Source organism: Copadichromis virginalis, linkage group LG2 (assembly GCF_057382275.1).
Source record: "Copadichromis virginalis isolate Kocher_CV1m ecotype Utaka linkage group LG2, C_Virginalis_male_GT1.1, whole genome shotgun sequence".
NCBI lineage: Eukaryota > Metazoa > Chordata > Actinopteri > Cichliformes > Cichlidae > Copadichromis > Copadichromis virginalis.
In genome coordinates this window covers 17056544-17128632 of record NC_140619.1, presented here as the reverse complement: position 1 = coordinate 17128632, position 72089 = coordinate 17056544, and the positions used below count along the sequence as shown (strand labels likewise).

Sequence of the window (72089 nt, the reverse complement as noted above, 5' to 3'; positions counted from 1 at the left end):
AGTATGGCTGAAAAGATGTCCACCACCGCACTCATCCAGTCACTAACTGCCCATGCCGACAGTTTGCCTGACAGCTTCGTCAACGACACTCAGTTTGCACCTCCTGTTGTTCCTCAGCTGACGAATGCTGAAATCGCTGAGAGACAGAGGGAAGACCAGACCCTGAGGCATGTCATATTGCTGCTAGAGACTGGGGAAAGCCCACCTCCCGTCTTGCGGGATGAACTCCCAGAACTGCCCCTTCTACTCCGAGACCAACATCGCCTGGAGCTCCAAAACGCCATTCTCGTGAGGAGGAGGCAAGTTGGGGACCAGCTCTATCACCAGTTAGTGTTACCTCAGAAATTTCGGGCTGAAGTACTGTCAGAACTGCATGACCAGATGGGTCATTTGGGCATCGAACGTACTCTTGACCTCGTACGTCGAAGATTCTACTGGCCAAAAATGGCCAATGATGTGTGGAATAAAGTGAAGACATGTGAGAGATGCACCAAACGAAAAGCCTTACCTGAAAGAGCGGCACCCCTGGTGAACATTCGAAGTTATCGACCTCTGGAACTGGTTTGCATGGACTTTTTATCACTGGAACCCGACAGGAGCAGAACCAAAGACATCCTGGTAATAACAGATCACTTTACCAAGTACGCTGTCGCTGTCCCCACTCCAAACCAAAAAGCAAAGACTGTCGCCAAATGTCTCTGGGACAGTTTTCTGGTTCATTATGGTATCCCAGAAAAGCTCCATAGTGATCAAGGACCAGACTTTGAGTCACGCACAATAAAAGAACTCTGCAAAATGGCTGGAATTCACAAAATAAGAACTACACCATACCATCCACGAGGAAATCCAGTCGAGCGCTTTAACAGAACACTCCTGAATATGCTCGGAACACTCACCACAGAAGAGAAAACTCACTGGAAAGATTTTGTTAAGCCCTTGGTCCACGCATACAACTGCACCCGGAGTGATGTTACTGGCTACTCACCCTATGAGCTCATGTTTGGTCGACAACCTCGCCTCCCGATTGACCTGGTCTTTGGACTGCCTGTGGACGGCAATCAACTGACTCATTCGCAATCTGTCCAGAACCTGAAGTCAAATCTAGAAAAGAGCTACAAAATTGCCATTGGCAATGCGGAGAAGCTCATGGAAAGAAACAAGAGCCGTTTCGACCAACATATCACCCCCTCTGAACTGGACGTTGGTGACAGGGTGCTGGTACGTAATGTGAAACTCCGAGGCAAACACAAAATCGCAGACAAATGGGAACCAGACATCTATGTGGTGGTAAAAAGAGCAGAAAATCTTCCAGTGTACACTGTCCGACCGGAGAACAAATCCAAACCGATTCGTACTCTACACAGAGATCTCCTATTACCATGTGGATTTTTGCCGCATTCCACTCGAACCAACCGAACAACTGTAAAACCAACCAGGAAGCAGTCATTCAACCCTTCTGATGAGGACTGTGCACAACCTCAGTCAGACGATGAGGATGAAATGATACCGCATCAATGGTATGATCCTGTATCAGAGCCTCTGCAATTCACCACTGTCCACAATCTGCCAGAACCGTCATCTGCCGTTCCAGCCACTGAACCTTTACCATCTGATACACCAGTCTGTGAACCTGCTACGCTCCCTTTGCCTCCTCTTGAGCCAGCAGAGAGCGAAACCCCTGACTCAAAAACCCCCGTCAAGGAGGAAGCTCCTGATACTGTGGAATCAGAGGACAGTCTGTCCTCTGCTGAACCTACCAATGTTGAATTGCGGACTGAGTCCAGTATGTCCTCTGCTGCTGATCTACCATCTAACTCTGACACCTCCAGCTCTGAACTAGAACCTCTGAGAACATCAACTCGGATCAGGAAACCTCCGGACCGGTTACAATACTCTACGCTTGGTCAGCCCATCTTGAAGAGTATTCAGGCACTAGTCCATGGCTTAACCACTGCCTTTACTCATGCACTGGAGGATGAAGAGGACCATCTGCTTACTGCCACTGAACAACCTGTCATCCGGACCCAACCACCATGTACAGGGACGTACATGAGATTGAGGGGGGAACCTGTAACCCATATCAACTACTCCCTGTCACATGACCCACGTCAGCTGATTTGAGGTCCCTCTTCTGATTGGCTCCTCCCACGTCGCGGCAACTCTGAAAACCGGCTGTGGAGGGATACTTCCGGGTTCGACTCCTGCTGTGGCTGTGAGCTTATGGTATTTAGAACGGTGTTGGAAAACAAAGCGTTTTCTCCCCTCAATTCATCTTTAAACTTTAAACTCAGCGGTAAGTGTCCTTAATATCTTTCAACCTTTGGTTGTCAGTAACCAGCCGATCGTTTTCGCGATTTAAAAAATGACTTTGTGCGGCAGCGCTCCCACCGCAAGCAGAAACTCCGGTTCAAAAACCGCTGTTTTTGAACACTTTTATTTACTTAAGCATGTTAATGGGCTTACTTTGAAACAAAGTGCGATTGAAAGATTATTGTTATGTGTTGCCTTGAATTCGGCTATGCTGTCTGTTAGACAGTTGTTTTTCTTTATTGTTGTTTTTGTATTGTTTGTAGCGAACGCTACTGGAATGTATAGATTAAGCTACGTAGCCAAGATGATTAATGATTTAACTGTTGTACATTGATTGATGATGATTTATGATTTGCATTGTTACCTAGACTTGCAGAAGAATATATTTGTTTACCGGTACACTGAATCGAACTTGATGTGCTAATGGACATTTTTCTGACCTACAGGTCAGGTTTTTTTTCCCCCTTTGAATTGATCTTCTTCATATTGAAGTGGCGAGCCGGTAGGACCATTCTTTGTTTTCCCCCACTTAGCCGTCTTTGGATTACGGACATATTTCCCCCTTGTATGAAGCTGGACCCTAAGGAGGAATACCTTAAAAGTGAACTTTAAAAAGAAAAGGACCAAAAAAAAGGACTCTTAGCAAAAGGACTCTTGCACAGAAAAATCACAGCACTGATTTATTATTTAATTGTGGACATTTACGTTGTGTGTTGTGTTAATTATTTTGTTCCATTTCCCCTTTCCCCTATTTATTCAATATATTTTTGGTACAAGACATTGCAGTTTTTGGTCTCATCATTCACACCATCTGGGCTCCATAAAGAACTATTTCTTCTGCGCGTCAGTCAGTAAATTCATCCATTGACATAAACTAGTCCTTAAATAACTTAGCGTTACACAAGTCATCGTAGTCTAAGGAGCTTGGAAAGAAAAAAAAAAGCATCTGGACTTCTTTGAGTTGCTTGAAGACGTTTCACCTCTCATCCGTGGTGAAACGAGGGCGATCGTGGCTCAAGAGTTGGGAGTTCGCCTTGTAATCGGAAGGTTGCTGGTTCGAGCCCTGGCTTGGACAGTCTCGGTCGTTGTGTCCTTGGGCAAGACACTTCACCCGTTGCCTACTGGTGGTGGTCAGAGGGCCCGGTGGCGCAAGTGTCCGGCAGCCTCGCCTCTGTCAGTGCGCCCCAGGGTGGCTGTGGCTACTATGTAGCTTGCCATCACCAGTGTGTTAATGTGTGCGTGAATGGGTGGATGACTGGATATGTAAAGCGCTTTGGGGTCCTTAGGGACTAGTAAAGCGCTATATAAATACAGGCCATTTACCATTTACCATCCGAGAAGCTTCTTCAGTACTAAGGGTCAAATGGTGAGATCCCTTCCAAGACGCCTTAATGCCCACTCACATCCTGGGCCATCTGACCTCAGGAAATCACATGATAGGGTGGGGCCAGGTTTCACAATGAGCTCACCCGAAACCCTGGCTGATTGTGACCCACACCCGGTTTCACACCTTGGCTCATTTGATTAGGTAGAGGATCATCAGGGGGTCATTTGTCCCTCTTTGGGGGGAAACTCCCACTGGGTTTAAATCTGGGACTCTCCACCATTTGACCCTTAGATCTGAAGAAGCTTCTCGAATGAGAGGTGAAACGTCTTCAAGCAACTCAAAGAAGTCCAGACGCTTTTTCTTTCCAAGCTCCTTAGATTTTTAATGTGCATTTTAACTTCAGCATAATGATGCTGTATAATGCCTAGGTAGTGACTTTTGGTTATACGCTATTTTCCTGAGGCATTGTGGGAAACTGATTGGAACCAATTACCATTATAACTCCTGTTCAGGAGGAATGAACATGCCCTTTATCTGCAGTGCATACAGTTCTCAAAGGGTTACAATAAACCAGTGTGATTTTTTTAATCCGTCCTTGAGGTCTTAAACCAGCCACTTGAGGAAGCAGGAGAGTGTACAGTAGAGTTTTCAGTGATACTCACTGCACATTTGGATAACATTACAAATTGTGCTATAAAGTCTATAGTGAGTAATTTTTAATAAGAGCTCATTACATTCTGCTCCATTGCTGTGACTGCTTTATTTATTCATTTACATTATTTCAAATATACTGTGAAAATTTTGAAAAAGTCCTCATCACATATTACATAACAAACCGAAACGTATGCATGTAAGCCAAATTTCCTATCATGGGAAAAAAAAATTAAAAAAGGGAAAAAAAACAAACAACAACAACAATTTAAAAAAGTATCTCAAAAGTGAAGCGACTGAGAAAAACAGACAGATGGGATGTTGGGGGAAAAGTAGGTAGAAATGGGTAAATGTGAGAAATCACGTCTCTGCTGTTGTTTTTCCTCTTTGGCATTCCTTCCAGGCCCCAACTACATTGCACTGGATTAAGGATGACTCTGGCCTATATTGTCCAAGTGTCACCACATATCACAGGGGTTGATGTAGAAATGCACTTTAAGAAGTGTCACTTTTTTTTCTCCAGCAGCATCTGGCCATTTCTAAATGTCAACATGTTTCTAGAAGTGTACAACTTTACCATCAAACCACAAAGAGCAAACAAAGATGCACTCTTTTCATGCAAAATGAGGAGCTTTTGTAAATCTCTCTCTTAAATATTTAATGGATTCTGTAAAAAAACAAAAAACAAAACTGTTCCTTATCTGACTACCAACACAGATGATGAAGATCATAGCTGTTGAATGATTTATGAAGTTTATATGAGGAAATTTTGTGACATCAGGAGTATTTAAGAATTCTAAACTAATATTGCAATTTTGTGATAGTAATTACAAGCAATATGTAATTTTCTTCTCCAAAGAAAGTGTTGCAGCTAAAGAGCATCTGACAACTGTTTTTTTTTTTCTTTTTGGATGGGGGGGACGGGGGGGTGTTGCTAATCATGTTTTTTTTTAAAAATTGAGATTATAGTAACAGCCTATGCTCCCCCATTCTCCAACTAGCAAGGACAACCCACAGCTGCTGCAAGGGTTCATATGATGTATCTAAATGTACTTAAAAAAAAAAAAATACTAGTCTACTTTTTCACCTTTGGCCTTCTACTATCTACTAGAGATTTCAGCTGTGTTGAGAGTGACTGATGATTGACAACTGCATATAAGGCAGATCAGTAGCAGGGATTTATCAGATTTCATTTATTGAGCTGTATTGTGTATCTGACTTTCTAGCATTTGTTTTACTACATAGTCTGACACAGAACAAATCAGATTTTTAGTTTAGCATTTATCAACATTAAAAGGAAAAAAATACCCCTCAGCCTGTGAATATGTCTTTTTAGTATACTGAGACTTTGTTGGCAAGACTTTATCCATATTATATAGTAGTGGCATGTAGTTTGTTAAAACAACATGCAAACACCAGAAAATGTTTCAAAAGAAAGTCATTTAAGACTTTTGCTGTCGATGGATTCCACTTCATGTAAGGTTGCAGCATAAAGGGAAGCATGAAGTCTGCTGTAGAAGAGCTTGATGAACAAATCAATGATGATAAATCTGCTTGGTTAGATTTAGGAAAACATTAGGGTTCATGTGAGTAAGTGCATGTAAAATCTTTGACCTGTAAGATTTTTGTGTGGTCACCATCTCTTGGGATGGTAATGGTAGATGTAACATCCAAGCCTGAAAACTGAAGCCAGTGTCTCTTAAATCTGCATAATGAGAAAGAAACCCAGATCTTGGCATCTCTGCTCTGTGATCTCTGTAAACATTTTCTGATAACATTATGGGCTCAGTTTCTAGTCACAGTTTATAAGGAATAAAGGACATGCCTAATTTTTGTATACTCTGGTCATTTTAAGACTCTGGAAGGAGGAGGTTATTTTATCAGTTAATAACTTGTCTATCAGCTCAGCTCAGTAAGAACGAACCCTTGGTCAATGCAAAAGATATGAACAAAATTTATAAAATGTAAAATTTATAAAAACACTTGAGAATAATTAAAATAGATGAAATACATGTTCAGAAATAAAACTGTGATCACATTTGTGCATTTGTGTATGTAGAGGCACCGTCTCTGAGTATGTGGAGTCAAGCAATCACCTTGCCAAAAGGCAGGTTAAAGACACCATCTGATTAGATCTGACTAGACTGCTTCACTTACAACACACACACACACACACACACACACACACACACACACACACACAGCAAAAGCCAACTGCATCCATATTACACAGAGCAAGAGGGTGCTTCTGATGTGAATAAAATAAATAATAGAAAAGAACAGAATTTATACTGAAGCTGCTTTATTTATGCGGTTGAAATACACCTTTATTTATTGTAATTTGGTAAGTGAATGAACTTTGACAAATGTTGGCATTTTCAGAGTGTGTGTGTGTGCGTGTGTGTGTGTGTGTGTGTGTGTGTGTGTGTGTGTTTATCTCAAGCAATTTGCAAATTGGTTCCAATCAGGCAAATTGCAGAAGGCAGGTGGTCAGCTGAAGACAATCTGTTAACACAGAAACCACTGCACTGTTACTGCTGGGAGACATTTTGTCCAGAACGTATAACAACACATAAAACGTTATCACCAAGACAACCGTGGTTCTGAAATGTAAATCTGGGAGCTCATTACACAGCAACCTATGTATTAACCTCGCAGCAGTGTGTACATATCTGTGCACAAAATAACAACCTCTATTAAAGACAAAACAGAGCTGACACGGACATCCAATCATACCCATGTTAAAAGGTCCCTGCTGCAGGGATCTGCAGGATGTGTGCATGTTGTGTATGTGTTGATGTGTAGCAGGCTGCTTTTTTTGCTTTTTCAATGCTGTTACTGTAAGTTGGACATTTAAAAACAGGAGGCCTCGAGGATTAAGGGGTGTCCAGAAGTTTTGTTTATGGTCCCTGTATTGCATTTCTGAATATATTGTTTTTGGTAATATATATTCAACATAACACTGATTACATTTTCACCATGCAGAGAGCCAATTTTCTGGCATATCTGTAGATAACACGAGTCAGGAGAGCTATTGGGACATATTTGAATACAACACTTTCAAGGCTAAAAATGACCTGCCTTTTTCAATGTGTAGTCTTTTTTCGATGCACTCTATTCTGGGTGGTAGAGTGGTGCAATGGTTAGCAGTGCTACCCTAGAGCAAGATAATTGTTAATGTGGGTTGTGGTGAACATAAAACACTACATGTATAAAGTCTAATTTACACTATGGAGCCCTGCTCTCAAGAACTAGCATGGATTTAACGCTGTCTGCAAAGCTGGTTTTGAAAAATAAGTGCTTAAAGATTTTAGAACATGTTTAGTGGCATCTTGTGCCAGTACAGAATGTGAGGTCAATAGGTTGGTTGGTTGTGGCCAAAAGACTTACATTAGTTTACATTATTTAAATAGTTACAGAATCGATAACTCTTAGGAAAACAAGGGGACTAAAACTAAAAATCAGTCTAAGGGGAAGTCACTTTGGTACTTCCTCCAGCTGCAACAATGAGTTTTAAGAAATCAAGGATATATTGGCTACTTTCACAATGGCCCTCATTGTTTGGCAAGCTGAAACATAAAAAAACATTAAAAAAAAGCAGCTGGATTAGTTTGTAAGAAGTGATGAAAAGCGAACCCCAAATTTAGGTGAAGAAGACTGTAACATGGAGGGTTTTTTTTTCCTGCATGCATGCTGATAGATATTAGAATTCCTGATTGTGCTTTGGTAAAAAACATAGTTATATTTGTTTTGTGATGTGCATGCAAATCCTTTCATGAGCATGTGAAAACACAGATAATGAGCAGTCTCAAGGTATTCTTGAATTCCCAGAAAAAGTTCCTGAGACTAAAGGTTTCAGTTACTTGAGCTGAAAATACAGTTCTCGTGGTGGTAACAAGCAGCCAAAGACCATACATCTGTAATCTTTACTGCTAAAACCCTGCTGATTAGCAGATGAGAAGGTATGACCCAGAACATCTGCTTGCTCAACACACATTTCTGACATCAGAATTAGGGCAGCTGTCACTTCTGGCACTCATGTCGTACAAACTAGGTGTTTAAGCATAACTTGATTTTTAGCAGCATGGAAAACACAACACAGAAGTCCTGATTTAAACTAAAAACAACCCCAAAACAATAATCATTATATATAGTTATATAATCATAGAAACAATTATTTCAGAATCAGAATCAGAATGGGTTTATTGCCAGATGTTGAGGTTTACAACATTAGGAAATTGCTGCGGTGCTTCAGTGCAAACAATAAGAATTAAAGTGCTATGTAGAAAGAAAGATATGTGCATGAGATATACATGAGATATATACATGAGAATAAGAATTATGAGTGCTACGTAGAAAGATATATACATGAGTGCAGGTGGTGATCAGTGCCAGACATGAAATGATGCAGTGACACAGCGTAGGGTCATGTGTTAGTGGCGGGGACAGTCATGTGGTTATTGTTCATGTGTCCAACAGCAGAGGGGAAGAAACTGTTCTTGTGGCGAGAGGTTCTGGTGCGAATGGACCGGAGCCTCCTGCCTGAGGGGAGCAGGTCAAACAGACTGTGTCCAGGGTGAGAAGGGTCAGCTGAGATCCGGGCTGCACGCCGCAGTGTCCTGGAGGTGTACAGGTCCTGCAGAGATGGGAGTCTGCAGCCAATCACCTTCTCAGCAGAGCGCACAACACGCTGCAGTCTCTGTTTGTCCCTGATAGTGGCTCCAGCGTACCACACGGTGATGGAGGAGGTGAGGATGGACTCGATGATTGCAGTGTAGAATTGCATCATCGTCCGTGTTGGCAGGTTGAATTTCTTCAGCTGCCTCAGGAAGTACATCCTCTGCTGGGCTTTCTTGATGACGGAGGTGATGGTGGGCTCCCACTTCAGGTCCTGGGTGATGGTGGTACCCAGGAAGCGGAATGAGTCCACAGAGGTGATGGGGGTGTCAGTCAGGATGATGGGGGGGGAGTGGGGCTGTGTGCTTCCTGAAGTCCACAATAATCTCCACTGTCTTCTGGGCATTCAGCACCAGGTTGTTGTGGCTGCACCAAGACACCAGACGTTCAACCTCCCTCCTGTAGGCAGACTCATCCCCGTCAGAGATGAGCCCAATGACGGTGGTGTCATCTGCGAACTTGATTAGCTTGACAGACTGGTGGGTGGAGGTGCAGCAGTTGGTGTACAGGGAGAAGAGCAGAGGAGAAAGAACACAGCCCTGAGGGGAGCCGGTGCTGATGGTCCGGGAGTCCGAGACATTCTTTCCCAGCCTCACGTGCTGCTTCCTGTCCGTCAGGAAGTCAGTGATCCACCGGCAGATGGGATCAGGCACATTCATCTGGGAAAGCTTGCCTCGGAGATGGTCTGGAAGGATGGAGTTGAAGGCAGAGCTGAAGTCCACAAACAGGATCCTGGCGTAGGTTCCTGGGGAGTCCAGATGCTGCAGGATGAAGTGTAGGGCCATGTTGATGGCGTCGTCTACAGACCTGTTGGCTCTATATGCAAACTGCAGGGGGTCCAGGAGGGGGGCCGTGAGGGTCTTGAGATGGGAGAGAACTAGGCGCTCAAAAGACTTCATGACCACAGATGTCAGAGCCACGGGTCTGTAGTCATTTAGTCCAGTGATCCTAGGTTTCTTGGGGACAGGGATTATGGTAAAGGACTTGAAGCAGGCAGGCACATGACATGCCTGCAGTGAGGAGTTGAAGATGCCAGAAAACACTGGGGCCAGCTCGTTTGCACAGTGTCTGAGGGTGGCAGGAGACACACCGTCTGGGCCGGGAGCTTTCCGAGCATTCAGACTCCTAAACTGCTTCCTCACATCTGCTTCATGAATATGAAGAGTTGTGGTCGGAGGAGGTGGTGTGAAATCCTCTTTTGTGTGGGGTGAGGGGGCGGGTGTTGCAGGTGAACAGTTTGAAGGTGGTGATGGCTCTATGGAGGGGGGAGAGGTGGGGGAATGAGTGTCCAAAGTGCCTCTATTGTTGGGGTCGTTGGAGGTGTGAAGGCTGCCTGATGGCTCGTCAAAACGACAGTAGAAGTCGTTGAGGGTGTTGGCCAAGAGCAAGTCATCAGTGGAGTGGGGGGTTTTAGGCTTGTAGTTTGTAATATTCCTAAAACCTTTCCACACAGATCTGCTGCTGCATCTTCTCAGAGTGCTGATGTTTGGCAATGTCCACTTCTTTAGTGAACCTGTACTTGGCCTCTCTGTAGCAGTCCCTGTCTCCGCTTCTGAACGCCTTACTCTTTTCCAGCCACAGCTTTTTGAGTTTAGGGGTAAACCAGGGTTTGTCATTGTTATAACTCACCCTGGTGCGTGATGGCACAATGCTGTCCTCACAGAAGTGGATATAGGAGGTGACAGTGTCCGTAAACTCGTCCAAGCTGTTAGAAGCAGCCTTCATTGTGTCCCAGTCTGTGGTCTCCAAACACGTGCGAAGCTCCTCCACAGCCTCGTTGCTCCACAGTTTTTTGGTCCTCACGACAGGTTTGGAGAGCTTCAGCCTCTGTCTGTACGCGGGGATTAGGTGGATCATGACGTGGTCAGAAAGTCCGAGTGAAGCGCGCGGCACCGCGCGATAGGCCCCGCTGATCGTGCTGTAGCAGTGGTCCAATGTCCTCTCCTCTCTGGTCGGGCATTTAATATACTGCTTGTATTTCGGAAGCTCATGGCTCAGATTGGCTTTGTTAAAGTCCCCAAGAGCAATGATGAGAGAGTCCGGGTATGTCCGCTCCGTGTGGAGAATCTGCTCTGCGAGTGCGCACTGAGCTGCTTGCGCATCTGCGTCTGGCGGGATGTAAACAGCGGCCAGGATGAATGAAGCAAACTCCCGCGGAGAATAAAACGGTTTGCAGTGAATAAAAAGATATTCCAGAGAGGGAGAGCAGTGCTGAGCAATCACTGTTACATCTGTGCACCAGCCACTATTGATGTAGAAGCAGACACCTCCACCTTTGGTTTTACCGGAGAGAGCGGCCTGCCGGTCCGCGCGCAGCAGATGAAAGCCCTCCAGCTTGAGCGCGCAGTCCGGGATGTCCTCACTGAGCCACGACTCCGTAAAACATAAGACACAGGAGGAGGCAAAGTCTCTGTTCATGCTTCTCATCAGGGCCAGTTCGTCTATCTTATTCCAGAGTGAGCGTACATTAGAAAGGAAGATCCCAGGAAGGGCCGTTCTCAGTCCGCGTTTCCTCAAACGCACGAGTACGCCGGCTCGCTTACCTCTCTTTCGACGTCTCACTTTCCTGATCAGAGTCAGCAGTAAATCTGCCGCAGATGCGACAAATATTGGAAATAAATCCACAGGCGTTGTAGTCCTGCAGTTAAGGAGCTCTTCTCTGGTGTAAGAATATCCAGAGGAGTGCCCAGACACAGAAGAAATGCACAAAAACAAGACAAAAGTAACGCACTGAAGCACCAGGGCATCCATACGCGGCGCCATCTTGGAGATCAATTTCACCCTCTGTTCTGCAATGATTATGAGGTAAACAGTACAATTATTGCTTCATTAATTTACATTCATTATTTAAACAGTGATGAGAACTCCTGCTGGGCTTTCTAAGATGGAAATGAATTTTAATACCCTGATGCTGTACAGGGAGTGCAGAATTATTAGGCAAATGAGTATTTTGTCCACATCATCCTCTTCATGCATGTTGTCTTACTCCAAGCTGTATAGGCTCGAAAGCCTACTACCAATTAAGCATATTAGGTGATGTGCATCTCTGTAATGAGAAGGGGTGTGGTCTAATGACATCAACACCCTATATCAGGTGTGCATAATTATTAGGCAACGTCCTTTCCTTTGGCAAAATGGGTCAAAAGGAGGACTTGACAGGCTCAGAAAAGTCAAAAATAGTGAGATATCTTGCAGAGGGATGCAGCAGTCTCAAAAATGCAAAGCTTCTGAAGTGTGATCATCGAACAATCAAGCGTTTCATTCAAAATAGTCGACAGGGTCGCAAGAAGCATGTGGAAAAACCAAGGTGCAAAATAACTGCCCATGAATTGAGAAAAGTAAAGCGTGCAGCTGCCAAGATGCCACTTGCCACCAGTTTGGCCATATTTCAGAGCTGCAACATCACTGGATTGCCCAAAAGCACAAGGTGTGCAATACTCAGAGACATGGCCAAGGTAAGAAAGGCTGAAAGACGACCACCACTGAACAAGACGCACAAGCTGAAACGTCAAGACTGGGCCAAGAAATATCTCAAGACTGGTTTTCTAAGGTATTAGTCAAGCTCAACTCCCAGTCCTACTGCCAGTTTCTGGAAGACACCTTCAAGCAATGGTACAGGAAGAAGTCTGCATCCTTCAAGAAAAACATGATTTTCATGCAGGACAATGCTCCATCACACGCGTCCAAGTACTCCACAGCGTGGCTGGCAAGAAAGGGTATAAAAGAAGAAAAACTAATGACATGGCCACCTTGTTCACCTGATCTGAACCCCATTGAGAACCTGTGGTCCATCATCAAATGTGAGATTTACAAGGAGGGAAAACAGTACACCTCTCTGAAGAACAGTGTCTGGGAGGCTGTGGTTGCTGCTGCACCAACACGTTCTCACTCCCAACTCGTCAAACGTGTGACGCATGGTCAGGCTCCCTCTGCTGCACTTATGGACGTGCAGGGTACCCCTCTCGCGTCGGGAATTGACGTGAAGGGTCCTCCGATTGAAGAGATTGCTGCGGAAGTGCCTGTTGTCGGTATATTTAGACATTTTCCAAATCACATTGTAGTGACGTATACAGAACACAATAAATTATATAATGTAAACAACTACCTGAAAAACAGGTAGAACAATACTTTTGTAACGTTTGTTGCATTTACGCAGGGAGTGATGTATGCTGGGTAATGGCACAGCTAGCTACTGGGTGACTTTATTCACCCGCTTCGGCTGTTATCAGTCCATACAATGGGCGTTATTAGCACAAATCAGTCCCATAGATATGGGCCATCTCCTGCTAGATTGTTCAGAAGGTTGTTCTCATCCATCCAGATGGAGGATCACTAACAGGAGCGTGGGAAGACTCCAGAATCCACTCTGGCTGGAATCCGGTGGATATGCAGTGTGTACAGGTAAGACCATTTAAACGGACAGCATTTATAGAATGACTATTAAAAGTCAGCGAGTGTCAGTAATGTTAATGTGGTTATCTTAGTAATACACCGAGTGCTAATATAACAGCTTTAAGATGCATTTGTAGATATTATTACGTGTTTTACCGTCTTTATAGTGCTAGCTTAAAGTTACGGTGTAAACGTTAGCTTATATTGGAGTAAAGCTGTTACTGGTTAAACGATGTTAGCACAGAAATATTAGCTTCTGTCATGACTGATGAAGTTACTAGTTAATAAAGTTTCCAGTAAAGTGTTTAATCGCAGCCACAGATTGACAGCAAATATCTCGATTAGCTTCAGTGCATCTATAATAAATATGTGCAAGTTTCAGTGCTTCGTTTAAACTGTATGATACTTATACTGACCCAGGGTCAGTGTAAAATACAATCCTAGCTGTGTGAACAAAGCCTGGCTCCTTTAATCCTGCATGACAAACCTCAGGATGCAGGTTATTATTACTCTTTCCTGCTGGCACACCTGTCACACCTGAGAGTCAGCTAGAAACTTACAGTGACGTGGACATCATGCAAAGACTGCCAGACTCTGTAATACTGCAAATGATCAGTGACTCAGGTTATCACTAAACTTTAAATAGTACCTCTGTATCTCTGTGTGCTGAACATTTAGGATTGAGTCAGGCTGCATCAGCTGAAGCTGTTACTTGTATATTCAGGTGTGGGGAAAATACGTAAGACTGCAGTGAAGCAATGCACCAGATTAATCCCTGGCCAAAGGTATCATACTTAAATCAGACTACTGATCCAGCCACATCAGCCTTTTGTGAGGTCTGTTTAAAGTTGACTAAAAGTGAACTGCAGGTTCCTGAGAGGTGGACTGTGAGCACAGAAACACATGTTCATACATACAGCTGCAGCAAACTTACATTAATTTTAAATAGATTTGTTACTCTGATGTCTGTCTCTGTGTTAGTCCTCTGACAGACTGGTGACCTGTCCAGGTGTGCTCTACCTATGACTACTGGGACAGGCTCTAGCCTCTGTAATAGAAATTTTCTGTTATTCTCATTTAAAGCATTTAAGTGCTTATGCATATGCTTAGTTGTGACACTGTTATAGACTGTTCAGTGAAAGTTTCTAAAACTAGATGAACTTACTTCAGCGTCAGCAGTTTGAGAAAACAACTCCCTTTACAGGTGCTGATAAGGCCAAGGGCACAAAACAGCATAACCATTGATCCGTTAGGTTTCATAGCGAGACACATGAAGTGTGGTAGGATCAGTTTGTAACTTCCTCCCTCTTCCTTGGAATGCATAAAGGAGTAGGAGCACCACTTCTGTGGCAGCGCTGACATGACTGAACTGTGATGTTTGATGTGTGTTGGCGCAGTAATAAATAGCTTGATCACAGCTCTTTCTGTGTTGCAGACTTTATTTAAAAAATTCCACGACACCCCCCCACCCTCCCACTGTGAACATGAATTGAATATTCAGAAGACATTTGTTTAAATAGTTCTACAAATCTGAGCTTTTGGTGTGTCCTTGGATTGTGTGGTAATAATATTAGAGCTAGCAATCTTTCTTACTGAATCTCTACTATGAGTCATGTTACCTGAGATTAATTCGATGTTTACCTGTCAGCCTGGACGAATGTGCTGTGTGAAGGAAATTAAATTAAATCAGATCTGAACTACGTACATTTAAGGAACCTGTTCATATTTAATTGAAATATGAACCAGTGATTTTTTTGATTGCTGATTCCAAGAGAGTCTTTGTGGAAATCCTGTTTGGCTTTTTGTTATTTTAAATCTCTTTTTTCTGTTTTCCAGAACAGTTCTCCACAGCCACTGTCCACATGGGTCAGTGGGACCAAGAAGCACTCTGTTAATGTGGGACTCTGACCAGCAACATCCAGCAAGACCCAGACAGCGTTTTCTATCTCCCAGCTGCAGTTTTTGTTTGTCTGTGACTGGAGAGTCAGATTTTTGTTGAGCTTCACACTTGCAGAGGTAAGTCAGTTTGCAGAGATTCCTCCCACCCTGGCTTTTATGTGCTAGATTTCTTGTCTGAAACAGTAATATTTCAGTGACTGCTGCTTATACCACAGGTTAATACACTCTACTGATCCCTGATGGGAGAATCATCAATTTTGGCAACAAAGAAGCCTGGTGGATGTTTGTTTACAGTCTGATGATGGGACATCTTGCTCTGCATCTTTAAAGTTTGTCTCTTGATTATTATTCATACCCAGTAATGTCAAGTATGCTCATATCTACTATAACTGAACCAACCTGGTGCTCTTCATTTATGGAGGCTGTTGAGTCTGAATGTTGGATGTTGTGTATCTCGTGTTCTCTGGGCTTTGTTGTCCTCAGTCTTTTTGCAGGATCACAAAACAAAACCAGGAGGCGCGTAAATGTTTCTTCTCCATGATGTTTCTTCAAATGTTTCTTCTGGATGATGATAAGACTGTGACACGGGATGCCACCTTTGGTCTTGTGATGAAGCAAAGCTCAGGAAGAAGTGTGATTAAATGGTACCCACATGTGTGCTGCTGAGAAGGATGTACAAGGGCACCTGCAGCCAAATCCAAGCCTCAGGTTAGTTGTAGTTGCAGAACACTATAGACTGAGACAGCTGAGGCATCAAATGTTTGATCAAACGGATGAAAAAGAGAAGTTTCTTCCCTATAATTATCACTTCTTAAAATCTGTAGCAACTTCAAGTCTGTCAGCGTGCTGAGCATGCTCAGAATGTGACAATATATTTTTGTTCAATATTTAATTTCTTTCAGTTGCAATTGTTAAATGAAAAAAAAATATATTCTTATAATTTAGCAAACTAATTAATCAAAAAAAAATGTACATATATCTGTATTAGTTTTAATAAATTAATTTGACACCTGTATTGAAAATACCATATTGTATTCATACAGAATCAGTTTGGTATCATTGTTTGTCTGCTCACTGATTGTTGAAGCTAAGAGCTGCTTTGATCTGTTTAGATCTAAAGTATCCAAAGTTGAGCTCTAATGTTTCTTCACCCCTGTGTGTGATATGTGATTCCTACATGCTGGCAGAGCAGCGCGGCAGTTTGTGCTCACAGATGGTGACGGTGTGGAGAGACGGTGGTGTTTCCTCAGAAGAACCAGCAGAGTCACTTGCTGACTGATGTTCGTCTGCACTGCACAGAGGAAATCAACTGACCGAGGTTTGTCCAGTGACGTGTTATGAAATGTATATTTGTTTTATGCTTACAGATATGTTTTTCTTGACAGAGGCTCTGCAGAGGTTAGACAAAGCAGAGAAAACATGTGCTTTACATTTTACTGTGATTTATTGAGATATTTGTTGCCTGATGTTCAGCAGGAATGGAGAAATAGAATCAAAGGGAGATATTTCTGATGCTTTTGTAATGATGTAAGTAAATCTTCAATATTATTTATTTGCTTGGTTATATTAGGAGTGTTTCTGAGTGAGGGGGAGAGGAGTCATCATCCAGGTAAAGTGACGTGGATCAGTGGATACACTTGTCTCCCCTTTAAAGGAGACAATCCAAGTCATCCTTTTTTTTTTTCCTTTTTTGGCCTGTCCCGTTTGGCTCTTTTGCCATCAGAATTGTTGTCTAAAGGCAAAGAAAGATGCCCAACGGATTTACTTTACCAAATTGACCATCCCAGCCTTGCCGTAATGGTCCATTTGATTCACCTTTTATTGTTCATTTTATTTTCACTTACTGAATACGTCCCGTAGACTTGACTGGGGGAAAGAAGGGGAGAAAGAAAGAGGGAAAGAGAAACAGCTGAGAAGAGGGACGGGGGAGAAGGGCAAAAGACAAAAACCAACAGAATGAGCAGAAAAAAAAAAGAAGAAAAAAAATGCATATATCAATCACCTGAGTCACCTGCTGAGAAAGAAAAAAGAAAACAAGCAGGAGAGAACAAGAGTAATAGAATAAACAACATCACAATGATATATGGGAATATGACAGTAAATACTAAATATTAAACATTATTGTGCAGCACATAAGATCAACAGAACACAGTGTGCTTTGAGGTAGGAGCCAAAAAGGGTGTAGTTTGTGGGTGTGATCACCCGTGTGTACACCTGTGAGCATGGACGCGCTTGTTTTTTTTTTTTTAAAGGTTCTTTCATGTAATGATCTGCTAGAGGGTGTGGGGGGGGGGGCACAGCCCCGTCCTCCAGGGCATGAAGCAGGTATGGAGGAGATCAAAACTCCAGACATCCAGAGGCCCCCAGAACACAAGAGATCAAGGAAGACCAACAGAGGGGCAGCCGCGCCACTGTCCCAGAAAGAGCTGAGGAGAGTCCCAGATGAGGGCTCACTCATCAGCCGCGGAGCAGAAGCCAGGGGGAGTTGCAGTGACGCGCCCGTGAGCTCCTCCGGCAGCCAGCCGTGCCTGAGTGACCGAGCCCCAGGCCGAGAGGCCGGGGGCACCCCACCTCCGAAGTGGCCCGAGCGAGCCCCAGGCTCCAGGCCCCGATAAGCGGCCGCCAAGGAGTGAGCCGGTGTGTACCTGGACGCCCATCCCCGGACACAAAGAACCACCAACGCACCGATGTCTGAGGGAGTCCGCCACTGGCAGGGAAGTGGTGGTAGGGGGAGATAGGCCTCCAAACCTTGGAGGGCCTAAGATGTCCCCAGAGAGGTGGCGCCTGACACCCAACCTGACATATAGACACAGAAATATAGGCACACACATATACAAACATCCATTCCCACCCTCATGCTCTCATATGCACTTACTCCACACTCAACCAACGTGGAGACAGACATAAAGAGACGCTGTACACACGATCACACTCCCCAAGCGTACTCTACACACCGGGTCTAGGTACCCTTGCCCCTGGAGGGGGAAACTGCACCCAGACCCAGGTGGTGTTACCCTTTTCCCTGCGGTGGGGGGAGGCAGACCGCCCCGACTCCGCAGCAGCAGGAAGGCCCCACACTCCAGACCGCAGCCGGACGGCCAACTCCTCCTCCTAGCCCCCCCGCTCCAGCAGGTCGCAGAGAACAGGGGTGAGAGAAGACTCCAAACCTCCCTCCACCCGCTCATTGTAGTGTTGATGCATGTGTGTTCTAAGGTGCATTTAAAAAAAAAAAAAAAAGGGCTTGGAGCTACCTGCCAGAGAGCAGCAGGTAAGCGCATGGTCCCTCCTGCTAGCCCTCAATGTCTACGTGTATTTAACATTGAGAGGTGGGCAACGACGCCAGGGGTGGGGTGTACACCCTGATGGTACTTTGGATTCCGTGTATCGTGCCCACCCCCAAGATCCTATATGTATGTGTAATGAGAGTGTGAGTAATGTGAATGTCTAAGTTGTGGGATAAAATTGAGGCAGAGGCAGCCAGAAGGGGACGGGGGGGGTGGCCTCCTCTGCACCCTGGTGACATACCCCTACTCCAAGGTCCTGCATGTGTGGGTGGTTGTGGTGGAGCGGGAAGAGGGAGGCAGCTGGAGATGGGGAGGGAAGGAAGGGAGGGGCAAGTGACCCCTCCCTGGGGCCAGCTCCCCCGCTGACCCCAGTAGGCACCCCCATACTCCGCGACCCGCCAGGGAAAGGGGGCCCAGGCCCATCCAGACCGGGGCCCAGCACAGCAGTGCCTCCCGGCCCCACAGAGCCCGGGACAGTCCACCCAACCCCACCACAGAGAAAACTGCACCCACCCCACCATCCACTCTTCTTCCAGACTACATAAGACAATAAACACCCAGGCTGAGATCTTCTTCCACCTCTCCTGTATCTCCCCCTCCTGCAGAGAGAGCCCCTGAGGAGAGGAAAGCTCCTGCAAGATGTGACAATCTTCCCCACCAGTTGAAGAGCCCCCCAGGTGGCTCCATGCACCGGCGGCACCCCGCTCCAGGGCTGGGCCCCCATGCACCCACCCGCCCAAAACCCCGGCAACACACCAACCAGGACCCAAGCCCCCGAGGCCCGGCCCGGGCCCCAGCCCAGAGACGGAGCGCCCCCAGAACCTCACGCCCATCCCGGACCCACCCAGGGGCAGCCAGGCTACCAGGTCAGTAACCCACGTCCATCAGCACAGACCCTCCCCTAGCCCCGCTGCACGCAGCCGCGAGGAAACAGTCACCTGAGAGCCAACAGAGCCCCTAACCGGACATGACCGCTACCCCGGGTTGAGCCCCCCAAGGAAGATGCCTCCGGGGAACCCCCCGACGCCCTAAGCCTGTCCCTACCCGCACACAAATCACAACAGTGAAGGCGGGACCAAACTATGACCCCCCACCCCCACTAGGTGATGGAGCTGATCAAAGGAGCCCAGAGCAATTGATCTGATGTGGTGGCAGAAGCTGTATCAAAACTATCCATCCATCCATCCATTTTCATCCGCTTTGTCCGGAGCCGGGTCGCGGGGGCAGCAGCCTAAGCAAACCCGGCACACAATGCACCCGACCCCTATGGCGCCTCCTGCGGGTGGTGGGCCTGCGGGAGGATGGGCCCATGTCTCCTCTTCGGGCTGTGCCCGGCCGGGCCCCATGGACTAAGGCCCGGCCACCAGACGCTCGCCCTCGGGCACCCTCCCCGGGCCTGGCTCCAGGGCGGGGCCCCGGTAACCCTATCCCGGGCAGGGTAAACTGTTCCCTCGATGTCCTTTTCATAAGGGTCTTCTGTATCAAGACTAATGTAATCTAATAGATAATTTCTATATTGGTTAGAATTAAGATTATTTTTATTTTTCCAGTTCATGAGGACTGTTTTCTTGGCTATGCATAGGGCAGTGAAAACCATATGGGCTATATTCTTTTCTGAAGTGACATTATCTAAGCTGCCCAACAAACACACTAAGGGGGAAGTTGGAATGTTACATTTCAGACACTTCGATAAGTCTTCACATATCTCGCGCCAAAACTTCTGAACTGGTGGACAGAACCAAAGAGCGTGGATATAATTGTCCGGTGAATTGGTTTGGCAGTGTGAGCAGTTGTTGGTAGACGTAAAGCCCATCTTGAACATCCGATGACCTGTATAGTGCACTCTATGTAATATTTTGTATTGAATTAATTGAAGACTGGGATTTCTAATTAGATGAAAGGTTTTTAAGCAAATCTGAGACCAGAAGTTTAGGTCTAAGTTAACTGATAAATCCACTTCCCATTTTGCAATAGGAAGTGATATTGATTCATCTGTTTTAGAAAGCATTCTGTATATTTTGGATAGTAATTTGGGGGTTTTAAGAGTAAGAAATTGAACCACACTTGGTGGTGTTTGTAGTTCAACTTGACCCAGTTTAAATTTCTTTTTTACTATGGATTTAATTTGTTGATATTCTAAAAATCTTTTCTTGTTGATCCCATATTGTGTAACTAGTCCGTCAAATGAAATAAATTCTGTTCCTTCTAGTATATGTTCTAAATATTTGATTCCTTTACCACTCCAATCTGAAAAGTTTATCATATTATTGTTTTGTAATATGTCAGGGTTGTTCCAGATAGGTGTACGTTTGCATGGGATTAATGAAGACGCCGTCAATTTTAGAAACTCCACCATGCTGTCAGAGAAGAGCTGATGTTGATGCTTTTAAAGCATTCATGTCGTTGGATGTTTGAGCTGATAAATGGTAGATCTGAGATCTCTAGATTATTGCAAAGTGCTTGTTCTACATCTAGCCAAGGTTCATCTAAGAGGGTATGTTTTAGCCATCCTGAGATAAACTGAAGCCTGTTGGCTAAGAAGTAGTGCTGAAAGTTAGGCAGTTCTAGTCCTCCTTTATCCTTGGTCTTTTGTAGTGTTTTTAAGCTTATACGTGGGGGTTTATTTTTCCAAAGGAATTTGGACATACATGAATCTAGAGATCTGAACCAATCTTGTGGCGGTTTAGTTGGGATCATTGAGAATAAATAATTTATTTTTGGTAAGACCATCATTTTTATAGCGGCAACCCTTCCCATGAGTGATATGGGTAGACATTTCCATCTAGCCAGATCATCTTCTACCTTCTTTAAAAGTGGGATATGGTTTAATTTAGTTAGATCTGCAAGCTTGGGAGAAACATTAATACCTAAATATTTTATATTTCCCGATTGCAGTGGTGTAGAAGAGGAATTATGGAGGGAGCAATTAATCGGTAGAACTGTAGATTTTGACCAGTTAATTGAGTAATCTGATATTCTTGCAAAAGAGTTTATCAATTCAATCACCCCAGAGATATTGGTTTGTGAATTTTGGAGAAAGAGTAACACATCATCCGCATAAAGGCTGATTTTATGTTCCACGTTCTTGCATTCTATGCCCTTAATTACTGAATTCTGTCTAATTGCTGCTGCTAGTGGTTCAATAAAAATTGAAAACAGTGAAGGGGAGAGTGGGCATCCCTGCCTGGTGCCCCTCAAGAGACAGAAGCTGGAGGATGTCTGGTCATTTGTTCTAACACAAGCTGTTGGGGAATTATATAATATTTTTAACCAGTTTATGAACGAGGATCCAAAACCAAATTTGTGTAAAGTTGCAAATAGAAATTTCCAGTTAACTCTGTCAAATGCTTTTTCTGCGTCTAAAGAGAATATTGTAGTTTCTAGGTTTTTACTGTATGAGTAGTCTATCAAATTAAGTAATCTACGTGTATTTGTTGATGAGTGCCTACCTTTTATGAAACCAGTTTGGTCAGGATGAATTAAGAGGGGGGTTATTTTCTCCAGTCTCTTTGAGAGAGCTTTGCAGATTATTTTAAGGTCTACGTTTATAAGGGATATTGGACGATAGCTTGAGGGATATACAGGGTCTTTGCCTGGTTTTAGCAGGAGATTAATGTTTGCAGAATTCATATTTGATGGAAGTCTGCCCTTTTCTTTAATTTCCAACAACGTTCTGTAGAAAACTGGTGCTAGAATCGACCAGAATTCTTTGTAGAATTCTGCAGGAACCTGGACCTGGAGCCTTATTATTGGGCATACTTATCAGGGCTTCCTGGAGTTCACCTGGTGTCAGTGGTGAATCCAGTGCCATTGCTTGAGTGTCCAATAATTTTGGAAGAGTTATGTTGTCCAAAAACTGATCAATTTCTTTTTTAGATGGGTTTATTTGTGGTGAATACAACGTTTTATAGAAATCCCTGAAAATGTTGTTTATTTGTATCGGATCATATATTGTGTTCCCAGATGAATCTTGAACAGCACATATAGTTGTTTTTTCTTTATTTATTTTTAGCTGGTTTGCTAGAAATTGACCGGATTTATTACCATGTTCATAATTTTGTAGGCGTAGTCTTTGTACTAAGAATTTTGTTTTTTTATCAATTATCTCATTTAATTCTAGTTTTGTTTTGCGTATTTTGTTCAATGTTTCCTGATCTTGGTGGGACGCGTAGGCTTCTTCTAGTGATTTGATGTTTTTTTCTAATTCCTGAATATTTTTGTTTTCTTTTTTCTTTTTATGTGATGAGAAAGAAATTATTTTACCTCTCATCACAGCTTTCCCTGCTTCCCATAGAACAGAAGCTGATGTTTCGGGAGTGTCATTATAGTCCAAATATGAAGTCCACTCTTTTTTAAAATATTTAATAAAGTCTTCATCTTTAAGTAGTGATATATTAAATCTCCAGTTTTTTCTTGGCGTAGTATTATTCTTGTGCATTAGTGTTAAAGATACAGGACCATGATCGCTGACAGCTATAGGATCAATCTCAGTGTCTGAAATGTCACCCAGTAGTGAGCTGCTGACCAAAAAATAATCCAGACGAGAGTAGGAGTGATGGACATGTGAGAAAAAAGTATATTCCTTACTGGTGGGGTGAAGGGAGCGCCATGCATCGCAAAGACCAAAGTCGCTCATATACTGTTTGATTATATTTATGGACTGCCAATTACGCTGAGTTCCCGCTGTATTGAGCCTATCCATGTCTTCATTTAGTCCAAGGTTGAGGTCGCCTCCAAGAACAAGTGTGCCATCTAAGTGTTCAGAGAGTGCACTGAAAAAACCGTGAAAGAATGAGGGATCATCAACATTTGGACCATATACACTTGCAATACATAGCTTTTTATCAAGTATAGATATTTTAATGATTAAGAATCTGCCCTCTGGATCTATAACTGTATCGAGTACTGTGAAATTAATATTTTTATGTATTAAAATTGCTACTCCCCTTTGTCTAGAATTATAACAAGCTGAGAACACATTAGGAAACTCAGGTGTTTTAAGTTCATTCGAACCTCTAAGAGGTCTGTGGGTCTCTTGTAAAAGGAAAAACATCTGCCTGTAGTTTTTTGAGTTGGTTAAATATTTTTAACCTCTTTACTCTGGAGCCAGCTCCATTTATATTCCATGTAATGAACCTCAGTGTACCCATAGATGTTTGTGTATAACTAGGGATGTATGCTGTGTGCGTCGCTTAGACAGGTGGAGAGAATACGTCACTTGTTCATAAATAAAGAGAAGGAGAGAGAGAGAAAAAATGTGTGGCGAGATGCTCCCTGAGTCTGACTTTGTGTATGCATAGTTACTAATACGAGTAGGCTTGGCTTAAGTGTGTGTATCCTAAACGACTGTGTGCGCTGTCTGACTGAAGTAAAATGTGCTGCCGTTGAGCGCATGGTTCGTATGTGTCGAAATAAAGGATGTTTGCGGATGAGTGTCGAAGCAGGTGATCGAGGCAGTGAAAGGAATAAAGAAAGAAACCAAGGACAGGGGTGAGCAGCATAAAACCAAGAGGGGGAAAAGAGAGGGGAAAAAAAAAAACGAGAAGAAAAAAAACAGAACAAAACGTAAACATTCCAATTAAATCACTGACGGAGAGTGACGGTGTTAATTCTGCTATGAAATCACACTTTAAGATGTGATTTGATACTGGTAAGTTAAACAGATGTTAATGCAAGTTAGTGTGAGTGGATAAGGAAAGGGTGCAGCTGATTCCTATCTGGTGTGAGGTTAATACAGCCACAGAGTGATGTTGGGGTTGCGGTGGAGCTGTCCGTCCATGTACAGCCGGTCCACAGCGATGACAGCGCGGGAGCCCTTCTGGATGAAGCCGCGTCGGATTGGGAAGAGGACCCTGCGTCGTTCCAAGATCTCTTTGGGGAACTGGTCGTTCACGCTGAAGTCCGTTCCTTTTAATTCCCTGCCGCGGCTTTTCACATGTTGCTTTTGTTTGAAGTGGCCGAATTTGGCCACGATAGGACGTGGTCTCCCGGCCGTAGCCCGAATGGGGCCGAGGCGATGTACCCGATCGAAGACGATGTTCTTCACAGTGTCCTCCGGCAGCTTCAGGTGGGTTTTGATGAAGCTTTTTACCGTGGTCTCCGCGTCCTCTCCAGCGGCTTCTGGAATACCAGAAAATACCAGATTATCACGCATGCTACGAGCTTGTAGATTGATAACTGTTTCTTTTATTTTTTTATTTTCTCTATTGAGCTGGGTAACATTATCTGTGAGACATTTCACCGACTCCCTTAGCGTGGCATTTTCAGCAGCAAGCGTTTCCACCTGCTGCTGGCTGTACTCCAGGGATTCTTGCAAGCATTTAAATTCTCGGTGAAGAATCTCCACCAAGGACAGCCTTGCGTCGAAACTGGACAATCGCTTGTCGATTGACTCCAGTATGTCGGCAATATCTTTGCCGGCTGGCGATGTTGAGCCGGGGGAATCTGCCAGGCGTTGTCTTTTCGACGACGGCGTCTCAGGTTTGGCCGGGGGAGCTGCACACTGGGTCTTCTTCATCACGAGATCCTGAAAGCACTGATCAATATAATCTTGGAGAGTCTCTAAACTCTCCTCGTTGTTCTCCAGGGTGTTGGAGATTATTTAGACAAATAGTGTTAGTTATAAGACAATTGATAAGTGTATTTGGTAATACTGAAGCTTAAATGAATTTGTTCAGATCTAAACTACCATTTGCTTTAATTTTCCGCCAAAATCTCCGGCGTCAGACGTCAGTTACAACATGAGTCGCTTACCTTGTCCGTCACTTCCGTCACTTACCTCCTCACTTCCCCTCCGCCTCCAGGAGGCGCGTAAATGTTTCTTCTCCATGATGTTTCTTCAAATGTTTCTTCTGGATGATGATAAGACTGTGACACGGGATGCCACCTTTGGTCTTGTGATGAAGCAAAGCTCAGGAAGAAGTGTGATTAAATGGTACCCACATGTGTGCTGCTGAGAAGGATGTACAAGGGCACCTGCAGCCAAATCCAAGCCTCAGGTTAGTTGTAGTTGCAGAACGCTATAGACTGAGACAGCTGAGGCATCAAATGTTTAATTAAACAGATGAAAAAGAGAAGTTTCTTCCCTATAATTATCACTTCTTAAAATCTGTAGCAACTTCAAGTCTGTCAGCGTGCTGAGCATGCTCAGAATGTGACAATATATTTTTGTTCAATATTTAATTTCTTTCAGTTGCAATTGTTAAATGAAAAAATATATATATATATTCTTATAATTTAGCAAACTAATTTATCAAAAAAAATGTACATATATCTGTATTAGTTTTAATAAATTAATTTGACACCTGTATTGAAAATACCATATTGTATTCATACAGAATCAGTTTGGTATCATTGTTTGTCTGCTCACTGATTGTTGGAGCTAAGAGCTGCTTTGATCTGTTTAGATCTAAAGTATCCAAAGTTGAGCTCTAATGTTTCTTCACCCCTGTGTGTGATATGTGATTCCTACATGCTGGCAGAGCAGCGCGGCAGTTTGTGCTCACAGATGGTGACGGTGTGGAGAGACGGTGGTGTTTCCTCAGAAGAACCAGCAGAGTCACTTGCTGACTGATGTTCGTCTGCACTGCACAGAGGAAATCAACTGACCGAGGTTTGTCCAGTGACGTGTTATGAAATGTATATTTGTTTTATGCTTACAGATATGTTTTTCTTGACAGAGGCTCTGCAGAGGTTAGACAAAGCAGAGAAAACATGTGCTTTACATTTTACTGTGATTTATTGAGATATTTGTTGCCTGATGTTCAGCAGGAATGGAGAAATAGAATCAAAGGGAGATATTTTTGATGCTTTTGTAATGATGTAAGTAAATCTTCAATATTATTTATTTGCTTGGTTATATTAGGAGTGTTTCTGAGTGAGGGGGAGAGGAGTCATCATCCAGGTAAAGTGACGTGGATCAGTGGATACACTTGTCTCCCCTTTAAAGGAGACAATCCAAGTCATCCTTAAATGTTAGTGCTTTCAAATACACAAACATTTTTAAAGGACAAAAATGAACATCCAACTTTGACTGTAATACAAAATAAATCTTTTCATGTATGTTTTCAAACTCTCAGATGGGCAGCATATCAGTCTTGGACTGTCTAACCTGCCGGAGCAGCACTGAATGACCACCACACATGAGCATGTTCCTGCAACATTCAGCATCTGATCCTTCATCTGTGTGCTTCTGCTTTTGGTAAGTAGAGTTACCCAACTCCAGTAACTCTAAACACATGCCATCCATTTCTAACGGCCTGGTTACTTCCTGTCAATTACTTTAGAAACCATGTGGTCACCTGACCTAACACTGTTTCTTCTTCTTCCCCTTAATGTTCAAGTGTCACATGTCAAACAGCTGGAGAGGAAACTACACCAGTGTACTGAGATGTTTCACCAACACGTGCCAGATGCTGTTCCTTCATGGTGACATCACCAGAGACAGCCCCACCCACCTCAGGACCTCGCCATTGATCATGATGATTATAATGATGACAGCGAGCGGAACTAAGACTGTAAAAATCCACGACCAGAATGTTTCTTTCTAATTATTAATGAATACTGAGAGCCTCGTTCTGTGTTTTGTCTGTTTTGGTTGTGTTTGTTTTACCTCATTTGTTACTAACAAAGTTCACAAACTCACACAGTTTACATTCTGTATGTTTCCATCTTTACCAGCCACACTCTAACTGCATTTAAGAAAATAATCCTTAGAAATCGTCGTTTTTCTCTTTTGTAATTGATGATAATTCAGTGAATATACTGTGCTGCTTCCTTTTATTGCGTCACACATTGCTTTATGTTTTTCAGTGTCCAGTTATTTTTTACTGCTGTTTGAATTCTCTGTATGTTTGACCCTGTAGACTGTTTGATGGACTGCTTGTCTTCCTGTTTGTAACTGCCGCCTGTTTTTTAATAAAGATTTGGATTTCTGACTTCAACACAGCCTCTGCGTGTCCTCCCTTTGTGTCCTCTTCCTCTGTGAATGTGTTGCATGTGTCACAGATTCATTTTATTAACAGCTTTCCCACAGTGAGTTGCATCAGCATTCATTCACAGCACATTTCAGAAGGATTCAGATTAATACAGTGATCTTACAGTCAGAATGATCCTGACAGAGTGCCACTGTAAATGATCTTTCATCAGGTCAATTTTAAAGTTCAGTATTTCAAAGCAGGAGTTATGAATAATCATACTGGCATTAGGACTAATAATATGTACTTACAAAGTCAAAGTTTTTTAATTATGCTAGAATATTGGAAGACAATCAACTTTTAGTGTTTTCCGCATATTAATTATTCTGAAATAGAGACGGTGACCCTAACTGTACAGAAGCACTAAACAACTGACAATCTAACAAACATCATTGGCCTGAGCCGTCATGCACAGTGAGTCTGATCCTTTGCTGTGAGAGTCTGACAAGCATGTTTCTGGTCAGTTTGGAAGAAATAATATCACAATGTTGATCTTTTTTTCAATATTCCTTCTCTTTTACAACATAAACTGTGATCAAAGCTACTTATGTTCACAGCATGTAATAATACTGACAGTCCAGGGCATTGTGGTCTGTTGAGCTAGGGTTAGGGTTAGCAATTCAGAAATATGTAATCAATATTAAACGTCTCTGACGTGGGCCACTCTCCGCAGTGTTGGGAAATCCATACCAGGCTGGAACGAGTCAAGGTAGGTGAGCATCCACGAGAAGACACAGCAGATGCATCCTACTAATACTGACAGGACCAGGAGACTCCAGAAACCGAGCATCTTCTCTTCAGTGCCATCCTCTCCTGTCACCCTCTCTACCCGCAGCTCTTTGAGTATGGGGTAGATAAGGGCGCAGAGAAACCCTTATTACTAATTTGTATTATAATTCAATTTTCATGAAATATTCATATTCAGTATTGGTCATTTTATATTAATAACCACGTATCCACCCAGGCTCATGGTGGGGCAGGGCTCTGTCCTGGGATGCTTGAGTACAAGGTAATGTACACCCTGACTAGGTATCCAGTCTGTCAGAATTGTTTTCAATATTTGGTTCAAAAACATGAGTGACAACAAAAATCCAACTAGGATTCTTGCATATGATGAATGAAGTCTGACTTTGACTGTATTGTCCAGCTGATCCATCAAACCCCCAGCAGGTGAACCTTATTCATGACATAACACGGCAACAATGTAAAAAATTAAACAGCAACAGTCTAAATGTAAAGTGCATTCTAAACCCCTCTTCAATAAATCATATGCAAAGAGTCATTAAGGACTGTAAAACGTGAACTACAGAACCCAGAGTCTTCATCATTAAATCTCTGGTTGCTTCATTTTTCTATCCTATATCAGATACTTTAAGGTTAGGTTAGGTAAACTTGCATTCTCATGGTGAGGCAAAGTGCTTTATGTGTGTGTGTGCGTGTCATGAACGGCTATAAAAGGCCTATAATTAAAGAACAAAGCAGGGTTTGAGTTCGAGTTGCGGCAGACGGTCACTACTTGTAAATGGAACGCAGCCTCCCTACGGCGGACAGCTAATAACAGGAATCGGACGCGGTCCACCCAAGTCCACACCAACCACCATAGCAACCGCCTAGCATGACCTTAGAAACATATTCTGTCTTCATAACTATCAAAAACATGGAATGATTTGCAAAGTGTGAAAGTGTTACAGCTGCAGAGAGCTATGGCGGCATCTTTGGAATACGATAACAGACTTACATCATTAAAACATAAAGGACAGGAGATATTTAGATATTTTTATATTTATATTACATTTTATAGCTGACGGATATTACTAAATAGATAGAATTTACTAAATAGCTGGATGAACATGAAAAATATGTCTATAATAACAAATGACCATGAGAGCCAGTAGAATTAATTCAACTGGACACTCAAAAGACGTCCTTAAATGCTCTTTAAGTGGCAGAACAGATGAACAAACAGTTAATTGCTTACGTGAGATGAAATCTGCTCAGCTACTTTGAAAACAGCTTCTAACTGGTTCCTCCTTTAACAGGATGACTGCTCAGGGGTAAGGCCATCATGCAGTCCAGCAACCTTTATGGTTCTGCTTTGATTCACCAGGAACTATTAGGGAAACCTTCCAGCGCCTCCTGTGAAAGACACAGGCATAAACACACAAACATTTATTAACATGTTACACAGTCTTCCAGTTTGATTTTCTCATCCTGTGGACAACAACGTACATGGATGCAGGTTTATTGTTAACTTTTGTAAGGTTTATTTACTGAACATATCCAGCTGCAGCTCCACTGTGATCCTGAACTGGATAAGCACTTAAGAAAATGTGTCAATAAATGGACGTACATCAACTTACTATATTTATCCAAACAGACGGGACCAATAATGCTTCGCTGAGTTAGAGACTTTAACAGACTCTTCTATGTAAGAATGTCTCGTGCTGATATACCTGCAAACTTGACAACAAAGGTTTTTCAGACTACATGTAGCTGTCCTCTATGTCAGCTAACACATTTACATTCATGTCACACTTATTTCTGCTTTCCCATTTTATAATTATTACTTACATTTTGATTAGATACCTTGAGTTTGTAAATGATCAGATTACATAATTGGAGTACAATGTATCCAATTCAGGGTTGCGGGAGGATGAAGCCTATCCCAGCTGATACAGGACAAAGACAGGCTGCCAGTTTATCGCAGGGCTAACACTTAAATGTTTGATATTTCTTATAATAATCATAATTATGGCTATTATTTAAAGGTTTCTTTATAAATACATTTTGATTTTTTATAACCTCTAAAATATAAACCTGAGCTGTTTCAGATTCTGACCTCTGACCTCACTGCAGCTCCCTCTTGGAAGTACGTCTGCTTCTTGTCTTCCCCCAGTGTTGACCGCCTGCCCTTGATATCACGTACTGTACCTGAGGAACAAAAAAGGACAAACACTTGCCTTCATTTAAAAGTACATTCATACAGAGGAAATCTATGGAAACACACTAGTTCACCCTTTGGGAGAAATCAGTTCCTGTGAAACATTTCTGTATATGAACATCATGTGGAGAATGAATGAAATGAGTTCTTCAGGTGACTCAGCAGTCCCACACTGACAAATGAAATCTAGTTAAACTATTAAGCATATTTGCTCTTCTGAAATCTGTGTTAAACAACAACAAACATAAATTAGTAACAAAAATACAGCTGAGTAGAGGCTTTACAAACCACCAGCAGCCATAATGCTAAATTTGAATCTTCAAATGTTTCTGAGCCGTCTTCAACCTGCTTTTAACACATTAAAGTCCCACAGTCAATGCAGCCTGACTCAATCCTAAATGTTCAGCACACAGAGACACAGAGGTACTATTTAAAGTTTAGTGATAACCTGAGTCACTGATCATTTGCAGTATTACAGAGTCTGGCAGTCTTTGCATGATGTCCACGTCACTGTAAGTTTCTAGCTGACTCTCAGGTGTGACAGGTGTGCCAGCAGGAAAGAGTAATAATAACCTGCATCCTGAGGTTTGTCATGCAGGATTAAAGGAGCCAGGCTTTGTTCACACAGCTAGGATTGTATTTTACACTGACCCTGGGTCAGTATAAGTATCATACAGTTTAAACGAAGCACTGAAACTTGCACATATTTATTATAGATGCACTGAAGCTAATCGAGATATTTGCTGTCAATCTGTGGCTGCGATTAAACACTTTACTGGAAACTTTATTAACTAGTAACTTCATCAGTCATGACAGAAGCTAATATTTCTGTGCTAACATCGTTTAACCAGTAACAGCTTTACTCCAATATAAGCTAACGTTTACACCGTAACTTTAAGCTAGCACCATAAAGACGGTAAAACACGTAATAATATCTACAAATGCATCTTAAAGCTGTTATATTAGCACTCTGTGTATTACTAAGATAACCACATTAACATTACTGACACTCGCTGACTTTTAATAGTCATTCTATAAATGCTGTCCGTTTAAATGGTCTTACCTGTACACACTGCATATCCACCGGATTCCAGCCAGAGTGGATTCTGGAGTCTTCCCACGCTCCTGTTAGTGATCCTCCATCTGGATGGATGAGAACAACCTTCTGAACAATCTAGCAGGAGATGGCCCATATCTATGGGACTGATTTGTGCTAATAACGCCCATTGTATGGACTGATAACAGCCGAAGCAGGTGAATAAAGTCACCCAGTAGCTAGCTGTGCCATTACCCAGCATACATCACTCCCTCCGTAAATGCAATAAACGATACAAAAGTATTGTTCTACCTGTTTTTCAGGTAGTTGTTTACATTATATAATTTATTGTGTTCTGTATACGTCACTACAATGTGATTTGGAAAATGTCTAAATATACCGACAACAGGCACTTCCGCAGCAATCTCTTCAATCGGAGGACCCTTCACGTCAATTCCCGACGCGAGAGGGGTACCCTGCGCGTCCATAAGTGCAGCAGAGGGAGCCTGACCATGCGTCACACGTTTGACGAGTTGGGAGTGAGAACGTATTGGCTGCACGCAATGTTGATGGTGAACAGATCAAAACACTGACAGAATCCATGGATGACAGGCTTTTGAGTGTCCTTGCAAAGAAAGCTGGCTATATTGGTCGCTGATTTGTTTTTGTTTTGTTTTTGAATGTCAGAAATGTATATTTGTGAATGTGGAGATGTTATATTGGTTTCACTGGTAAAAAATAAATAATTGAAATGGGTATATATTTGTTTTTTGTTAAGTTGCCTAATAATTATGCACAGTAACAGTCACTTGCACACACAGATATCCCCCTAAATTAGCTAAAACTAAAAACAAACTAAAAACTACTTCCAAAAGCATTCAGCTTTGATATTAATGAGTATTTTGGGTTCATTGAGAACATGGTTGTTGTTGTTCAGTAATAAAATTATTCCTCAAAAATACAACTTGCCTAATAATTCTGCACTCCCTGTATAAATAGTGATTTTAAAGTATTGTGAAGGTCAAGAGCCCTGAACTAGAAAGAAGAAATCATGGAGATGATCAGATTGATGCCAGCATGGAAGTGTGTGTGTGTGTGTGTGTGTGTGTGTGTGCGTGTGTGTGCGCACCCAGTGTCCATCTGGACCATATGTGTTGTGAGCCCCTGCAGTTCACAGAGCACACCTTCAGCAGCTTCAGCAGTGCATGTCTTGAATAGATTATAGCACAGTGCAGTCATGTGGAATACTTCACCCCAGAATTCAGCTATGTCTTCATTTGATGCCTTTCACTCTTTCTCCATCACACAGACACACTAAAAGAGAGTATGACAAAATCCTAGTAAGGAAGGAGGATGGAAGCAGTGTTTTACCATCCATATAATACTGAATCCCACACAGTACAGTACCTGTTACAGTTTTAATATGCAGCAATATATTTTATACTGAAATGGTATGACAACAGTTTGAATCCAGCAGACAGAGATGATTACCAGACTTTGCACGTCCACTGAAGAAAAAGGGCTTGGAGAAAATCAACAGATTTGAATGAAGTTTTTTAAAATTTGGATTCATGATTCCAAGACGATGAGCTAGGAAATTGGTTTGAATGACCTCATAAACTTTTTGGTGAGAATGTTTTTCAGTAATTTCACATGTAAATATAAAAATCTGAGATGCAGATTGGCATGTATGACTGCATGTACCCTGTGGCGCCACCCTCAGGTCAAACACAGGAGCATATTTGTTTGATTCAAGATCTTTTGATTTCTCTCTCTGTGTCCTCATGCTGTGTTGACAGCTGTGCTTGTCTGTTCATGCAGCCTGAGCACTGGCTGAATGAGGAATCATCTGCCAGTCCTCTGTGAGGAATACAAAATGAGTTGTGTGTGTGTGTGTTGTACTAGGGGATACAAGGAGTGCTTCACACAAACATTGTGGAATAAGACATTATATAAAGTCTGACTGTGTCTGTGAGAGGCACTATGTGTGTGTGTTGTTTTGGGGGACACGAGTGCTTCACACAAACACAGTGACATTGTATACATGTTATAAAATAATAATTGCCATTAGGTGCTTTAAAACTAAAATGATCTGACACTTAAACCATCTGATATACACAGCAAGAGAGGTACTGTCGATCGACTGTCAGCTGCTTTCTTTGTGGGCCACCACAGTGGAGCGATGTGTTGTTCACAAACGAGTCGGTTCGAAGAGCAGATTCTTTGTAGAGAACGAGAAGAGTGATTTCCGTTGGGAGAGCAGAATCTTCAGCTGCTGCTGTTCATGCAGGCAGGGACGATGAGCACGCTATATATACTCCAAAGACAGCAAGCGTAGTTGTACAGTCCAGCACAAAGCGACAGAGAGAAAAGGAGGCAAATTTGGCTGGATTTCAGTGATATTGGAGGCAATGAAAATATCCATTAGAGCAAGGTCAACAAAAAACCTGCACAGACACGGAGGACAGCTTACCCTCTCCCTTACACCCACTGATGCTGGAGAAGTGTCCTGTTTTGATCCAAGTATGTCAGCATCCACTGACTTAAAGGAAACTGCAGGTATACCAAAACAAGAACATTTCTTCCAAAACAAATGACCCCAGCCAAACAGCTGAGTCCTGATCAGGCGATAGCTAAGATGATAGCGAATGATTTTTAAGCCATAGTAGTAGTAAATGTATAAAGCTTTTATTTTTTAAGGCTTTTTTAAAGGCTTTTATGAAAACACTAAATAAAAAGTGTGCTTAACAACACAAAAACATTCACATTTGCTAAATTAGGCTAAAATAGAAGGTCTCTTCATCATCTTCATAGCTTCCATCATGTCCTTCTTACCCCTCCTCCACACCTCTCTCTCTCTCTCTCTCTCTCTCTCTTCATTTATACGTTTCTCAAAGTACTTTTTCCAAGAGAGGAATTGTGTATATAAAATATTTTAACAAAAAACTAATTAAAATATCTATCAGCATATTGATATTAAAAGTCAAAACTATAATTGGCAGCATGGCTCTCTTCTGGGAGCTTCCAGCCCTTTCATGTGCATGCATGGAAAGCTGGAGGTGGGAGGAGCAGCGGCAAGATCCCACAGAACAGAGCAAATGACAGTGATATGATTAAATAAGAAACAACATGAAAAGGAAGACATGGCGATATGCAGCTCCACTAAGGCAGCAAGTTTTTTACAGTGGGGCAAAAAAGTATTTAGTCAGCCACCGATTGTGCAAGTTCCCCCACTTAAAATGATGGCAGAGGTCAGTAATTTGCACCAGAGGTACACTTCAACTGTGAGAGACAGAATGTGAAAAAAAAATCCATGAATCCACATGGTAGGATTTGTAAAGAATTTATTCGTAAATCAGGGTGGAAAATAAGTATTTGGTCACCTCAAACAAGGAAAATCTCTGGCTCTCACAGACCTGTAACGTCTTCTGTAAGAAGCTTTTCTGTCCCCCACTCGTTACCTGTATGAATGGCACCTGTTTGAACTCATCATCTGTATAAAAGACACCTGTCCACAGCCTCAAACAGTCAGACTCCAAACTCCGTCATGGCCAAGACCAAAGAGCTTTCGAAGGACACCAGGAAAAGTATTGTAGACCTGCACCAGACTGGGAAGAGTGAATCTACAATAGGCAAGCAGCTTGGTGTGAAAAAATCAACTGTGGGAGCAATCATCAGAAAATGGAAGACATACAAGACCACTGATAATCTCCCTCGATCTGGGGCTCCACGGAAGATCTCATCCTGTGGGGTCAAAATGATCATGAGAACGGTGAACAAAGTTCCCAGAACCACACGGGGGGACCTGGTGAATGACCTGCAGAGAGCTGGGACCAAAGTAACAAAGGTCACCATCAGTAACACACTACAACGGCAGGGAATCAAATCCCGCAGTGCCAGACGTGTTCCGCTGCTGAAGCCAGTGCATGTCCCGGGCCGTCTGAAGTTTGCCAGAGAGCACATGGATGATACAGCAGAGGATTGGGAAAATGTCATGTGGTCAGATGAAACCAAAGTATAACTTTTTGGTATAAACTCAACTCGTCGTGTTTGGAGGAAGAAGAATACTGAGTTGCATCCCAAGAACACCATACCTACTGTGAAGCATGGGGGTGGAAACATCATGCTATGGGGCTGTTTTTCTGCCAAGGGGACAGGACAACTGATCAGTGTTAAGGACAGAATGAATGGGGCCATGTATCGTGAGATTTTGAGCCAAAACCTCCTTCCATCAGCGAGAACTTTGAAGATGAAACGAGGCTGGGTCTTCCAACATGACAATGATCCAAAACACACCGCCCGGGCAACAAAGGAGTGGCTCCGTAAGAAGCATTTGAAAGTCCTGGAGTGGCCTAGCCAGTCTCCAGACCTCAACCCCATAGAAAATCTGTGGCGGGAGTTGAAAGTCCGTGTTGCTCGGCGACAGCCCCAAAACATCACTGCTCTCGAGAAGATCTACATGGAGGAATGGGCCAAAATACCAGCTACTGTGTGTGCAAACCTGGTAAAGACCTATAGTAAACGTTTGACCTCTGTTATTGCCAACAAAGGTTATGTTACAAAGTATTGAGTTGTATTTTTGTTATTGACCAAATACTTATTTTCCACATGTATATGTGTGTGTGTATATATATATATATATATATATATATATATATATATATATAAATTATGCACAAATGGAAGTTTTTTCAGGAATGTCAGAATTTGCAAACTTAAGAGGTAGTAGTGCAATGAGTCCTTTCACCCCCTCACAACACAATGAGTTCCATTGATATTGAGCTGTTTATTGTATAGTAGTATTACTGAATGGTTAGGAAATACATCTATTTTACTAAGTTTAGGCAATGAAATTACTTGTGAAATCTTGTGATGGAAAAATTTGCAACATTTTATTACGGTTCCATCCTCCTGTACCATGATTCCAGTGTAGAGCGAACAATGGCAGGTTAAAGCATGCTAGCTTGGTGAAAATTGGAAACTTTAAAGGTTGATTAATTAACTAGATATACATTAGAACAACAGAGTTTGTTTTCTGTCATATATGTGGTAAAATCATTTTTGTGTACAGTGAGTTCAACTCTCATCACATATATGTTTTTATAAAATGTATGTTCTTATTGGCTATCAGCAGTCACTGAGTACATTTCATAATCTATATTAATAAGCAAAATGTAGTCATCTGTCACTTGTCAGGGGAGTCTATAGATATTATCTATTATGCAATTAACATGGACTTTGTTAATTTGGTTTTTGCATGGCACTTTGTCATTATTGGGGGGTTTTTTTGGGTTTTTTTTTAATAATGCTGATGATGGCCTATTATTGAAGTGCCTATTAACAAACAACAAGAAGTATACTCACTACTCAAAAAAAATTATTTTCACATTTTTATTATTCATTCACGGCACAAACAAAAAACTTACAACATTTACCAAATCCTGACAGAGGATGATTATAATGATACAAGGATAGTAGAAGTGTTTACTCTTCACATCTCTTGCAGCTACACCATATGGTTGTTCTTCACATGGCACACTTGACATGAAATTTTGACACTGCTTGTCACTCGCTGCATATGCTTCCTCCCACCTTCTCCACATTGTCTAGTTATTTCACTGGTGAAAGTATTTCAGGTAACAGTTCAGCTCCTAAAGTCAAATTTATGAACTTTCACTTCCTTATCCTATATCCTTCCTGGGATAGGCTTTGTTGCCAAATTGGATAAGTGGAAGAAAACAGAGGCATGGATAGATAGATGGTTTACTTTTGAACTGAACACCGATAACAAGTCAGAAGGTCTTCCTTTTCAGTTCATACGCAGTGTTTTATAATTATAGCAATTGCTTTGCATGCTTTCTCAGTCAATTTTAAATGAACTTATGCCCAAGTACGTATATCTAGAACATACTGTGTATGATGAGATATTCAAAGTCTTCACAGTGTTATGTTGAAGGACATAATCTTTAGATTTTGTTTTACAATTTGTAAACAGTTTTTTGCTGATTGATAAACCTTTTCCCCTTTCTACTTCTGAGAACCTAAACCCTTTTAAGAAGCTGTTTTTATACCCTGTCCTGACCTGTTGCCAGTGTGTTGATGCCAACAAATTCAAAATGACCTAATTTTCAAAAAATGAAATAGTAAAATGTCTTATTTTAAACATTTCATGTGTTTTCAATGTTCTGTTGTGAATAAAATATGGGTCACTAGTTGTAACCCTGAAGGCATAATGACAAAGAGCATCTGAGCGCTTAAGAGTTGAGTCATAGTCATCTGGATAAATTATTACAGACCAGGACAGACAAGTTGGAGGAAAGTTGTTTTCTTATAACAGTTAACATATGAAATACACAAGCATAATTCGAGAGCGGTGGATAATATAAAATGGAGGTTTATATTTCAGTTATTCTATATATATTTTCATTATGGCAAGTTCACAGAATTGATGTGGATGTTTATTTCACATTTATGATTTTTCTTTCTTTAAAAAAACTAAATAAAAAAAAACTAAATAAAGCATGGTGGCACGGTGGTTAGCACTGTTGCCGCACAGCAAGAAGGTCCTGAGTTCAATTCCACCATCAGGCCGGGGTCTTTCTGTGTGGAGTTTGCATGTTCTCCCCGTGGTTGCGTGGGTTCTCTCTGGGTACTCTGGCTTCCTCCCACTGTCCAAAGACATGCAGCTTGTGGGGATAGGTTAATTGGATAATTCAAATTGCCACTAGGTGTGAATGTGCGAGTGAATGTGAGTGTGAATGGTTGTCTGTCCTTATGTGTTAGCCCTGCGACAGACTGGCGACCTGTCCAGGTTGTACCCCGCCTTTCGCCCTATGACAGCTGGGATAGGCTCCAGCGCCCCCCGCGACCCTGAAAAGGATAAGCGGAAGCAAATGGATGGATAAACTAAATAAAAAATAAATAAATAAAAAAATAAAATTTTTTTATATTATATATATATATATGTATATATGTGTGTGTGTGTGTGTATATATATATGTGTGTATGTGTATGTGTGTGTGTGTGTGTGTGTGTGTGTGTGTGTGGATCGACTCGGATGTCGCCTGGATTAACAAGGTCCATGACAGGTGTTGAGAGGCCAGCACACACTGATGAGAAGTGGCCTACAGGAGCAAGAAGGCATGAGTGGAAAATGGCAAGTGATAAAAATAGGGCGCTGTTAGAATGCTACATGAATAGGATGAGGGACCTATGGAATCTTCCACACCCAGCATCTAGATTGATGGCGAAACAACTAGTAGCTCAGTCTTCTGACATTCAGAAGAAGGAACTGCTCTCACAGGTAGAGATTGACAATGTACAACATAAATGCTACGGGATGGGCTCCCAGGTTATCATCAACCCCACCCGAAATTTGCTGGCTCCAGGTGTAATGGAAGAAGGATCGTTGAATGGGAGAAGAATGGTGCTGAAAGATAGTATCCTGGTGAAGCTTGAAACCTCCTAGCCGGTTACCAAGACTAAGTAAAGTACCCTCTGGGGGATCTATTAGATGATGTGAATGCAGCACTGTGGACAATACCTACTGCGACCATTACTAGCTGATCTACACCACAGCAGCAGTGATCAATGAGATGCTAGACTACAAGTTGAACAGCCACAAAGAGCAGTACCCTCTATGGAGAAGGAAACTAGACACCAAGATCAAGGTAGCAACTATTGGAGCTGCAGAAAGGTGCAATGAAGAAAGTGCCTAGAAGTACAGCAAGCTGTCCACATCTGAGGCCTTGGAAACTGCCAAGCAAAGACTCACAGCCTTGGCCAGTTGCTTGATAGAAATAGAACGCAGGAGAAGCTGTTCTCCACACAACAATCCAAGGTGTACTCTCAGTGGCAGCAGAACAATATGAGAACAGCATCACGAAGGCTGAGCATTGACGTTATGTGTTGCGTCCTTCTCCCATATCATCTTCCAGTATTGCTCAGTGGCTAGTAGATCTAAGAGTAGACCACAGCAACCTCCCAGAGCAGGGTCCACCACGTATGGAGGGTTTCACCCCAAATCCATCACCCTTAGACTGTACACTAAGCTGAAGGAAGGAGGTTGAGGACTGGTGAGGGTTAGTACCACAGTCCAGGATGAGACAACGAACAACCACGTGTACATCAGAAAGATGGCCACCACCGACCGCGTGCTCAGACAGCAGAAACCCAAGAAAGAGGAGCAAGAAGAGGAACCATCATGGAACGACATGCCCCAGCATGGCATGTACCACTACCAAATAGAGGAAGTGACTGACATCCAGAAATCCTACCAGTGGCTGGACGAAGCTGGACTCAAAGACAGCACAGAAGCACTAATCATGGCAGCACAGGAACAAGCTCTAAGCATAATATCCATAGAGGCTGGGGTCTGTCACACCAGGTGTAGGCTGTGTAAAGATGCCCCTGAGACAATCCAGCACATAACAGTGGGATGCAAGATGCTAGCAGGCACGGCATACATAGAATGCCATAACCAAGTATAGTATACAGAAACATCTGTGCTGAGTACGGTCTATGAAGTACCAAGGTCAAAATGGGAGACGCCCCCTAGAGTAGGGGAGAATGACCAAGCTAAGATTCTGTGAGACTTCCAGATACAGACGGACAAAATGATGGTAGCTAACCAACCGGACATAGTAATGGTTGACAAGCAGAGGAAGAGTGATAGATGTAGCGATATTGAATTACAGCAACATCAGGAAGAAGGAACACGAGAAACTAGAGAAGTACCAAGGGCTCAGAGGAGAGCTCCAGAAGATGTGGAGGGTGAAGTGGACCCAGTGGTTATTGGATGCAGTGACCCCCAAGCTAGGCGATTGGCTCCAGGAGATCCCAGGAACAAAATCCAAGATCTCTGTCTAAAAGAGCACAGTCCAAATTATATACAGTGGGGAAAATAAGTATTTGACACATCAGCATTTTTATCAGTAAGGGGATTTCCAAGTGGACTATTGACACAACATTTCCACCAGATGTTGCCATCAAGCCAAATATTGAAGTCATACAATCAAATCAGAACATATAAGTATACAAGTTAAACCATAATAAATAAAGTGAAATGACACAGGGAATAAGTATTGAACACACTTTATTCAATACTTTGTAGAAAAGCCTTTGTTGGTGATTACAGCCTCTAGACGCCTCTTGTATGGATAGACCAGTCGTCTGCATTGCTCAGGAGTGATTCTGGCCCATTCTTCCACACAAACGGTCTTTAAATCTTGAAGGTTCCTTGGGCCTCTTTTATGAACTTTAATCTTCAGTTCTCTCCATAGATTTTCTATGGGATTTAGGTCAGGTGATTGACTGGGCCATTCAAGCAACTTGATTTTCTTTCTTTGAAACCACTTCATTGTTTCCTTGGGCTTGTGTTTGGGATCATTGTCTTGCTGAAATGTCCACCCTCTTTTCATTTTTAGCTTCCTGGTAGATGGCAGCAGATTTTTATCCAGAATGTCCCGGTACATCTCTCCATTCATCCTGCCTTCAATAATATGAAGTCTGCCAGTACCCCTTGCTGAAAAGCAGCCCCAAACCATGATGCTTCCACCCCCAAACTTGACTGTTGGTATGGTGTTCTTGGGGTGGTGAGCAGTGCCATTTCTTCTCCAAACATGGTGTGTAGAATGACTGCCAAAAAGTTCAATTTTGCTTCCATCTGACCATACTATAGTCGTCCAATAATCCACAGGCTTCTCCAAATGCTGTTGCGCAAATTTTAACCGAGCCTTGACATGCTTTTTGTTCAGCAATGGAGTCTTGCGTGGTGAGCGTGCATGGATGCCATGGCGGTTCAGTGCATTGCTTATAGTTTTCTTTGAAACAACAGTACCTGCTGATGCAAGGTCTTCCTGAAGTTCTGTCCGAGTGGTTCTTGGCTCTTGGAGAACCCTCCTGATTATTCTTTGGACTCCTCGGACAGGGATCTTGCGTGGAGCACCTGATCGTGGCAGGTTTATGGTGAACTGATGCACTTTCCATTTCCGGATAATGGCCCCCACAGTGCTCACAGGAACATTCAGCATTCTGGAAATGCACCTATAACCATTCCCATCAAAATGCTTTTCAACGATAAGATTACGAAGATCTTGAGAGAGTTCTTTGCTTTTACCCATCATGAAGTCTTTCCTGTGTGCCTTCTGGGTAATGAGGAGCCTTTATAGGCCATCAATTAGGACTAAAGCAGCTGATATCAATTTGTACTGATAGGGGACAGGATTTCTCTATCAATACTGACAGATTTCAGGTGATCTCCTGGCTTTCTATGTCATTTTGCCCCTTGTTATCTCCATGTATTCAATACTTATTCCCTGTGTCATTTCACTTTATTTATTGTGGTTTAACTTGTATACTTATATGTTCTGATTTGTTTGTATGACGTCAATATTTGGCTTGATGGCAACATCTGGTGGAAATGTTGTGTCAATGGTCCACTTGGAAATCCCCTTACTGATAAAAATGCTGATGTGTCAAATACTTATTTTCCCCGCTGTAGATGTTTGGAGTAATGTTGTAAATGCATGGTGTCTAAGACCTTTTTGGATAATGGAAACTACTCACTATTGGCTCAACTACAAAGAAGTTAGCATCTAACATTTAGGCCTAGAAGGTCACCGGAACCATTTATGGTTGGAGTCAGGGCTGGGTTGTACACTGTATTTCACCAATATGCTAAACAAATACACTTTTTGAACCTAAAATATGTTACCTTTTAAATCAAGTGTTCATTTGGGTATGCCAAAATGTTGAAAATGCTATATAAATTGTGATGTAAATGTAACCCTAACTGGTCATTGCTGAACTGGTGGATGTCAAGAGCTTAATCAAGAGCTTAATCAAGTGTATCCACTTGTTATTATATCACACACATGTATAAGCTGATTCAATGGTCAGTATGGTATTTATACTGACGCTGTGAAATCAGAATCAGAATCAGAATCAGAAAGGGTTTTATTGCCAAATGTTGAGCAGGTTTACAACATTAGGAAATTGCAGCGGTGCTTCAGTGCAAACATACTGTCATAAATTGCGCTTAAATAGACATGAAAAAATAAAAGTAAGAATAACAATTAAAAGTGCTACGTGGAAAGATATATACATGAGTGCAGGTGGTGATCAGTGCCAAAACATGGAATGATGCAGTGAACACAGCATAGGGTCATGTGTTAGTGGTGGGAACAGTCATACGGTTATTGTTCATGTGTCCAACAGCAGAGGGGAAGAAACTGTTCTTATGGCGAGAGGTTCTGGTGCGAATGGACCGGAGCCTCCTGCCTGAGGGGAGCAGGTCAAACAGACTGTATCCAGGGTGAGAAGGGTCAGCTGAGATCCGAGCTGCACGCCGCAGTGTCCTGGAGGTGTACAGGTCCTGCAGAGATGGGAGTCTACAGCCAATCACCTTCTCAGCAGAGCGCACAACACGCTGCAGTCTCTGTTTGTCCCTGATAGTGGCTCCAGCGTACCACACGGTGATGGAGGAGGTGAGGATGGACTCGATGATTGTGGTGTAGAATTGCATCATCGTCCGTGTTGGCAGGTTGAATTTCTTCAGCTGCCTCAGGAAGTACATCCTCTGCTGGGCTTTCTTGATGACGGAGGTGATGGTGGGCTCCCACTTCAGGTCCTGGGTGATGGTGGTACCCAGGAAGCGAAATGAGTCCACAGAGATGATGGGGGGGAGTGGGGCTGTGTGCTTCCTGAAGTCCACAATAATCTCCAAGTCAAGTCAAGTCAAGTCAAGTCAACTTTATTTTGTCAATTCTGCCACATGTACAGGACATACACAGAATAGAAATTGCGTTACTCTCAAACCCTAGTGATTAGAAAAATGCAAATAAAATAATTAAAAAGTAAAAATTTAAATAAATTTAAATAAATACAATACAATTTTACGTATAACAAAAAAAAGCTATGCAATATACAATATACAATATACAATATTCAAGTAAGGCAAATAGTGCAAATGGGGATTTAGTAGTGTACGGTAAGAGATAGTGTAACAACAAAGGCTTATGAGGTCCAATGCTTAAGCAGTCCAATGCTCCACAAAGTGACTGGAGCAGGCCAGTGAGTGCGTCAGAGAGTGAGTGTGTGTGTGTGTGTGACAGAGTTCAGTGAGACCGTGGTGGAGAAGAGGGGAGAGGGGGGCAGAATCGGGAGGGAGTTTAGCTTCCTGACAGCCTGATGGATGAAGCTGTCCTTCAGCCTGCTGGTCCTGGCCTGGAGACTCCGCAGTCTCCTCCCTGACGGCAGCAGCTTGAAGAAGCTTTGCATTGGGTGCGTGGGATCAGCCGCTATGCAAAGGGCTTTTTTAGTGAGACGGGTGCTGTAAATGTCCTGGAGGGAGGGGAGAGAGACACCAATGATCCTCTCTGCAGCTCTCACTATGCGTTGGAGGGTTCTATGGCAGGACGCATTGCAGGCTCCAAACCACACAGTGATGCAGCTCGACAGGATGCTCTCGATGGTGCCTCTGTAGAAAGTGTGCATGATGGGGGCTGGAGCTCCTGCTCTTCTTAGTTTGCGGAGAAAGAAGAGACGCTGCTGTGATTTCTTGGCCAGTGCTGTGGTGTTGTACGTCCAGGAGAGATCCTCTGTGATGTGCACACCCAAGAACTTGGTGCTGCTCACTCTCTCCACAGACGCTCCGTCAATGGTCAGAGGAGCATGTTGGGTGTGCATTCTCCTGAAGTCCACAACAATCTCCTTCGTCTTCTCCACATTCAGAGAGAGATTGTTGTCAGCACACCACGTGGCCAGGCGTCTCACCTCACTTCTGTAGTCGGTCTCATCCCTGTTGCTAATGAGACCCACCACCGTTGTGTCGTCCGCAAACTTGATGAAGAGGTTGGAGCTGTGTGATGGAGTGCAGTCATGGGTCAGCAGAGTGAAGAGGAGGGGGCTCAGCACACATCCCTGCGGGGCCCCCGTGTTTAAAATGATGGTGCTGGATGTGTTACTGCCGACCCGTACTGCTTGAGGTCTTCCGGTGAGGAAATCCAACAGCCAGTTGCACAGTGAGGTGTTGAGCCCCAGCTGGACCAGTTTTTGAGTGAGCTGTTGGGGGATTATAGTGTTGAATGCTGAACTGAAGTCTATGAACAGCATTCGAACATATGAATCTTTTTTGTCCAGGTGTGTGAGTGCTGAGTGGAGTGCAGTGGAGATGGCATCATCGGTTGAGCGATTGGGCCGATACGCAAACTGGAAGGGGTCCAGGGAGGGGGGTAGGACAGTCTTGATGTGCTGCATGACTAGTCGTTCGAAGCACTTCATCAGGATGGGAGTAAGTGCAACAGGACGGTAGTCATTAAAGCAGGAGGGAGATGACTTTTTTGGAACCGGAATGATTGTGGTGGCTTTAAAACATGTGGGGACGACAGCCTGGATGAGTGATATGTTGAAGATGTCAGTGAAGACATCAGTGAGTTCCACTGCACAGTCTCTCAGTGCACGACCAGGAATGTTGTCAGGACCCGGAGCTTTACGTGCATTGATCCTGCTGAGGGATCTCCTCACGCTGTCCGGGGACAGAGTCATCACCTGGTCACCAGGAGGGGGTGGGGTCTTCTGTGCAGTGGTGCTGTTTCGGACTTCAAAGCGAGCAAAGAAAGTGTTCAGCTCGTTCAGCAGGGGGATAGTACTGTCACAAGTCTGTGGTGGGGGCTTGTAATCTGTGATGGTCTGAATGCCTCGCCACAGGCTCCGTGAGTCTCTGCTGTCTTTGAAGTGATGGGATATTTTCTTGGAGTACTGTCTCTTAGCCTCTCTGATGCCACGGGAAAGGTTGGCCCTAGCTGTCCTCAGGCTTGCCTCGTCTCCATCTCTGAAGGCAACATTCCGAGCTTTCAGCAGCCTGTAGACCTCTCCTGTCATCCATGGTTTTTGATTGGCCCGGACAGTTATGGTTTTCGTGACTGTTACATCCTCAATGCACTTGTTGATGTAGGCTGTAACAGTCTCTGCGTACTCCTGGAGGTCAGTGGTGTTGTTGTAGGTGGCAGCCTGCTTAAACATGTTCCAGTCTGTGGTGTTAAAGCAGTCCTGTAAAGCCTCTGAAGACCCTTCTGGCCACACTTGTATCTGCTTACGAACCGGTTTGGTGGCTTTAACGAGCGGTCTGTAAGCAGGCATTAGCATGACAGTGATGTGGTCTGAGGCGCCGAGGTGGGGGAGGGGAAAAGCTTTGTAAGCTCCTCTCTGGGTGGTGTAAACAAAGTCCAGTGTGTTATTTCCCCTTGTTGGAAAGTCTATGTGTTGTTGTATTTTTGGAAAAACGCACTTTAAGTCTGCATGATTGAAATCCCCAGCCAGGATGAGAAAAGCATCAGGATGGGCTGTCTGCTGCTCACTGATGTGCTGGTACAGTTCATTCAGTGCCTCGCTCCTGTTGTTGACATTGGAGGAGGGAGGGATGTACACAGCGCACAGGAGTATGGCTGTATATTCCCTCGGTAGATAGAATGGCCGGCACTTAATAACCATAAACTCCAGCACTGGTGAGCAGTGTTTGCAGACCGCAACAGCATCGCGACACCAGGCGTCATTGATGTAAACACAAAGTCCTCCCCCGCGGGTCTTACCTCCCGCGACGATGACTCTGTCAGCACGGTAGCATGTTAGCTGGTCGAGCTGAATGGCGCGGTCCGGGACACTGTCGCTAAGCCATGTTTCCGTGAACACAAAAGCACAGCAGTCCTTTACATTCCTTTGAGATGAACGTAGCAGTCGGATGTCGTCCAGTTTATTTTCTAGCGAGCGTACGTTGGCCAGAACGATAGAGGGGATGGCGGGTTTGTGTGGGCTAGCCGCTAGCCTAGCTCGGATGCCACCGCGCTTACCCCTCTTCTGCTTCCTCTCACACCGCTTGAGGCGCATCCATTGTGGGCGAAGTGCAGGAGTGGGGGTCGGTGATTGAGTAGGCCTTCGGAGCAAACCCAGATCTTTCAGCTTCTCGATGTCCACAGAGTTTAACTTAAAGAGTTTGTTTCTGCCGATGTCGAGAAGAAGTGTTCGGGCATATCCTCGCTTGCACACAGATAGACGCGACAAAGACTTACAAAAACACTGCAACTTACAGGACGAAAAACACGAAAAAGTAGTTTGTTCGGGAGAGAGAGAAGCCGCTGCGTGTGCACGCGCCGCCATGAATGTCCACTGTCTCCACTGAAATCTTCCTATATATAACAGCAAATTTCTGTGGTTGCTTTTATATGGATAGTCTTGTATACTACATCAACATTTTAAACTTTTTTGTATGTGTGGGTGTGTGCTCTCTTTAGTGTGTGTGCTGCTTCTCTTTAGTGTGCAGCTTGTATTGACCTGTTGACAGATCGTTTGCAACACAGCATTTGGCCGAATACTTGAATACAATTGTTACACCCCGGCCTAGGCAACCGGCGTGCAACACAGGAAAAATAGAAATAAGGGAAATATGCCCCCACACTCACCGCTCTTGAGGAGGGCGAGCCAACAAAAAAGACTAACACGGGTCTCCAAAAAAATCCCAAAAAAAACGAAAGTATTGACACAGACTTTCATCAAAGCAAAATAGGCCATCTAATTACATCCAACACCAAACAAATACAACCGGGGGGAAGATCGACATGACAAACGGAAACACAGGGCTTAAATACCTAGAGGGAGCAATCAGGGAAATGGACAACAGGAGGAAAACACAGTTGGGGCAACTCAGAACTGACGAGACAGGGAAACGTAAACAGAACACACTGATATAAAACAGACTTTCAAAATAATGCAGGGAAACACATCACAGTCACGCCTAAAACAGTACACTGCCAACCCCGAATCGTAACACAATACTCGTGTGTTCTGAAGTGGGTTTAAAGGATTAAACAGAAACAAACAATCTGACTTCAGCAGTTTACATCAGTGGTGTACTGTGGAAAACAAATCTCTTCAATCTCTCGTGATCTTTTTCTAGCACTCCACTCCTTACACGATCATTTCATGGTCAGAGAGATATCGAAAACACTCTTTTTTGTAATGTTGCCATTCTCAGAATTTTGGATGGTTTATCTGCTGTAGGACCCACTATATGTAGTTTAGCATATGAGCCCACACACAAACATTAAGCAAAAAAGAAAGCTTTGACCTGATTTAAAGAAAACAAACATGAGATTCTGGAGCAGTGCACTTTAACTGCTGTTGCCTTTTGCTGATGTTATGTCCTCTCAGTGGTGGAGTGGCAGCGATGCTGCAGGTCTGAAGGGTTGCAAAGTGTAGAGAAATGTCAGAGTTGCTTTTTAAAATTTTTTTTCCTGTGTTCTGCTCTCTAGAAACCCTTCTCACGTTTTGAGCTACTGTGAATTTCAATGTTAGATAAACCACCTGAAAACCACACAGAAGTCTGGCATACATGTTCATTAACTTATTTTCAGTGGAGAAGTGGGAGAAAGCCTATGTGTACTCTCAAAAGAAGCCATTTTGTAGCCCTGTGTATGTGTGTGTGTCTGTTTTACGGACTCTTTATAAAAGATTGAAATAGCTTCCAGGTGTGAAGAGGCAAGTCGGTTTGGAAGTTCCTTAGAGCTGCATTCTTTCTTATGGTTAGCAGAGGGTGACTGGTTGCAAAAAGATGCTAGGTTGCGTGGAAGTTTATGGAAAAAATAACCCTCTACTCCCTTGATTTACAGTTCAGCATTTTCCCCATGAGTTTACGATCAAAGTTTTAGGTCTTTTTCAAAGCTGATGTAGCATGCACGATCCCCAAAAGTTGATTCTGTTCATCTGGAAGTAGTGTTTTCAGTGGGAGAAACGTTTCATCACTCATCCAAGTGACTTCTTCAGTCTCAGCTGACTGCAGGTTTCCCCAAGGAGACAAGGAGGTCATTTACGCGAAAAGGGAAAGGCCATCTCTGAATCGAGGATGGGGCCTAAGGGTATATCTGTCACCATCTTACAATGCTGTGATTGCAGCAATTCCCCAACTCTCTGTGAATGGTACTCATGGCCATTGATCAGTGGTCTTTGATCAGTGGTCTTTGATCAGTGGTTGTTGATCAATGGTCATGGGAATTTGCATAATTATGATGAAGAAACTGACCTCCCAGCCCATTGTTCCTTCAGTGGTGCTAGTTTCAGTCATTATGCAAATGTACTGTTTATAAGATTTGGAAAACCTGCAGTCAGCTCCCACTGAAAACGCTACATCCAGATGAACAGAATCAACTTTGGGGGATTTACTTACCTGGATGATTGAGCATTCATCAAGAAGATAGCATGCCCAATGTTTATCTTGTAAATTACAGCCCCAAAAGAATAAAAAAGGATGGTAACGCAATGTATAGGTTTGGTGGGCCTACCTCAAGAGTAACACACTAGCTCGGTTTGTCAGTCAGAATCCTTGCTTTGGTCATCATATCCAGTCACTCAGATCAAGGACAATCTCACTAATTGATGGGTGATGCCACAGTGGCTATATTATGCTTATGATGAGTCCAAGTATACATCCAGAATTACAAGACTGGGTTTGTGCTTCTGAGTATGTGTTGGTAAGCTGCAGGAAGGTTGGTGAGTTCTGTAGTATGGACCTGTAGAGTCCCACCTAAGTTAAGCAGAGCTAAACAGGATTATTGGTGTGTCTCTGTTTGCTCCCATGTTTGTGTGATAAATGGAATCAAAGTGCCATAAACATGGTTGTATAACTGTAAAATCTATTACAAATGCCTTCCACATAATTATTTTTATTGTAATGAAACTGATACTTATTGTCTTGGTGTTGATGGGAGGGGTCTTAGCCAGAATGAAAGTCAAAGCAGGAGGAAGAACATTAAACCCTCCACTCCATTTGCCATCATGGGGAATGTGACGTCTCTGGTTAATATGATTGATGAGCTGTGGAACCAAAGGTTCACATTGCCAGAGCTGTGGCTTAAGGGAGACCAACATAATTATTATACATCCATCCATCCATCTTCATCCGCTTATCCGAGGTCGGGTCGCGGGGGTAGCAGCCTAAGCAAAGAGGTCCAAACCTCCCTCTCCCCAGCCACCTCCTCCAGCTTGTCCGGGGGAATACCAAGGCGTTCCCAGGCCAGCCGAGAGATATAATCTCTCCAGCGTGTCCTGGGTCTGCCCCGGGGCCTCCTCCCGGTGGGACATGCCTGGAACACCTCGCCCAGGAGGCGCCCAGGGGGCATCCTTGCCAGATGCCCGAACCACCTCAGCTGGCTCCTTTCGATGTGGAGCAGCAGCTGCTCTACTCTAAGCCCCTCCCGGATGGCCGAACTTCTCACCCTATCTCTAAGGGAGAGGCCAGCCACCCTTCGGAGGAAGCTCATTTCCGCCGCTTGTATCCGCGATCTCGTTCTTTCGGTCACTACCCACAGCTCGTGGCCATAGGTGAGGGTAGGGACGTAGATCGACCGGTAAATTGAGAGCTTCGCTTTTACACTCAGCTCCCTCTTCACCACGACTGACCGGTGCAGCGTCCGCATTACTGCAGCCGCAGCCCCAATCCGTCTGTCGATCTCCAGCTCCCTTCTCCCATCACTCGCGAACAAGACCCCGAGATACTTGAACTCCTCCACTTGGGGCAGGAACTCATCCCCGACCCGGAGTGGGCACTCCACCCTTTTCCGGCTGAGAACCATGGCCTCAGATTTGGAGGTGCTGATCCTCATTCCCGCTGCGTTACACTCGGCTGCGAACCGCTCCAGTGCGAGCTGGAGGCCCTCACCCGATGAAGCCAACAGAACCACATCATCCGCAAAAATCAGAGATGAGATTCTGAGGCCACCAAAGCGAAAGCCCTCCGCCACTTGGCTGCGCCTAGAAATCCTGTCCATAAAAATTATGAACAGAACCGGAGACAAAGGGCAGCCCTGGCGGAGCCCATCACCCACCGGGAACGAGTCCGACTTATTGCCGGCAATGCGAACCAAGCTCTTGCAACGGTTGTATAGGGATTGAATGGCCCGTAGCAATGGGCCAGACACCCCATACTCGCGCAACACCTCCCACAGGACGCCCCGAGGGACACGGTCGAATGCCTTCTCCAGGTCCACAAAACACATGTAGACTGGTTGGGCAAACTCCCATGCACCCTCAAGTATCCTCGAGAGGACAAAGAGCTGGTCCAGTGTTCCGCGACCAGGACGAAAACCGCATTGTTCCTCCTGTATCCGAGGTTCGACTAGCGGACGAACCCTCCTCTCCAGCACCCTGGCATAGACTTTCCCGGGGAGGCTGAGGAGTGTGATCCCCCTGTAGTTGGAACACACCCTCCGGTCCCCCTTCTTGAAGATGGGGACCACCACCCCGGTCTGCCAGTCCACAGGTACTGCCCCTGATCTCCACGCAACATTGCAGAGACGTGTCAACCAAGACAGCCCTACAACGTCCAGAGCCTTCAGGAACTCGGGGCGGACCTCATCGACACCAGGGGCTCTGCCACCAAGGAGTTGTTTAACTGCCTCAGTGACCTCGCCCCCGGAAATCGGTGGGTCACACCCCTCATCCCCAGACTCTGCTTCCTCCCCGGAAGACGTGTCAGTGGGATTAAGGAGGTCCTCGAAGTATTCCTTCCACCGCCCGACAATTTTCTCAGTCGACGTCAACAGCGCTCCGCCAGCACTATACACAGTGCAGGTAGAGCACCGCTTTCCCCTCCTGAGACGCCTGACGGTTTGCCAGAATCTCTTCGAGGCAGTCCGAAAGTCTTTTTCCATGGCCTCTCCGAACTCCTCCCACACCCGAGTTTTTGCTTCAGCCACTGCCCGAGCCGCATTCCGCTTGGCCTGTCGATACCTGTCGGCTGCCTCCGGAGTCCCACAGGCTAACCAAGCCCGATAGGCCTCCTTCTTCAGCCTGGTGGCTCCCTTCACCTCTGGTGTCCACCATTTGGTTCGGGGATTACCACCACGGCAGGCACCAACCACCTTGCGGCCACAGCTCAATGCAGCAGCTTCGGCAATGGAGACGCTGAACATGGTCCATTCGGACTCAATGTCCCCAGCCTCCCATCTGTATAATTATTATACAGATGGTTTTAATGTTTTGGCTGATCAAACCTACTTTTGCTTTCCCTTTGCTGTGCAACAGTGTAGGATCTGTTCCCAAATATTTTGCATATCTAGTGCCACCTGCCAGCAACTTGTCTGGTCAAAGGTAAGTAGAGGAACTATGGACTGACTTCCTGATCAGATTTTTCAGATTGAGATTTAGAAAGTTACCCTTAGCATTTAATAAAGAATGAGACCAGCTCGTACAGCCTTGCCTTTGAATCTTGGTTGTAAGTGTCATTGCATTGTGAGCATTAATGTGCTCATTACATTGTGAATCCCTTTTCACATATCAGGCACACACAACACCTCCCATCCGGGCTGGGTTACTCCCAGTATGTTCAGCGTACTTCACTGTATATTCTCCCTTTTGGCTATCAGACACTCTCCCTTCAAGTTGAGTCTTCTGTGCTAGAGCCAACATGTAAGGCATACAACATCTAAGGTTTCCCCAAGGTCACATAGTGTTCAACTCTTAAGGTACAGGGGTTATACAGAGTTCGTTCACTATGGCATATAACAACTGTGGTTTTTCTAACCAAGAATTGCTCTCAGGACTGATTGAACTGATTTCAAATTCATAAAGATGACCTTCTTGGTGATAAAACTGTAAGCAGATGGACCTTGTAATTCCTCAGATAAAAAGTCGCCTGAGATGCAGATTTTGGGGACAGCATAATGTGGCAGCACAATAAGTGTAAAAAGTGATCTGTAATTTGGATTCAAAGGTGTCTACCAAGGGTGCAATGCCAAATGGCATGCAGACAAGTGCCAGGGTGCTCTGAGAGCAGTATGTACATTTATTTAATTTACTTAATTACAATTGATGCAGTTTGTCACCTAGGGTAGTGTGTTGTGTGTGTGTCCATTTTTAAAGAGAGAGAGAAAAAAAGGTTTCTGTAATTTTGATATGATTTTACTTGGTATTGTAAGTTTCAGAATATTCACAACTGTAGCTGAAATATTAAATTTAACAGGAGTTTAGACAATGACTTGATAGTTTTTTATTGCTGATTTTTATTTGCAAATATTCCAGAAATTAAGGATTTCCAGTGCCAATTTTGCATTAAATGTTCAGAATTAATGAAAGCATCATCCTTAAATGAATGCAGAAGAAGAGTGATACCTCTGTCTTTTCATTTTGTGAAACTGAATGCACTTTTGTTGATTATAGTGTTTTTGTTGTTCCAGATTGCTGACTGCAGTGTGATGTAACTGCTGAGTTGGTGATTTGAACTGCTTTTCTCCAAGGTGTCAGAGTTTATATGAACTGGGAACACTGATGTTTTTTGATTGACTAATACAAGACAGATCTGTTAACTGTATATCCTTTGAAAGAGCTGGTTCTGCAATTAACCAGGAGGTGACGGATTGAGAATGATTGAGCCATTTAGTTATGTATTTTGCAATATTTCAAGTTTAAAATTTTGAGGTATGTTTTTGACAGGGCAGAATTAAGGGATTTATACGAGGTCGTATTTGGAAAACTTGCCTCGGTGAAAAATAATTGATTTAGGGTAAGACAGATGATCTGATTACTGCAATTCGTTTGTAAATTGATACAGGGAAGTTCAACCAAGTAATTAACTCATCTTGTACTGCTTTTAATATTGGAGTGAAATTTAGGCAAAATAACTATGACAGCTTGGATATTAATATTATTCCTGAGATATTTAATATTGTCTGTGTAATGGGGATAGTGTGATATCAGGTTGCATTAATAAGGAATTGAGAAACATTCTAAAAAGGACAGCTCTTGAAGTAAAAAAACATCATCTGCATAAAGGATGTTTTTGTGTTCTATTGTGTTTCTTTGAATACCTTTAATATTTTAATTATGAGGTCTTAAGATATTACATTTAAAATCATGGCACTTACACAAGGTTTGGCCTTTCACTTAATCGTTAATATTTCAAGATGCCAGTTAATAGAAGCATCGTGCTGTAGCTAGTTTTATTGTTCTCTTACTGTGTTGGTTTAATTATTTTTTGGATTAGATCTATTAACATTGTTTGCATTGTATTCAGTTATTGCATTTCAAGTTTGGAAATAATCTACCCAGGGGCCCTTTAGTGGTGGCTGTAATGCTGGGATTGTTCCTGCTGTTAAGTTGCCAGTGGTGGCTCTGCCTGCACAGAAGATAACATATGCCTGGTTAAAAAGAGGTCAAATAAATGAAATGAGGACAATGTTTTAAATTAAGCTTTGGATAGGTCTTTAAACTGAAGTGTATTGCTCAGGCACATAATATCACACTGCACCCAGCCTTTAATTTTCTATGACAGCGAAGGGACAAGAGCCCAGCAGTCAGTGTTTACAGCAGCAGTGCCAAATGCACCAGCTGAGCCAGGCATGTCCACATGGCCCATCAGCTTGACAAGCAATCCCTTGAGCAGGCCAGCAGAGATAAACAGGGCAGCAGATGCAGACAGACAGCAGCTAGCCCACACATGGCGGCAGCCGTGACTGCACGACAGGCAACACAGAGATAATGGCCCTTTCAGAGCTACTCTCTTTTTTCTGAAGGAACACTTTCCAGGGGCGATGAAGATGAGGACTCATCACTTAATGTAAACTCACGGGTCTGTGCTTCAAAAGTGGAAGATGACGGGATTAAGAAAGAGAAGGGAAAGAGTTGCTTCTAGCATGCATTGTTAAATGACAGAGCACTTTCATACTCACAAGAGACAGGCCAGGGTTGGTTTGTGTACAACAAAGGGCTGTGGTTTTTCTGCTTACCTTGCTGACAACACTCCAGCAAGATAATAGACAGAATTCTGTGAAACACAGACTGCACTCATTTGTCTTTTTATTCTACAGACACGTAAACAGACTGGAACATATATAGCACCTTTTATAGTTAATTCGACTTCTACTACAAGTCTCATTCACCTAAATTCATAAATTTGGCACATCAGGGTTCAGTATCTTGCATAGGCATAGTTTGAGGCATGTACTATGGGAGCTGGGGTTTGAGCCACAAACCTTACAATTTGTATACTGTCTTGTGATTTTGAACTGGAGAAAGATTCCCTCTTTGAGGAGATGGATCTACAACTTTCAAGCAATTATTATTCAGGAGGTGCAAAATGACACTGTTTCATCAAAGCCTGTATCAGTAACACACATGGTTTTAGTGGCAGTTAGAGTTAACAATAATTTCCTGGCTGATAAACCTGGAACTTGTGCCAATGTCTGCCCTCAAACAACAATTATGCAGACTTGGTTAGTGGCCTTGACACACCAGCTGTGGGTAAAAACCTGCAAACACCAGCTTGTCTGTAATTGTGAGACAGAGGTGGCAAGTTCTGATAAGACAACATTATAAGATGCCTGTGCATAAGAACATCTCAAAACTGTACAGCACAAGTACAATACTAAAAACAAAGGCCCTTATTTTGGGTCTGTGACTGCCAGATCCAAAAGCACCACAATTTTGCCAAAAGAGAACTATCAGAAAATGAGCAATTGAGCCTATCAGATGATATCACTAAACAACTTACTCTGTGGGTAATTTTCCTGATCCATTAATAAACAGGTCAACCATGAAAACCTTTCTCACTCACTATGTATTAATAGACCTCTCTGCATTGAATTATACGTGTTATTAATCTCTGGCCCTCTTCCACAGCATGTCTTTTGTCCTGTCTTCCTTCTCTCTCCCCATCTGGTCACGGCAGATGACCCCGCCCCTTCCTGAGCCTGGTTCTGCTGGAGGTTTCGTCCTGTCAAAAGGGAGTTTTTCCTTCCCACTGTCGCCAAAGTGCTTGCTTATAGGGGGTCATATGATTGTTGTGTTTTTCTCTGTATATATTATTGTCAGTGTTGGGGAGTAGTGGAATACATGTACCGGTGTTACGCATTTAAAATACAAAATACGAGTAACTTTATTTCATTACAGTTACTGTTTAAAAAGGTTGTATCCAGAATACAGTTAATTTGTTGAAATAAAGGGATTACACGGCAGTCTTTTCCTGTCTCATATGTTAGGCTATGCCCTCTCTTTTTTTGATAATTCCACGCCGGTGTAAACCCAAACAAAACACGCATTAAAAGGCTCTAATGTCTGTGTCTCAATCTCTTTTTAAAAATTATTGTTCAAAAAATTATTTAATATGAAGGTAATAGACAAAGTGTTACAGGCGTAGCCCTAAAGAATGTAGCCTCATGGGCAGTGTAGCTAAGTAAGTAAGCTATTAAGACTCGACTGTACACTGTGTTCGTGTTTTTCTCCAAAACTAGAGCAGCTTTTCAACGCTTCTTTCTGTCTCTCGCTAGCAAAGTTGACCCAGACAACAAAGTAAAGCTAGTTTTCGGCTACGAGCCCGACACAGAACCCAATGTATTAGCCAGAGGTCACTACGGTTGTCACGGCTGCTGAGGCGGGCTGTGTGGAGTTGGAAGAAGGACCCAAGATGCAGACAGTGGATGAGATGCTGGTGAGGTTTATTTACAGAGGTGTAGTGGCAAACAAGCAGTGAGGCATAACAAATAATGGAAGACACCTAAACTGGGAGAACTAAAAAATAACAGACCTGGGAGCATACGACAATGGGATGAGAAGCAGAGAGACGCAGACGAGGAGCAGGACACCGTGGAACACAGGGTAACACAGACTGACACGGAGTAATACAGACGAACCGGCAACAGGCAGGAAAACACACAGGGCTTAAATACACACACCAGTAATCAGGGGATGAGAGACAAGAGGGCAACACAGCTTGGAGAAATCAGAGCTGACGGGACAAGGGAAATGTAAACTGAACACACATCAGACAGAGACCTTCACAATAAAACAGGAAACTCAGACACAGGGAACCAAACAAGACAGATCTAAACAGACAGCTTCACAAACAGATGGGGTGACACCATAGACAGACAGAGACACAGACTCAAAGGCAGACCGAATATAACACATAGAACTCAAACAATAATAATCATCATCATAATAAACTAGAAAATGATAATAAACTAAAAGCGCTGGGTCACCGACCCAGGACCATGACAGTACCCCCCCCTCAAGGGCTGGCACCAGACAGCCCAGCAGAAACACAAAAACCGACCAAAACAAAACAGAAAACGACCCGACCAGGGCGGGCGGAGGGGGCCCAGGACGGAGGGACAGAGTCCAAAAAGGCCCAGATGGTCAAGTTCAGGGGGCCGACCCGGAGGCCGACAGCGCAGGAGGCCAAAACAGTTCAGTTTCGGAGGCCGACCATGCGAATGGCAGCGGCAGCGGGGCAGGTCCGGGGGCCGGCCACGCAGAAGGCAGTGGTGCAGAAACAGTTCTGGGAGCCGACCGTGTGGACGGCAATGGCGGCAGCAATTCAAGTCCGGAGGCCGGCCACGCGGAAGGCAGTGGCGGCGTTCAGGAGGGCGTCCACTGTGGCGAAGATGCCCAACAAGCGGCCTCCCAGATGACCGACGATGTGGAGGTGGTAGTAGGGGACCTGAAGGCTGCGTGGCCCCTGCAGCACCAGGCGAAGCGAAGGTTGGACCAGACGAGGCAGAGGCTGAAGCCGAAGCTGGGCCAGGCGACGCTGAAGCGAATGCGGAGGCTGAATCAGGCGAGGCTGAAGCTGGACCAGGCGAAGACGAAGCTGATGCAGAGGCTGGGCCAAACGAAGCTGGTGAAGCTGAAGAGGAGGCCACTGCAGGCGACGCTGTAGGTGATGCGGGAGCTGGACCAGACGAGGATGAAGACGCAGGAGCTGGACCAGACGAGGATGAAGCGGAGGCTGGACCAGACGAGAGTGAAGCAGTGGCTGGACCAGGCGAGGCTGAAGCGGATGCGGAGGCAGGACCAGGCGAGGCTGAAGCGGATGCGGAAGGCAGGACCAGGCGAAGCGGATGAAGCTGAAGCAGAGGCTGGACCAGGCGAAGCTGAAGCTGAGGCAGAGGCTGGACCAGGCGAAGCTGAAGCTGAGGCAGAGGCTGGACCAGGCGAAGCTGAGGCAGAGGCTGGACCAGGCGACGTTGATGATGCTGATGAAGAGACTGCTGCAGGCGACGCTGATGATGCTGAATCTGGACCAGGCGACGCTGAGGATGCTGAATCTGGACCAGGCGACGGCGTGGGTGATGCTGAAGCTGGACCAGGCGAGGATGAAGCCGGAGCCGGACCAGGCGTGGGTGATGCTGAGGCTGGACCAGGCAACGGCGTGTAGGATGCAGCAGAGGCCGGGCCAGGCGACGAGGATGCAGCTGACGAGGATGAAGACACGGAGGCTGCAGCTGGCGGCGGCATGGAAGCTGGAGACGGTGGCACTGCAGCAGGCGGCGGCATGGATGAAACTGCTGCTGCAAGCGTGAATGAGGCTGCTGGTGGAGCAGCTGGTGGCTGGACGGGCTCCTCGGGCCCCCCAGCTGATGAGGCAGGAGGCTGGACGAGCTCCTCAGGCCCCCCAGCTGACGAGGAAGGAGGCTGGACGGGCTCCTCGGGCCCTCCAGCTGACGATGCAAAAGGCTAGACGGGCTCCTCGGGCCCTCCAGCGAGAACAGTCTCAGGACCAGTGGGCACAGGGGCCCCTGGAACACACAGGACAAAACCAGCAGGTGCGGGGACCTCTGGCAGGAACAGATCAGAACCAGCAGGCACACGGGCCTCTGGCAGGGACAGATCAGAACCAGCAGGCACGGTGGCCTCTGGCAGGAACAGATCAGAACCAGCAGGCATGGTGGCTTCTGGCAAACACATAGCAGGCTGCAGCTGCACAGAGCATCGACTCTGCTCAGGCAGCGACAGCCGGGTGCGGTCCTCAGCTGGCTTCTTAACCTCCAGGGGTCCAGAGTCTGCTGGGGGCTGAAACCCAGCCGCTGGGGGGGCCCTGGAGTGCATCACAGTCTCAGAACTGGTCAGCTGTTGAGGGATGATTACATTATTATTAGATTTGTCTCTCCGCTTGGAATGGATGGGCGAGGAACAGTGTCTTTCGGGTTGAATTGACTTGTATTGTTTTACAGGTGGAGCAACTGACACAGGATGCAGGGCTAGTGGCTGCTGAACAGGAGGCTGAACTGAGGGTGACTGACATAATCGTTGTGATGACAACGGTGGTGGAGTGGGAGACTGACCGGATGATAAGGCTGATGATTCTTCTGCCAACTGGGCTATTGACTGGGCTATGGATTGCAACATAGTCTGCAGTAAGTCTGGCTGTGACTGTAACTGAGCTTCTGGCCGGGCGGCTAACTGAGCTTCCAGTAGATAGTGTTCCTTATTTTCAACTTTCAGATTAAAAGCCCTGGTTAGCATAACACAGGACTTGGAAGAGGCAGAATGAAAGCAGTCCTTTAAATCCTCAGAGCAGGTGTTAACGGACCTTGGAGTATCTGACAAAGAATTAACTGTTTCTGAATTACTCTTTTCACATTTGAATAACCCTGAGTTAACTGGCATTGAATTACTAGACTCAGGAATAACTGACAGTGTTCATGAATGCAGGCTCAGATGGAGCAGAAAAAACACTGCGTTCCTGACTCACAGAATCTGCCGGTAACTGACGGCCGCGTGGACGTTGCTTCCGCCTGGGAGAAGGGGCGAGAGCGGCAGGGGAAGCGGGCGGTGATATGAGGCAGCTCTGAAGTGGCTGCTCCTGCTGTGGGGTGGATGGGCTGGGTGGAATGAGGATGATTCCCAGTGCTTTGTAAAAAGCCTGGGCTGGTGTGAGCTGGCCACTGGGGGGCTGCATGTACATGAAACAGTCACTCTCACTGACCCCGAGAGCTTGCTTGGCGAGCGAAGGATGGTTAGGGGTTTAGCCCGGAAGGAGGGAGAAGCCAACTGATCGGGCAGCATTTTGTCCGACTGAGAGTCCTCTGGTGGACTGGGGAGAGAATCTTCCGGTAAGCCAGACAGGTCAGCTGTCCCAGTTGGGGGGTTAAGGTGAAGCGTGTTGAGGATGAAGTCCTGTAGGAGTGGGTGAAGTGAATCCAGCAGCCAATTTTTTTTTTATATTTTATTCCTCCGTAGTTAAATTTACCCTTTTTAATTTTTCATATTTATTTCCAATCTTATTCATAGCCTTTTCCTTTTTTTTTCTTTAGGTCACGATCAGTTGTCTAAGCATATCACTGCATATCGTACTGTGTATGACTGTGTACGTGACAAATAAATTTGAATTTGAAGCTTGATAATATATTAAGTTGGTCAGAAGGTTCCTTTGTAAGTGCGCATGCGCCATTAGCGTGCTGCCTGCTGTAACCCTAATTTCCTTTGGGATTAATAAAGTATTCTGATTCTGTTTCTGAAGTAATCCAAAGTATTCAGAATAGTTTACTCTTATTGAGTAACTTAACGGAATACGTCACAAAATACATTTTGGGGCATGTATTCTGTAATCTGTAGTGGAATACATTTTAAAAGTAACCTTCCCAACACTGATTATGTAGGGTCTACCTTACAATATAACGCACCTTAAGGTGACTGTTGTTGTGATTTGGTGCTGTATAAATAAAGTTGAACTGAATTGAATTGAAAAGACAGCAATAATGCCTCTGGTTGGTACCCACTTTTCTGGAAGTTTCAAGTGGTGCTACTGAGAGGGTGTGTTGCCCTAAAGCAAAAGTTGAAACCCAAAAGCAGGGGTGTCGAATTCCAGGCCTCGAGGGCCAGTGTCCTGCAGGTTTTAGATGACACCCTGGGTCAACACACCTGAATCAAATAATTAGTATATTACCAGGCCTCTGGAGAACTTCAAGACATGTTGAGGATGTCATTTAGCCATTTAAATCAGCTGTGTTGGATCAAGGACACATTTAAAACCAGCAGAACAGTGGCCCTCGAGGCCTGTACACTGTGTTCGTGTTTTTCTCCAAAACTAGAGCAGCTTTTCAACGCTTCTTTCTGTCTCTCGCTAGCAAAGTTGACCCAGACAACAAAGTAAAGCTAGTTTTCGGCTACGAGCCCGACACAGAACCCAATGTATTAGCCAGAGGTCACTACGGTTGTCACGGCTGCTGAGGCGGGCTGTGTGGAGTTGGAAGAAGGACCCAAGATGCAGACAGTGGATGAGATGCTGGTGAGGTTTATTTACAGAGGTGTAGTGGCAAACAAGCAGTGAGGCATAACAAATAATGGAAGACACCTAAACTGGGAGAACTAAAAAATAACAGACCTGGGAGCATACGACAATGGGATGAGAAGCAGAGAGACGCAGACGAGGAGCAGGACACCGTGGAACACAGGGTAACACAGACTGACACGGAGTAATACAGACGAACCGGCAACAGGCAGGAAAACACACAGGGCTTAAATACACACACCAGTAATCAGGGGATGAGAGACAAGAGGGCAACACAGCTTGGAGAAATCAGAGCTGACGGGACAAGGGAAATGTAAACTGAACACACATCAGACAGAGACCTTCACAATAAAACAGGAAACTCAGACACGGGGAACCAAACAAGACAGATCTAAACAGACAGCTTCACAAACAGATGGGGTGACACCATAGACAGACAGAGACACAGACTCAAAGGCAGACCGAATATAACACATAGAACTCAAACAATAATAATCATCATCATAATAAACTAGAAAATGATAATAAACTAAAAGCGCTGGGTCACCGACCCAGGACCATGACAGTACCCCCCCCTCAAGGGCTGGCACCAGACAGCCCAGCAGAAACACAAAAACCGACCAAAACAAAACAGAAAACGACCCGACCAGGGCGGGCGGAGGGGGCCCAGGACGGAGGGACAGAGTCCAAAAAGGCCCAGATGGTCAAGTTCAGGGGGCCGACCCGGAGGCCGACAGCGCAGGAGGCCAAAACAGTTCAGTTTCGGAGGCCGACCATGCGAATGGCAGCGGCAGCGGGGCAGGTCCGGGGGCCGGCCACGCAGAAGGCAGTGGTGCAGAAACAGTTCTGGGAGCCGACCGTGTGGACGGCAATGGCGGCAGCAATTCAAGTCCGGAGGCCGGCCACGCGGAAGGCAGTGGCGGCGTTCAGGAGGGCGTCCACTGTGGCGAAGATGCCCAACAAGCGGCCTCCCAGATGACCGACGATGTGGAGGTGGTAGTAGGGGACCTGAAGGCTGCGTGGCCCCTGCAGCACCAGGCGAAGCGAAGGTTGGACCAGACGAGGCAGAGGCTGAAGCCGAAGCTGGGCCAGGCGACGCTGAAGCGAATGCGGAGGCTGAATCAGGCGAGGCTGAAGCTGGACCAGGCGAAGACGAAGCTGATGCAGAGGCTGGGCCAAACGAAGCTGGTGAAGCTGAAGAGGAGGCCACTGCAGGCGACGCTGTAGGTGATGCGGGAGCTGGACCAGACGAGGATGAAGACGCAGGAGCTGGACCAGACGAGGATGAAGCGGAGGCTGGACCAGACGAGAGTGAAGCAGTGGCTGGACCAGGCGAGGCTGAAGCGGATGCGGAGGCAGGACCAGGCGAGGCTGAAGCGGATGCGGAGGCAGGACCAGGCGAAGCGGATGAAGCTGAAGCAGAGGCTGGACCAGGCGAAGCTGAAGCTGAGGCAGAGGCTGGACCAGGCGAAGCTGAAGCTGAGGCAGAGGCTGGACCAGGCGAAGCTGAGGCAGAGGCTGGACCAGGCGACGTTGATGATGCTGATGAAGAGACTGCTGCAGGCGACGCTGATGATGCTGAATCTGGACCAGGCGACGCTGAGGATGCTGAATCTGGACCAGGCGACGGCGTGGGTGATGCTGAAGCTGGACCAGGCGAGGATGAAGCCGGAGCCGGACCAGGCGTGGGTGATGCTGAGGCTGGACCAGGCAACGGCGTGTAGGATGCAGCAGAGGCCGGGCCAGGCGACGAGGATGCAGCTGACGAGGATGAAGACACGGAGGCTGCAGCTGGCGGCGGCATGGAAGCTGGAGACGGTGGCACTGCAGCAGGCGGCGGCATGGATGAAACTGCTGCTGCAAGCGTGAATGAGGCTGCTGGTGGAGCAGCTGGTGGCTGGACGGGCTCCTCGGGCCCCCCAGCTGATGAGGCAGGAGGCTGGACGAGCTCCTCAGGCCCCCCAGCTGACGAGGAAGGAGGCTGGACGGGCTCCTCGGGCCCTCCAGCTGACGATGCAAAAGGCTAGACGGGCTCCTCGGGCCCTCCAGCGAGAACAGTCTCAGGACCAGTGGGCACAGGGGCCCCTGGAACACACAGGACAAAACCAGCAGGTGCGGGGACCTCTGGCAGGAACAGATCAGAACCAGCAGGCACACGGGCCTCTGGCAGGGACAGATCAGAACCAGCAGGCACGGTGGCCTCTGGCAGGAACAGATCAGAACCAGCAGGCATGGTGGCTTCTGGCAAACACATAGCAGGCTGCAGCTGCACAGAGCATCGACTCTGCTCAGGCAGCGACAGCCGGGTGCGGTCCTCAGCTGGCTTCTTAACCTCCAGGGGTCCAGAGTCTGCTGGGGGCTGAAACCCAGCCGCTGGGGGGGCCCTGGAGTGCATCACAGTCTCAGAACTGGTCAGCTGTTGAGGGATGATTACATTATTATTAGATTTGTCTCTCCGCTTGGAATGGATGGGCGAGGAACAGTGTCTTTCGGGTTGAATTGACTTGTATTGTTTTACAGGTGGAGCAACTGACACAGGATGCAGGGCTAGTGGCTGCTGAACAGGAGGCTGAACTGAGGGTGACTGACATAATCGTTGTGATGACAACGGTGGTGGAGTGGGAGACTGACCGGATGATAAGGCTGATGATTCTTCTGCCAACTGGGCTATTGACTGGGCTATGGATTGCAACATAGTCTGCAGTAAGTCTGGCTGTGACTGTAACTGAGCTTCTGGCCGGGCGGCTAACTGAGCTTCCAGTAGATAGTGTTCCTTATTTTCAACTTTCAGATTAAAAGCCCTGGTTAGCATAACACAGGACTTGGAAGAGGCAGAATGAAAGCAGTCCTTTAAATCCTCAGAGCAGGTGTTAACGGACCTTGGAGTATCTGACAAAGAATTAACTGTTTCTGAATTACTCTTTTCACATTTGAATAACCCTGAGTTAACTGGCATTGAATTACTAGACTCAGGAATAACTGACAGTGTTCATGAATGCAGGCTCAGATGGAGCAGAAAAAACACTGCGTTCCTGACTCACAGAATCTGCCGGTAACTGACGGCCGCGTGGACGTTGCTTCCGCCTGGGAGAAGGGGCGAGAGCGGCAGGGGAAGCGGGCGGTGATATGAGGCAGCTCTGAAGTGGCTGCTCCTGCTGTGGGGTGGATGGGCTGGGTGGAATGAGGATGATTCCCAGTGCTTTGTAAAAAGCCTGGGCTGGTGTGAGCTGGCCACTGGGGGGCTGCATGTACATGAAACAGTCACTCTCACTGACCCCGAGAGCTTGCTTGGCGAGCGAAGGATGGTTAGGGGTTTAGCCCGGAAGGAGGGAGAAGCCAACTGATCGGGCAGCATTTTGTCCGACTGAGAGTCCTCTGGTGGACTGGGGAGAGAATCTTCCGGTAAGCCAGACAGGTCAGCTGTCCCAGTTGGGGGGTTAAGGTGAAGCGTGTTGAGGATGAAGTCCTGTAGGAGTGGGTGAAGTGAATCCAGCAGCCAATTTTTTTTTTATATTTTATTCCTCCGTAGTTAAATTTACCCTTTTTAATTTTTCATATTTATTTCCAATCTTATTCATAGCCTTTTCCTTTTTTTTTCTTTAGGTCACGATCAGTTGTCTAAGCATATCACTGCATATCGTACTGTGTATGACTGTGTACGTGACAAATAAATTTGAATTTGAAGCTTGATAATATATTAAGTTGGTCAGAAGGTTCCTTTGTAAGTGCGCATGCGCCATTAGCGTGCTGCCTGCTGTAACCCTAATTTCCTTTGGGATTAATAAAGTATTCTGATTCTGTTTCTGAAGTAATCCAAAGTATTCAGAATAGTTTACTCTTATTGAGTAACTTAACGGAATACGTCACAAAATACATTTTGGGGCATGTATTCTGTAATCTGTAGTGGAATACATTTTAAAAGTAACCTTCCCAACACTGATTATGTAGGGTCTACCTTACAATATAACGCACCTTAAGGTGACTGTTGTTGTGATTTGGTGCTGTATAAATAAAGTTGAACTGAATTGAATTGAAAAGACAGCAATAATGCCTCTGGTTGGTACCCACTTTTCTGGAAGTTTCAAGTGGTGCTACTGAGAGGGTGTGTTGCCCTAAAGCAAAAGTTGAAACCCAAAAGCAGGGGTGTCGAATTCCAGGCCTCGAGGGCCAGTGTCCTGCAGGTTTTAGATGACACCCTGGGTCAACACACCTGAATCAAATAATTAGTATATTACCAGGCCTCTGGAGAACTTCAAGACATGTTGAGGATGTCATTTAGCCATTTAAATCAGCTGTGTTGGATCAAGGACACATTTAAAACCAGCAGAACAGTGGCCCTCGAGGCCTGTAGTTCGACACCTGTGCCCTAAAGCAACATATGACCAGTGTTGGTCAAGTTACTTGAAAAAAGTAATCAGTAACTAATTACTGATTACTTCCCCCCAAAAGTAATCCAGTTACTTTACTGATTACTTATTTTCAAAAGTAATTAATTACTTAGTTACTTAGTTACTTTTGAAAAACACGATTTACAACCTGAATAGGTGATAAAGCGATAGATCTTTCAGCCCAGTTCAATTCCACCATCAGGCCGGGGTCTTTCTGTGTGGAGTTTGCATGTTCTCCCCGTGTTTGCGTGGGTTCTCTCCGGGTACTCCGGCTTCCTCCCACCGTCCAAAGACATGCAACTTGTGGGGATAGGTTAATTGGATAATCCAAATTGCCACTAGGTGTGAATGTGCGAGTGAATGTGAGAGCGAATGGTTGTCTGTCCCTGTGTGTTGGCCCTGCGACAGACTGGCGACCTGTCCAGGGTGTACCCCGCCTCTCGCCCCATGACAGCTGGGATAGGCTCCAGCGCCCCCCGCGACCCTGGAAAGGATAAGCAGAAGCGAATGGATGGATGGAAAAATAAGTTTTCTTCCCACGCACAGCGGACGCTAATGTTTTTGTCACTTTTTATGGAATCAAACTCAAAGTAAGGTCAGTACTTCCACGCTTTAAACGCTGCACGCTCATACTATGTGAGTGAAGTTGGCCCCCCCACCTTCTTCAAATCCAACAAAAGTGGCATCAAACGTTTGTGCTACGTTTGTGCTGGTTTGTGCTGCAAAAATTTTCGTTTGTGCTACTATCATTTTAAAGAGCAAGATGGCGCCGAGTATGGCAGCCTCGTCGCGAGCTCCCCCAAGCAACGGCTTTCTTCTGTGTTTAATTTTACTTTTCCTTTATTTTTTCACGAGCAGCACTTGTCTCCTTGTGTACGACCGACAAACCTTACTGGACATAAAAGACGGTCTTTCTTATAACTTTCCGGAGTTCAAGTTTTGCAACACGGACGCTCCGTTTGCAGACCCCCCATTCATCTCACCTGAGATGCCTTTGTTCTCTGGCCCTGGAGGCCGCAAACGCCGACGCAGAGGGAGAAGATCTGGCGTTCTGGTTCGACTGAGACGGCGCACTTACAGACCACCGTTACCCAGTTTATTACTGGCTAATATGCAGTCTCTGGAGAACAAGCTGTGCGAGCTTCGGGCACGGATCTCATTCCAGCGAGAGATGCGGGACTGCTGCGTGATCTGCCTCACAGAAACCTGGCTATCGGACAAAGTACCGGACTCCGCAATACAACTGCCGGGGTTCTCTGTGCACCGCGCGGACAGGTCACAGGATCTTACTGGGAAAAGCAGAGGCGGTGGTGTGTGTTTCATGATCAACAACAGCTGGTGTGATTATGCGAACGTGCACCCGGTCAAATCCTTCTGCTCACCGGACCTGGAGTACCTGATGATTAAGTGCCGGCCATTCTGGCTACCGAGGGAATTTACAGCAGTGATTATTACGGCTGTTTACATTCCCCCACAAGCCGACACTGACCGTGCACTCAGGGAACTGTACAGCGCGATCAGCAGCGAGGAAACCGCACACCCAGAGGCAGCGTTTATCACAGCCGGAGACTTTAATAAGGGAAACCTGAAGAAAGTCTCACCAAAACTCCATCAACACATCCTTTTCAACACACGTGGAAACCGGCAACTCGACCACTGTTACACCTCTTTCCGGGATGCGTACAAAGCCCTCCCCCGCGCCCCATTTGGCCAATCAGATCACTGCTCCATCCTGCTCCTGCCCGCCTACAGGCAGAAGCTGAAACAGGAAGCTCCAACCCGGAGGGCGGTGCACTGTTGGACGGACCAATCGGAGTCTGCACTGCGGGACTGTTTTGATCACGCGGACTGGGAAATGTTTCACGTGGCCGCCAGAGACATTGATGAATACACAGACTCAGTCTGTGGATTTATGAGGAAATGCGTGGAAGATGTCGTCCCATCCAGAACAGTCAAATCCTTCCCAAATCAAAAACCCTGGATTAACGGAGATGTTCGCGCGGCACGGAACACCGCCTTTGCCTCCGCGAACACATCGGACTACCAACACGCACATTACCAACTCCGGAAGACGATCAAAGCAGCCAAACGTGAGTACAGGGACAGGGTGGAACAACAGTTTGACAACCCTCGGAGTATGTGGCAGGGACTAAACACGATCACAGACTTTAGAGGGAAAACCAGCACACCGCAGACCACGGCCTCTCTGTGTGAGGATCTAAATGTATTCTACGCTAGATTCGACACAGCGAACACCATGAGACCGGACAGTGTGCGCACCGCGGATGACGTCAGTGCGCACACTGTGTCTGAGGAGGATGTGCGGAAGTGCTTCAGGAAGGTGAACGCACGCAAAGCTACTGGTCCGGACGGGATTCCCGGCCGCGTCCTCAGGTCATGCGCGGCTCAGCTGGCTGGAGTGCTCACGCACATCTTCAACCTTTCCCTCTCTCTGTCTGTAGTCCCAGCCTGCTTCAAAATGGCCACCATCGTCCCTGTACCCAAATCCTCCACCATCTCCTCATTGAACGACTGGCGACCTGTAGCCCTGACCCCCATCGTAAGCAAATGCTTCGAGAAGCTGGTCAGGGACTTCATCTGCTCTGCACTACCCGACTCACTGGACCCTCTACAGTTTGCATACCGCCACAACAGGTCCACTGATGATGCCATAGCCCTGACACTACACACTGCCCTGTCACACCTGGAGAAGAGAGACACGTATGTGAGGATGCTGTTTGTAGATTACAGCTCAGCATTCAATACCATCGTTCCCTCGAAGCTGGACAGGAAACTGCAGGATCTAGGACTGAGCAGCTCCCTCTGCAGCTGGATCCTTAGCTTCCTGTCTGACAGACGCCAGGTGGTCAGACTGGGCAGCATCACCTCATCCCCCATCACACTGAACACTGGTGCTCCACAGGGGTGTGTACTGAGCCCTCTCCTGTACTCACTCTACACCTACGACTGCACAGCCACTAACAGCTCCAACATCATTGTGAAGTTTGCGGACGACACTACAGTGGTGGGTCTTATCACCAACGGTGATGAGACGGCTTACAGGGAGGAGGTCAGCGCCCTGACCCACTGGTGTCAAGACAACCATCTCACCCTCAACGTCGCAAAGACAAAGGAGTTGATAGTGGACTTCCGGAGGTGCAGAGAAGTACACACCCCCATCACCATCAACGGCGCTGCTGTGGAGAGAGTGAGCAGCTTCCGGTTCCTTGGCGTACACCTGGCTGAGGATCTTACGTGGTCAGTACACACAAACAAAACAGTGAAGAAGGCGCAGCAGCGCCTCTTCTTTCTCAGGAGACTGAAAAGATTCGGCATGAGCCCCCGCATCCTCAGGACCTTCTATCGCTGTGCCATTGAGAGCATCCTCACTGGATGCATCACCACCTGGTATGGCAACAGCACCGCCTACAACTGCAAAGCTCTCCAGCGAGTAGTGCGGTGCTCTGAACGGATAATTGGAGGTGAGCTTCCCTCCCTCCAAGACATCTACAGGAAGCGGTGCCTGAGGAAAGCGGGGAGGATCATCAAGGACTCCAGTCACCCCAGCCATAAACTGTTCAGACTGCTTCCATCAGGAAGGAGGTTCTGCAGCATCCGGTCCCGTACCAGCAGACTGAGAGACAGCTTTTTCCATCAGGCCATCAGACTGCTGAACACGTCATAGACACCTCAGCTTCACTACTGGAACTTCAACATTATGCACTCCACACTGTATATAAATGCCACTTGTTTTGCACATATTCAACTCTGTATATTTTATATATTTTATTATTATTATTATTATTATTTTATTTTATTTTTTTACTATTTAATTTGTAAAAATGTGTATACACACACACACACACACACACACACACACGTAGGAAAATATTTAGTATACACATCCAGAAATGCATACACTATTATATATTGTACATATATTTATTAGTTTCAGGTTGGCCATTCTTGTATTTTGCTCGTTTGTGTTGTTGTGTTTGCACATCTCTGTTGCTTGTGGGGCTCGCACACAAGAATTTCACTCGCATGTGCTGTGCCAGTGTGCCTGCACATGTGATGTGACAATAAAAAGTGATTTGATTTGATTTGATTTGAAGATATTAATAAAAATTTCTAGAGGTCATCAGAGGTCAACCAGCCCCCCCACATTAATTAAATCAAACTAAATGGGTGTCAATCAACTGTGCTACGTTTGTGCTGGTTTGTGCTGCTAAAATTTTCGTTTGTGCTACTTCTGTTTTAAAGATATTAATGAAAATGTAAAGGTCAAAAGGTCAACCAGCCCCCCCACATTACCCAAATCAAACAAAATTGATGTCAAACGTTTGTGCTACGTTTGTGCTGGTTTGTGCTGCAAAAATTTTCGTTTGTGCTGCTATTATTTTAAAGATATTAATAAAAATTTCTAGAGGTCATCAGAGGTCAACCAGCCCCCCCTCATTACCCAAATCCAACAAAAGTGGTATCAAACGTTTGTGCTACGTTTGTGCTGGTTTGTGCTGCCAAAATTTTCGTTTGTGCTGCTATCATTTTAAAGATATTAATAAAAATTTCTAGAGGTCATCAGAGGTCAACCAGCCCCCCCCCACATTACCCAAATCCAACAAAAGTGGTATCAAACGTTTGTGATACGTTTGTGCTGGTTTGTGCTGCAGAAATTTTTGTTTGTGCCGCTATTATTTTAAAGATATTAATAAAAATTTCTAGAGGTCAACCAGCCCCCCCATATTAATGGAATCAAACAAAATTGATCTCAAACGTTTGTGCTGGTTTGTGCTGCAAAAATGTTTGTTTGTGCTGCTAACATTTTAAAATTTTTAATAAAATAACGTCTTGATGCGTGCTTAATCATCCAGGTAAGTAAATCCCAAAAGGTTGATTCTGTTCATCTGGACATTTTCAGTTGGAGAAATGTTTCGTCACTCATCCAAGTGACTTCTTCAGTCTCAGCTGACTGCAGGTTTCCCCAACCTTATAAACAGTACATTTGCATAGTGAAGGAAACTAGCGCCACTGAATGAACAATGTGCTGGGGGGTTAGTTCCATGATTGTTAGTATGCAAATTCTTATGACCATTGATCAATGACAACTAATCAAAGCCTACTGATCAATGGCCATGAGTACCATTCACAGAAAGGGGGGAATGGCTACAATCACAGCATTGTAAGATGGCAAAAGATGTACCCTTGGGCCCCCCTTCTCGATTCAGAGATGGTCAGCATCCTGACAGCCCAATGGACGAAGCTGTCTCTCAGTCTGCTGGTTCTGGCCCGGAGGCTCTTCAGTATCCTATCAGTATCCTCCTATCCCGATGGCAGCAAACTGAAAACGCTGTTGAAGGGATGAGTGGAGTCACCTGTAATAGAGAGGACCTTCCAGATGAGGCAGGTGCAGTAGATCTCCTGGGGAGGGAGGCAAGAGAGGTCCCCACAATGCTCTCGGCTGCTCTCACTACCCGTTGTCATTTTTTCCTGCAGAATGCAGGAGTCATACCACACAGTGATGCAGCTGGTGAGGATACTCTCAACTGTTCCTCTGTAAAAGGTGCTCATAATGGGGGTTGAATCTCTTGTGCTTCTCAGTTTGCAGAGGAAGTAGAGTCGCTGTTGGTCTTCTCCACATTCAGGGACAGGTTGTTGTTGCTGTACCACTCTGGCAGATGGTTAACTTCACCCCTGTAGTAGATCTCGTCGTGGGTCAGCAGAGTGAAGAGAAGGGAGCTCAACACACATCCTTGGGGAGCCCCCGTATTCCGTGCTGTCGACCCGTACTGTCTGCTGTCTTCCTGTCAAGAAATCTAGCAGCCCGTTATACAGCAAGGTGCTGATCACCAGCAGATCCAGTTTGTGAATGAGTTGCTGGGGAATGATGGTGTTGAATGCTGAACTGAAGTCTATGAACAGCACTCTGACGTATGAGTCTCTAGTGTTCAGATGTGTGAGGGCTGAGTGAGGGGCAGTTGAAATTCCATCATCGGTTGAGCGTTTTGACTGGTATGCGAACTGAAATGGATCCAGGTTGGGGGAAAGCGATAATTTGATTTGATGCATGACTAACCGTTCAAAGCACTTAACTTAATAATGATGGAGGTGAGTTTGACAGGACGGTAGTCCTTAAAGCAGGAGATAGATGACTTCTTGGGTACAGTAATGATGAGGCTTTGAGGCATGTGGGAACGACGGCCTGACCCTAGTGATGTGTTAAAGATGTCTGTGAAGACATTTGTGAGTTCCACAGGATAGTCCGTCAGTGCTTGTCCAAGGATGTTATCAGGACCTGGAGCTTTGCGTGTACTGATTTTGGAAAGGGATCTCCACACACTGTCTGGGGATTGTGTCACCACGGTCTGTAGAGTGGGCTTGTAGTCTGTGATGGTTTGTATTCCTTGCCACTGCCTCCAAGTATTTCTGCTGTCGCTGAAGCTTTGCTGTAGCTGATGCCACGTGACAGGTTTGCCCTTGCTGTTCTTAGACTCACCTAATTCCCGGCTCTGAAGGCTTGCATTTTTCAACCTCAGGAGCATTTAAACCTGACCTGTGAGCCATGGTTTCTGATTGGCCCGGACAGTGATAGTCCTGGTCTCTGTGACATCATCGATGCATTTTGGGATGTAGGCAGTGACAGTTTCTGTATATTCCTGAAAGTCTGTGGTGTTGTCGTGTATGGCAGCCTGTGGTGGAAAAGCAGTGCCTCTGAGGACCCTTCTGGCCACACCTGTACCTGCTTACGAACTGGTTTGGTGACTTTGAGCAGGGGCCTGTGGGAACCCATGGCACACCTAGATTTCTGCCTGTACTGACCCTTATGCAAAATAGGTGGAATTAAGACACAGTTCCAAAAGCAAACACAACTGATCAGTGCTGAGAGTGGTCCTGTTGCTGAGGTTGGGATGATCCTGTAATCTCTTATGAACGACCTCCAACGCTTCTATGACTGGGATGCAAGTGAAGACAGATGTAACATCTCTCTCTCACTGTACATGTATTGTTTACAAAATTAGGGAAACATAACCTGCACAAACAAAATAATTTGCAGGACAAATGTTTGACATCAATTTTGTTCGATTTGAAGAAGGTAGGGGGGCCAATTTCACTCACATGTGTTTATAAGGTTGGGGAAACCTGCAGTCAGTTGAGA

At 45.0% G+C, this 72089-nt stretch overlaps 3 long non-coding RNA genes across 3 annotated transcripts; 2 read left to right on the top strand and 1 right to left on the bottom strand.

The window, feature by feature from the left end:
* Positions 1-12830: 12830 nt before the first annotated feature.
* LOC146717133 (uncharacterized) lies at positions 12831-16924 on the top strand. The gene is made up of 5 exons (XR_014921857.1): positions 12831-13366; positions 15194-15373; positions 15472-15964; positions 16444-16574; positions 16827-16924. It is a non-coding gene; the product is annotated as an uncharacterized LOC146717133 (long non-coding RNA).
* A 9073-nt stretch (positions 16925-25997) lies between these two features.
* Positions 25998-27486, top strand: LOC146717132 (uncharacterized). Its single transcript, XR_014922762.1, has 4 exons — positions 25998-26152; positions 26405-26513; positions 26619-26740; positions 26883-27486. It is a non-coding gene; the product is annotated as an uncharacterized LOC146717132 (long non-coding RNA).
* Positions 27487-29257: 1771 nt separating this feature from the next.
* LOC146717131 (uncharacterized) lies at positions 29258-31726 on the bottom strand. Its single transcript, XR_014921856.1, has 3 exons — positions 31520-31726; positions 30355-30446; positions 29258-29651 (listed from the first exon to the last, which is right to left on the bottom strand). It is a non-coding gene; the product is annotated as an uncharacterized LOC146717131 (long non-coding RNA).
* Between the last annotated feature and the right edge of the window lie 40363 nt (positions 31727-72089).